The sequence below is a fragment of the Azolla caroliniana genome, unplaced genomic scaffold (assembly GCF_043228905.1).
Source record: "Azolla caroliniana isolate FFs.n. ecotype wild unplaced genomic scaffold, voAzoCaro1.0.p SCAF_7, whole genome shotgun sequence".
NCBI classification, from domain to species: domain Eukaryota; kingdom Viridiplantae; phylum Streptophyta; class Polypodiopsida; order Salviniales; family Salviniaceae; genus Azolla; species Azolla caroliniana.
The window spans coordinates 17,527,013-17,587,960 of NW_028230442.1; the positions used below are offsets into that span (position 1 = coordinate 17,527,013).

Below are 60,948 nucleotides of genomic sequence, written 5' to 3' on the forward strand. Positions count from 1 at the left end.
TGAAATTTGTAGTGGCTAATAACCTTTGGGATGGTCTCTTTAGTTTGGTTGCAGAGGCACTCCATTCTGTAAAAAAACAGAGCCTAATATTGCAACTTCTCAGGTCAAATTGATACCTTTTTTTCAATTCCAACAAAGCATTGTGGAGATGATTTTTAAATCAGAATGCATATAAAATGGGTAAATCTCAATCTATGTTGAGGGATAAAAGAACCAGCAAGGTGCATTCTCTATGCCAATAGATAAGATGGAGTTTTGGTCTATTATAAGCTAGTATTGTTTGGCACGGATGTTACACCTTTCTTGAAGCATGGTCATTATGGTCATGATTTTTAAATCAGAATGCATATAAAATGGGTAAATCTCAATCTATGTTGAGGGATAAAAGAACCAGCAAGGTGCATTCTCTATGCCAATAGATAAGATGGAGTTTTGGTCTATTATAAGCTAGTATCGTTTGGCACGGATGTTACACCTTTCTTGAAGCATGGTCATCATTGTCATCTTCTTTGGTTTCATGATCCGCATTAAAAATATGTTCAGTGTACTTCAAAAAATGTTTGTAGAACTCGAAACTTAAGTTACATCATCCATAAATTCACTATTTTACTTTTTCTTTGTTACAAGCATCATTATACTAAATATGATTCTAATTGCCCATGGTTTACTTTTATGCCCATTGGCTTAATTGAATGTAGTGCATGCTCCTAAAACAAATGGGATCCGTCATGGCTACATGCAAAGAATTGTGTATTGACAATTGGACAAGAGCTCAATGATAGAGCAGGATGCATGATAAAGAGAATAGGACTCTAATTGAGAAGTGTAAGTCAGTGGATGATAAATATTTTTACATTGTATAAAATTGCAAGAAATTATATACAATGGAAAATGTATTTGATGTGAGATATTTTGCAGTTAGTGATAACTTAATAAAAAGGTATAACTATTTTTTGCACCCTGAATTATACGCTGTACAATAATTTTCCAAACCTCTTGCATGTTAAACTATAGAAACCTATTTCAAGAGGCATTCTTGAAAAAGCAATGAAGTTTGCTTTTTGGATGAAAACTAAATTGCGGTAAACATTTTGAAGACAATGTAACTAGAGGTAAGATTGAACGTGGTTTGCATGCCACATTTATTATCCATCTTAGTCTCTAGCAACAACCATGAAGAATATTCAATTCTAGGGTGCCACCCTTATTCATGTATAGATCCCTTTAGGCCCAATAATGCAAATCTTTTGTTAAGCACGGTAAGTATGTATGCCTTTTCCTGTTGGGCCAAAGGATCTATGATTTTACAACAATTATGCTTTAATTAAGGACCACAATTGAAATGTGGACATGCTTCGACTATATCCTTCGATGATGACTTTTCAAGAGCAATTTGTGAGAAAAAGCATTTGTGATCTCCCAAACTATGATCATGATCCTAAATCAATCCTACTAAGGGTTGAACCTAGAGTGTTTAGTTTTGTAGATTAGAGCCTTGTCCATTGGCTCATAGCCTATATGATCTATGATTTTCAATTAATTATGCTTTAATTAAGAATGCAATTAAAATACAAAGACATCTTCAACTAAATCCTTCAATGATCATGTCGAAATGACTTTTAAAGAGCATTTTTTGTGAAAAAAACATTTGTGATCTTTCAAACCATGATCATGACCTAAATAGACCCTACTAGGGGTCAAGCATGTAATCCCTACTTTCCTAGACCACCACCTTATCCATTGAGCCATGGGATCTATGATTTTTTATTGATTATGCTTTAATTAAGAACCACAATTGAAATACATGAATATGATTTGACTCAATCCTTTTGAAATGATGTTGTTTAGACTTTTAACGAGCAATTGGCACGAAATAAACTATTTCTATTCTCAAACCACAACATCCTTATTAATCAACGCATTCAATGAAAGATGTATAGGATCACTCTTTGTAGACATTTACAAGTAATGTTATGATTAAAGTCATGGACATTGATGCATTCAAGGAAAGAGGCATATTGAGAATTTTCTTTGTAGACATTTGATATTAATGTGCATGATCCCTGATCATCGTAGTTTTGATATTAATGATTATTCATCATTGCACTTGTGATCTCCCAAACTATCATCTTGATCCTAGATCAATCCTACTAGGGTTCGCACCTAGATTTCACTTGCGCCAAAGGCTCCCACTTATTCTACACCTCTCAAGTCATTTCACAAAGTCAGACTAGAGTCAAGCTCAATAGGGTCTTCTTTCCACATTGATTCTTCTATTTTAATAATTAAAGCATAAGAAAATTAAGTCATAGATCCAATGGCCCAATGGATAAGGTGTTAGACTATGAAACCAGAGATTTTAGGTTCGACCCCTAGTATGATCGATTATGATTAGGTTTTTCATTGGGAAATTTAAAAGAGAACGATGACACGATGTATTGCGTGATGTTGAATTAAAAATGTGTATAAGAAATGTGCTTGTGATAAAAGTAGATTAATGCAAGAATAAACCCTTGCTTCTGGTCTTAAGGTGCACTTGCGCGCTGATTCAGGCTGAAGACATTGTCAGGTGAGGAGTTTGGTTGGGGGGGCACATATGTTAAGAGATAATGCAGGTGTCCTAAGATGAGCTCAACGAGAACATAAATCTCATGTGGAACAAAAGAGTAATACAAGGACACACTTCAACTAAATCCTTCGATGATAATGTTGAAGTAACTTTTAAGGAGCAATTTGTGTGAAATAAGCATTTGTGATATCTCAAACCATGATCATGATCCTAAATAGATCATAGTAGGGTCAAATTGGAATCTCTTGTTTTGTAGACCATTGCCTTATTTATTGGGCCATAAAATCAATGATTTTCAATTAATTATGCTTTAATTAAGACTGCAATTAAAATACAAAGACATGCTTCAACTAAATCCTTCGATGATCATGTTGACCTAACTTTTCAAGAGCCATTTTTGTGAAATAAGCATTTTTTATCTCTCAAACCATGATCATGATCCTATATAGATCCTACTCAAGGTCAACTGTGAATATGATTCGACTAAATCCTTTTGCAATCATAGGGTAGACTTTTAATGAATCATTTGTGTGAAATAAAATGTTCTTGTTCTCAAACCATGACACCCTTATTAATCAATACAATCAAGGAAAGAGACAAGTATAGGATTACTCTTTCTAGACATTTACAACATCCTACTAGGGGTCAAACTGAACCTAGAGTCTCTAGTTTCGTACACTAGCCCCTTATCCATTGGGCCATAGGATATTAGGATCTACAATTTTCTATTACTTATGCTTTAATTAAGAGCTAGAGTTGGAAAACAAATACAAGGACATGCTTTGACTATATGATGACTTTTAAGGTGCAATATATGTGACATAAGCATTTGTGATCTCCCAAACTATGATGTTGATCCTAAACCAATCCTACTAGGGTTCGAACCTAGAGTTCTTGGTTTTGTAGCCCATCGTGTTGTCCATTGGGCCATAGGATCAATTATTTCTAATTAATTATGCTTTACTTAAGAATGCAATTAAAATACAAACACATGCTTCTACTAAATCTTTCGGCGAGTATGTTGACTTGACTTTTTAAGCAGCAATTTGTGTGAAATAACCATTTGTGATCTTGCAAACCATGATCCTAAATAGATCTTGCTATGATTCAAAGCTAGAATATTTGGTTTCATAGACCACTGCCTTATCCATTGAGTCCGAAGATCTATGATTTTCGATTGATTATGCTTAAATTAAGAACCACAATTAAAATACCATGTAATATGATTCGACTAAATCCTATTGCAATCATGTTCATTAGACATTTAACGAGCAATTACATGAAATAAACTATTTCTATTCTTAAAGTGCAACATCCTTATTAATCAATGCATTGAACGAAAGAGACATGGATAGGATTACTCTTTGTAGACATTTACAATTAATGCGATGATTCAGAGTTGTGGAAATCAATGCATTCATTGAAAGAGGCATATATAGCATTACTTTTCATATAGATTTAATATTAATGTGCATGATCCTTGATCATCGTATTTTGTATATCAATGACTCTTAATCATTGCACTTATGATCAAGCTCAAACTATGATTATGATCCTAAATCAATCATACGAGGGGATGAACCTAGAATATCTCGTTTCGAAGACCAATGCCTTATCCATTGGACCATAAGATCTTTTAGTCGATAATGTTATCATGATGGTGCACCTCCAAAAATGCCAATATACATATCACTTAGTATGCTTTGCTATGGTCTATCGCACTTCATCAATGTGTGTGGGGGATTGTTCCATAACTCTCCCTAAAGAGTGGACAAAACAAATAGGTAAGTTTGCTACTCTGTTACTTAATCCCAAATGTATAAATAAAAGTATAAGTTGTGATAGTAGATAATTAGCTATATAACCAAGTTCATAGTACATTTGTAGCTAATTAGCTAAGCTGGAACCCCTAACCACTAAATAGCAAAGTTCGTAGTACATTGGTAGCTAATTAGCTAAATATCTAAGGTTTTGGAAGAATGATAGCTAAATAACTAAGGTCGTAGAATAGTGGTAGCTATATAGCTAAAGTTGTGGAAGAGTAGTACCTAAATAGCTAATTAGCTATATAGCTAAGGTTGTGGAATAGTAGTAGCTAAATAACTAGTTGGTATCGTTAATCGCTAATTAGCTATGACCATAATAGAGTAGTAGCTTAGGTAAGACCATAGTACAATAGGCTAAAATCATGGTTAATTGGTAGCTAATTAGCTAAAGTGATAGTAAGAGTTAGTTAGCATTACCAATCGCTAATTAGCCTATACATGTTGTTGTAGAACCTTGGGGATTAACTCACTTGCATGATGTGTCCGACCGGGTTGATGTTGCAACCAATGAGGAAATATTTGACCATGTGGTTGAGGGTAAGAGTTTTGTCTAAACATCTCTTATAGATCAACTTCATTCTTTGCTTGTGGAAGAGTGTAATGAACTGGGCAAGACTGCCCAAAATAATAAAACGGTCGACCCAACGCATAATTCTGAAGTGTAGTGTTTTTGAACACTTGATACAACAATTCTTTGAGTCCTCTAACCTTGCACAACCTCACCTAGCCCTTACATGTGATGTTGTAGACCCACATCCTCCTCTTCTTGAACATCTAGCGAAGGAAGCTGCTAACGTGCCTTTGGAGGAGGATGTGGCGGATATGTGTCAGAGGACACACGTGCTCAATGGGTGAAAGAGGCTAGACAAAATGGGTAGTTGTCTAGAAATAGGTTGAAGAAGGGGACTCCATCGGGGAAAAGACCAATTACTCGGTGAAGGGGTTAGATTTTCATTTTAGTGGATTAGATATGTAGTGGATTTATCTTTTAGAGATTAATGTATAAGTTTTGTTTGTACAAGCAGAACCATTATTGGTTTATATTTAATCCCTTTCATGTGATGGATATTTAGGAAATGGTCTAGTTTGGTCAAGGAATGTTGTTTTATAATATTGTTGTCATTTTGTAAGATTTTTGTTGCTTTGTGAGTGTGATTATGCTCGTTTTTGTTGATGCTACAGAGACTAAAGGGTATGAATCATTTGCAACAATGGCTGAAGTTAGTGTAGAAACTTTTGATGTCGCTACCTATTCTGAGGGCCCCATTTTGAGAGTAGATACAACAAGTAACACAATTGGTCTAGTCATTCAAGTAGATGATGTCAAATATGGGAATATAATGGACGTATTCACATTATCCCATAGGAAAAACTAGAATAGGCCATATTTGTAATTAGCATAAAGGGCAATTGCCCTAGTATATAACCAGTTTGTAACCTAGTTTGTAAGATGATACCACCATTTTTGTTGTAACTGCCATATATTGAATAATACAGATTATTTTGTGTGCCTCTCTCTCTCTCTCCCTCCTTTGTTGTTATTGATTCTTGTAGTTGGTCTTTGTTTGAGATTAAGTCTGTTCAATCTATCTTAATCTTTCACCTTGTTAGTCTAATGATATACATATTACTAGTGTTGCACCCTTACCTTGACGATCTCCTCTCCAACAATTGGTATCAAAGTGAGAGGTTCTTTCGTAGTTGGTTGTCACTTGTTCCCACCATCAACAGTTTTGTTTCGACTACTGAAGAGTTCAACTTGTTGAATATCTTGAATATTATCTACAAGGTTTCTATCCAATTGAGATCTTTTGTTCGACATCTACAAATATGATCTCGTGAAAGAAAGAAGAACTCAGCACGGTTTGTTCTCAATTTGGCTAGGCTATACTTCAAGTAAACCTGTTGGTTGTACCTATCAGTTTGGTCGTGGTCACTCTGAGGAGAACATCCGGCTCATCAAAGATGATTCTTGTTGGGAAACATGTCCCTCCGGATGGGAAGAGAAGTACCGTGTTGGTGAGTATCTCGGCCGAGGCCAAAAATGAAATCGTTTCGGAAGACTATAATTGCAAATAGTCTAAAATGCCCCTTGTGGGTTATACTTGTAAATAGCCAGAAAGTTGCTTTTGTTTATAAGCAATTAGGGAAAACTTTAGTAGGCAGAGCCGATCATTATTGTAAAGTTAGAACGAGGTAGTTGCCTCTGTAACCATGAGTGAGAGTGTAACTCTATACCCGTCTGTCAGACGAAGGAGAACTCGAGGTCGTTGCCTCTGATTTCTGTATTTATACTTCCTCTCTTCTATAGTGATTTGTTTACTTGGGGTTCGTGGACCCCCGTGGGTTTTCCCATTTCGGGTTTTCCACATAAAATATCTGTATCTTTCTGTCTTCACATTTTTTCTTCTGTGTACGAGTTCTTGGTTTCTGCACACCAATACGAACGTGCAACCGGTTGTGGTCGGTTGATTCCTAACAAAGTGGTATCAGAGCGATGGAAGACTCGTTTGGCAACATGTTTAAGCTAACCGGCCCCAACTACTCAGTGTGGAAGTCGAAGATGAGAGATATGCTCGTGTGCAAAGACCTTTGGCTGTTGGTGCAGTTCGGAGATAAAAGACCAGACAAGATCGATGCAACGACTTGGGAAGTGTTGCATCTGAAGGCGACCGCATATATAAGGTGTTTTATAGACATGAGTCTATACAACAACTTCAGCGAAGAAACAGAAACAAACGTCCTATGGAAGAAGATCGGCGTCATGTTTGAAAACAAGAACGCCTTGAGCTGAGTCTCAGTAGTTCGAAAAATCGTGAGGCTCCAGTGTCGTGAAGATTTCCGACTACGGTGAGAAAACCGGGAGGGACAAATAAAATGGGGATGTGCAACATTGCACATGCACTTGTAAATTTGTGTAATAAGAATAAGTAAACAAAATGTAACGGGAAGGGTAATAATCTAAGGTGTTAAAGGTGCACCACGAAGTTCGTGAGGCATAAATGTGATGTGCACTTTTTAGAGTAGAATGAGTAGTGAGCTCGTGTAAAAAGTAAGAGAGAGGAGAGGTAAAAAGTAGAGGGAAGATAGGCTAAGAATTTATAGAGATAGAATCATACATTATGTAAGAGAGAGTTAATGGGCTAGTGGATAGTCGCATTGACTTCTAGTTAGAGGTGCACAGTTCAAATCTAGTCTTATAGTGTAGCGTGATTTAAGGAATTTTATTCCTTTTTTTGCATTAAAGACAAAATTGGCGACCCCCCTTCCTTTTTTCCTATAAAAGGAGGTCGAGGGGGGCTCATTTGGGTTGCCTATTTTGAGTGAGAGAGGCATACCACTTAGGTCGAGGGTTTCCTATTCGGTTTTAGGGTTTTGGTTAGGGTTTCTTCTAGGGTTTTCTTCTTGGGTTTCCTTTGGGGTTTTACTATACTTCTCTACTTGCTTATCCGGTTAGGGTTTTCTTGTAGTCATTGGGTGCGGCCTATGCGGCCATGGTTGTAATGCGTGTGGTGTTCTTCTTAATACAAACCATTTGTGTATCTTGCCTCCATCATATTCTCGTTCAATGTTAATGTTTTATTCCTTCTCCTCTTGAGCTAAGCTTCCATTTCTTGTAAGCTCTTTCTCTTCTACTCCCTAGTCCAAGACCCCTGTGGTCCTGCCTCAGATCCTACACACGCTCGCGGAATAATCGCGACACCAGTATCAGGATGGCTCCGGTATGGCGAAGCACATCAATGCCTTCCAAGGATTGATGAACCAAACCACCTCTCTAGAAGTACCTCTGGCTGACGAGGTATTAGCATTGTTGTTGTTGGGTTCCCTTTCGGACAGTTGGGAAATGTTGTCGTAGTGTAATTCACACACTATGTGAAAAATTGCATTTTTTCTCTCTCCGAATAGGACATGGAGTACCCGGTGAGAACTAGATGAAGAAGGCCGGTGAGAGTCTCTCACAGGATGAAGAGACATATTTGTAAATAGAAGAAAGTATAAAAATATATATTACATGCATAGGGCAAGATTCAAACCTTGCACCTCCATATTTATAATGTAAAGCCTTACTATTACACTAACATATCATTAGTGTTAAAAAAGTAAACATTCCACATAGAAAGGTAAGTTCACGCTAGGATAAACTTTAGTTAGAAGAAAACGCATGATAAAAGAAAAAGCTACGCATGCACATGTAGCATGCATGAACACCATAGTCGATAAAAATGCATCAAGTTAGAAAAAGTAGGATCACTTTAGAAAAAGCATAGAGTCTATCTATAGAAAAAGCATGGATTGTTAAGACTCTCTCATCACTATATAAGGATGAGGAGCACAATGTAATAAGTGTGTGAAAAACTTGGAAATTGGATATATTTCCTAAAACACCAATTAATATAATATATTCGTGGGATTCATGAATTTGTTATCAAAATTGTCTCTTACTATCTAAATATTGATTAAATACACTAAACTCGTGGGATTCACAAGATTCATAACTTACCTATCTTTCTACCTATTCATTACTAACCTTATCTCATATTCTTCTTTATCCTAGTCCAAAACCCCAGTGGTTCCCACCCGACTCACGCAACGATCCGGTGCCGAAAGGCACGACAATGCTAGTTGTCACGTTGGGCAACGCGGGACCGGAAGGGAAACACCTATCCCTAGAGCAGGTGAAATCGAGCTTGCTAAACAAAGAAGATCGTCGGAAGGATCGAGACTCCAATGCTGACTAGAAGGCCTTAGCCACAGAAGGTGACATGATTCGGGGAAGAAGCCGAAATCAATGTTCCTAGAACCGAGATAAGTCGGGGACCAGGTTGAAGTCGAGGGGGAGACCCACGTGCTTCTATTGTGGGAAACCGGGGCACTTCCAGAAAAACTGCTAACACTTTTGAAAGGAGAAAGGGGGTGCTGATCATGAAGAGCTGAAGAAAATCCCGGATAGAAAGAACACCTCAGTAATCGCCGCGAGTGAGGAGGAGTTGTTGCTCATCAGTGAGCAAAACGAAGTCAATCTCGCCGGCGAAGAATCAACATGGGTGGTCGATTCGGGTGCGTCATTCCACCTAACCCCTGACCAAAAGTGCTTCTCATCCTACAGAGCCGGAGATCTCGGATCCGTAAAGATGGGAATGAAGGAGCATGCCGAATTGTCGACATTGGAGATGTGTGTTTGGAAACCTCAACCAGGTGCAGACTCGTGTTGAGAGATGTACGACATGTTCCAGAGGTTTGATTGAACCTAATATCAGCCGCTCGGATAGATGATGAGGGCTAACACAAGTAGCATCCGGAACGGTGTCATGAAGTTCTGTCGAGGAAGCTTGATTGTGGCTTGAGCTCGGAAGACCAACACACTATACACAATGAATGCTCGAATATGCCAAGGAGAAGCAGACGTGGCAGCCGATACGGTCGGTGAACTGTGGGACAGGAGGTTGTGCCATATGAGCCAAAAGGGGATGTGAAAGCTTGCCGAGGACAACCTCATTCCAAAGGTGAAGAACGTACAACTTGAGAAGTGCACTAATTGCTTGGCCGGCAAGTAGAATCGAACATCCTTCTGAACGTGGCCCCCGATGAGGAAGAAAATGTCATTTGAGCTCGTGCATACGGACGTATGCTATGTTGACACGAAGTCACATGGTGGTTCACAGTATTTTGTGACCTTCATTGATGATTGTAGTCGGAAGTTATGGATTTCTGTGCTGAAGACGAAGGATAAAGTGTTATCCGTCTTCAAAGAGTTCCATGCGAGGGCCGAGAAGGAAACCAAACGAAAATTGAAGGCAGTCCAAGCAGACAATGCCGGAGAGCAATGTGCACCGTTCGAGGAATACTGCCCAAATCAAGGAATCTGGCTCAAGTATACCGTGCCGAAGACGCCAGAGCTAAATGGGTTGGCGGAGAGAATGAATTGGACCATAATGGAAAGGGTCCGAAGTATGCTTGCACATGCTAAGTTACCGAAGACGTTCTGGGCTGAGGCGTTGATGACGACAACGTACGTAATAAACCGATCACCCTCAGTACCCTTGGACGGTGATATTACACAAAGGGTGTGGAGTGGCAAAGACGTATCGTACCGACATTTGAGGGTGTTCAGTTGTCTTGCTTATGTGCATGTGGCAAAGGATGAGAGGGGAAAGTTGGACCCCAAATCTCAGCCATGAATATTTCTCGGCTACAGTAATGATGAATTTGGCTATCGACTATGGGACTTAGCCGAGAAGAAAGTGATTAGGAGCTATGACATTGTCTTCACGGAGGAAAAGACAATAGTCGACTAGGAAATTGAGAATAAGTCTCCAACTACCGAATCGAACCGAGTCAATGCTCGGCCGAATCGAGTAGAAGCCGATTCGATCGATTTAATATTCGGCAAAATTGAGAACTGACTAAAGAACGAGGGAAAATGGCCGAACAAGGAACCAAATTTGACTCGGCCGAAGAAGTCGAAGAAGAACCGACCGTGCCGAATGGAGGCCGAAGATACCCCCTTATAGAAAGGAGGGCCCCCCGAAGATTTCCGGATGAAGGGCGTGTCCTGCTAACCGATGAGGGGGATCCGGAAAGCTTTGAAGAAGCTAAGGAAGATACCCACAACCGAAAGTGGTTGAGTGCCATGCAAAAGGAGATGGATTCCTTGCATGAGAACCACACATATGAACTGACCGAACTGCCAAGAGGAAAGAGGGCACTTCGGACTAAATGAGTATACAAGTTGAAACCGGGAGATGGGGGGAATCCACCCAGGTACAAAGCACGAATCGTCGTGAAAGGTTTTCAGCAGAAGAAGGGTGTCGATTTCGACGAAATATTTGCCCCAGTCGTAAAGATGACGTCAATCAGAACCTTGTTGAGCATCGCGGCCAACATGGATGTCGAAGTCGAGCAATTGGAGTACATATATTGTTCCATGATGCCCAACTCATACCTAGTCTTGATTCTTTCTTCCACAATGTATACTTAAGTGAACGAGCTAATTGATCAAGTGATTTCTTTGTCCAAGGTAATAATGGCAAAAAATAAGAAATCATTGGAATCATTATAGCTTGTACCACTTTGAGACGAGTACTAAACGGCCATGCTTGAGACTTCCAATACATAAATTTGTCTAAAATGGTCCCCGATATCCAATTCAAACTTTGAGACGTTGAGGTATCAACACCAATAAGGTAACCTAAGTGCCGACACACATTGCCTTGATCCAATATTTGGCCACACCATCCAAGATCAACCAAATCACTTTCAGTGCATCTAATGAGCATTGACTTTCGCATATTTATATTGAATCCTAACGCCAATGCAAACACATTCCACACCTCCATGGCTTTTGTTGTATTATCAGGTATCACTTTGAGAAATAAGAATGAATCATCGGCCAATGCCTGAGCTATCAATTGTTTTCCTAATGGCAGAGCTAGTCCAACTATTTCCCCACATGTTGCCAACTCATGTATCTTCACCAAAATCGGGTGTGTCGTAATTGCAAATAACAATGGACTCAATGGGCATCCTTGTCGAAGTGAGCTTGCCAATGGTATTGCCTTAGTCACTCCACCATTTAACATAATGTGTGACACTGCACCCAATCCCACCAACAAGGGGATGCGGGACACCCTTAAAGAGTTGAGTAATAAAAGACCAACTTACATGATCATATGCCTTCTTGATATCTAGTTGTATCATTACCATTTGTTGTTTGGATTCTTTTGCATAATCCACTGCCATTTGCCATTTGCCCCTAAACCTTCTGAAGTCTATTTGCAATTACTTTGGCAAAAATCTTATACAAACCACCCATTAATGATATCGGTCTCCATTGAGCAAAAGACATAGGAGATGCAACTTTTGGTATAAGCTTAACTAGACCTATGTTCCATGAATCAGGCATTTTACTAGAACTCCACACTTCTTGGCATAACATTGTTAGAGGTCCTTTGAGTTGTTGTACAAATGCTTTAAAAAACTCATTTGTAATGTCATCCCAACCTGGACTTTTATCAACTAAGAGATGTGACAATACACATTCAACCTCCTCCTCTTGTATATCCTCCTCCAAGGCCAACATGACATGTTGCCCACCAATCGTTGTAACTGAGTTCAAGAACATTGATCTCGCTTGTGTTATGTCATCATTTAGATTACTTTCTTGCCCAAAAATATTCTTGAAATTCTTAACACACTCATCAATAATCACTTGTGGGTTTGTATTTAAAGTTCCATCAATCTCTACGCATCCCACATTCATCCTAGCATGAGATGCATGCAACCCATGGAAAAACTTATGTGAATGACCGTTGTGATCATGTACTTCATTTTTCATAGCCATCACCCGTGATTGTTGATAAGTACAAACCTCTAACACTTGTAAAGCGTGTGACAATGCCTCTTGAATATCCAACAACACATCATCAAATGTACATTTCACCAACAATGCATTACATATGTCTAGAAATTGTTGGATTGAACTCATCTTTTGTTTACGGATGGATGCTTGATGAATTCCATAATATCGTGTAAAGCGTTGAATATTAAAGAGGCAAACATCCCATGATGAAAGACCATGAACATTGACTTGTCTAGTAAATTCTCCCACCAATTGTCTCATAGCATGTTTAAAGTTATTATGTCCAAGAAAAGATGAAGCAAACCGCAATGGTTGTTTTCCCAATAATGATCTAAAATCATCCATACTTTGATGTGTGCATTCCAACACAACCGGGAAGTGATCTAATAATCCAATCACCCTATACACTTACATAGTCATAAGCGATGGCAAGAATGTCTCATCATGCATAATGTAAATTCAATCCAATCTACTCCAAGTTTATCTATATTGTGCAGATTGAAATGTATAACCAACATCATGTCCATTGATCCAAGTCCATGCATCATACCTTATGACCTCCATCATAAAACAAATCCCAAACCTCTCGTTCAGGAGCATCCATGAGGCTATGCATCGAAGTAGATTGGCCCACCTTTGAACACATATTAAAATCACCTAACAAAAAACCTACTCTTCCATGACGTAAAACTTGATGTAAACCTCTCCAAAGATTGATACGTTGCCCTGCAACATTTGGTGCATAAATACCTACCACCCAAATTTTATTCCCTTCATAATTAACTTCAACCACCAAAAACCGACCATTATCATCTCTTTGAGCCACTATTGGTTTCAAGATGTCCCTTACAATAAGCATTACGCCTGAATACAACCCTCCAATGACTCCGGCATAAAACACATGATATTGCTTATACGGAAGAGAAGACCCAGACTTAGCATGCTCCTTATGACATAATACATCCCATTGACTAATAAAAATAGTTTTCCACATACCATATCGCTTAGATGAAGAACAAATTCCCCTTACATTCCATGTGACTATTTTCATCAATCACTAATTAGGATGTTTGTTGGCATGTTCACGTTCTCGTTGTGCCAATATCTTGGGCATATCCCCGAAATAATCACTTAAGACTGCAAATGCATTTTGCACAGATGGTTTATGTCTATCGGTGGATATCATTGTACCCTGTGAACTATTTCTTTTCCAATTTTGTTTCTCTAATGGTAAATTGATTTTACTATTCTTATCAATCCTAAGGTTGAAAGGTTTTGTCCCTTGATTAGAATGTTGGTACAGTGAACCTTGCCACGGTTTTGACCTTCTTTTGAATTGATCATAATTAGGTGCATAAGACACCCCCATAGGATCTTTCGAGGAACTACCCCTCTCTTGGTCATGATGTTCATGAACTTTCTCTTTTTGGTACCTTGGATGATTCACCTTAGAGACCACCTTAATCCACGACCCATCATCATCTATTAAGTCTTGTCTTCTTTCTTCAATATATTTGTCTTTATGTTCCAAAATAGCGACACATTTACCTTTGTCAGCATTTGCTTCCTTAGTTTTCGGCACCTCATTATCATTTGTGACATACTTAACACATCACCATGGGAAGTATTAGGCATCTCTACAACCGGTGTTTGTTGACATTCTGCCATGAAATGGCCCAAACCACCACATCAGAAGCAATGACTGGCAAATGATCCCCAATGCAATTGGCAACAGAATGACCTCATCTCCTCAATCTTTATGTTTAGCCACAAAGGCCTTTTTTTGTTGTATTCCATAGCATACATAACTTATATATATTATATGCTTTGTCATTTGGGGCTATTATCACCTTTCCCAATTGTTCCATTACACCTTGAATTATAGGCCACAAAAAAGAAAATTTACACTATACTTCCACCCATATTGGACACTCTTGTTTTAAAATTTCTTGAAATTCAGCTAGGTTCGAAACACAACCTCAAAAAAACCTCGTGGACCTTTGTACACATCTTCCACGTTGTTCTTACCTACCATTGTATTTAACCATTGCGCCACCCAATGTATGAAAGGATTTTTTCCCATAAAGGAGCAAATAATGCCTCTCTCATGAAACATTGAAAGCGTCTTTAAAATTTCCCTACGCGGCATCTCCACCTCTACGATCTCATCCCCTTCAATGTTGGCCACCATCTCTATATCATCCGGTAAAATCTCATGGAGTGCTTCATTAGCAACTACATGCATAGCTTCCCAGTAATGATCATTCCTCTTCTCCTCACCTTCTCCCATAACATGTGCATAGGATGGTTTTCATATCATATCTATATCCTCCTCATGCATATTATTAGTTCCAATCTTTTGTTTCTTCACAAGAACATCATCTTCTCCTTCTTCTCGTTGGCTCTCTATTTGTCTTGCATTTATACATGATCCATCTCTTCCATAGATTCTGTGTTCCGATTATAACGAAAAGGAAAATAATAAGATGATAATTAACCTAGAATCAACAATATGACATCCGAACTGTTTGTAGAAGAAAAATGTTGCAACACTCTCCCATGATGTAGCCACGCCTCCTCCTCCTCCTCCTCTTCCTCTTCTTACAGGGCATCTCTGTCACTCTATCTCTCCCTCTGTCTCTCTCCTTCTTCTCCTTCCTCTCTCTCTCTCTCTCTCTCTCTCTCTCTTCTCTTCTCTTCTCTTCTCTTCTCTTCCTCCTCTGTTCTTCTCTCTCTTTCTTGTTACCGGCCGGCAAAGGAGTCCAGAGTGTGAAACAGAGGAGTTATTTAATTATTAGGAATGGTTGTAAGTAAGCTATGAGTGTGGACGGACGGACCGGAATCAGTATGTCGTTCCGGATCCGGACCGATCCCGAACAGGTGCGGATGGCACCGTTTTGTACTACAGACCGGAAACCTATTTAAAGGCCCGGTTACAATGTAATGAGCAGCGGATAATTAATAAAGATTAGTGTTTTTATATCTCTGTGTTAATTGTCGTTCTGCATTCATTGTTATATCTTACATGTGTGATTGTTAAGGACGATCTTGCTAAGTAACCTAATTAAGTCAGATTAATCGTTGATCTTAATCCTCTTGCCGTAACACCCCTTTGGTGAAGTGTCTTCCGTAGACACCCTGTGTTAGGCCATTGTCCGGCCCTAAGAGTTAACATTGTTTTTGGCGACCACGATTCCTATTTTTGCAGCGAACGACGACACGGATGGATGACTAGATCAACGCACGACCTGGTTACAGATCGAACTCGACGCCTTGCCGAAAGGCAAAGGAGACGTGAGGCTTTCCAGCAAGCGGCACAGGAAATTAGAGCGGATCGCTCGTTTTCTAACGTAAACTGGAGAGTAGCGGAGGAGTCCCTCTGGTTACAGCAAACATCGCACCCGAACGACGGCAGCAGTCTAAGTAGCCTCCAAGAAACCGAATCCCTTCTCCTGGCGTTGGCAAGTGGAGAAGGCGAAGCAAAAGCCTTTTCAGCGTATGAATCGGATTCCGAAGGGGAATACAACGTGCACACGAACTACCGTAGCAGCAACGAAACCCCGGGCGGACAGGAGGACTAAGGATTGGACACCTTACCGACACCGGAACCGGAAGTGCTAAGGCTGGAACCTCCGGAACCAGCAGAGGAAGAGCAACCTCTGACACCGGAAGTCGAGGAGGAGAGGTCTCCGTCACCAAAAGAAGAGGAAAGACCACCGACGCCGGAAACAAATCAGGAAAGACCACCGACGCCGAAGAAAAACTAGGAACGACCACCAACACCACCAGCCCGCGCACCGATACCGGACGACGACATGTTGTTCTAGTACTCCAAGTATAGAGATGATCTGGACGCGGAAGCCCATGTTCACGCCTTTGAACAGACATGGGAAGCAAACCATGTGTCCCAACGATTGACCCCAGAAGAAGAGGAACGCTCCAAGATAGCAGAATTTGGCATCACATTCGAGGGACCGGCAGCGAGATGACGGCGGACGTAGGACCCGTCTACCATAACCACCTTCATAGATTTAAAAGCTAAATTCTTGCATTTTTTCCAAAAGGAGGTGGACCAGACAGTAATGGTGGGCTTATTTTATACCATCCGACAGGAGGTAGGGGAGAGCATTCCCCAGTTTGTCATCCGGTTTCAACAGATGCATAGTCAGCTTGCCCGCGCACCCCCGGAGGAGGAATTACGGACTATATTCCTAAATGCGCTCCGGGAACCCCTACGCACGGTTTGCACGGTAATTGACTTCCGCACAAGTACCATCGACCAGGTCATTGACCGGGTGAGAGAGATGGAAAAGACAAGCTCCTGGCTCACACTGGGAGCCCTCCAACGGGCGTTATCGTCCGATGAAGACCTCTGGTTTCGGCAAGCAATACAGACTGTGCACAACCTGCTTGAATTCTGGACACTCGGCACTAGAATGCACTATGAGGATGCAATGTGTAATCTGTCAATCCAAGGGCCATACGACGGATAGGTGCAAGTATAATCTATTGAACTGGCAAGCACCGCCCGTCCGACAAATAGAGCCACGCAGCAGCCGGGATGAAGAGGAGGAACGCTGGCGGCGAATGGACCGCGACCGACCGGCACAGGATGTCCGGTATGGCGATCGACGGGAGAATGAGGTCTAGTACGGTGATCAGCGAGATAACTATGACCGGTACGATAGATATGATCGGTACCGGGATTACAATAGACGATACGAACATTACGACCGGGAGCACTCCCCCGGGTATCGTCAGCAACGGGAGGAATACGACAGATTTAACGACCAACCTCATCAAGAGTACCGCAATAAGAAGAACTATAACAAAAAACAGCATTTCAAAAAAGGCGGCTACCCACGGGATTCGGAATAAGGAGCTTCAAGTAGCCAACCGGCCCAAAACCCCGCGCTTACCACGGGACCTGCCTCGGGTACAACAGACAATGCTGAATCCAGCAATACCCGGAAAGCCTACTGCTACTACTGCCGACAAGAAGGCCATTATAGTAATCAATGCCCGGCGAAGAGCTATGACAAACGACCGGTAGTAAATATGGTAGTCCCTGAAGTGGCAGATCTGCAGCAGGTGACCACAAGGTCGAAGGGCATGGCGAAGGAATGGGAGACGTAGGAGACCATCTAGAAGCAAGCGACAGAATGGGTGAAGAAAGCAAATGAGCAAAATGTCACAGACTTACAGCGGCAAAAAGAGAACACCATAGGGCTTGCCGGCGGCAGTCACTCCGACAACGAGACATGGCAGGCGTTGCAAGAATGCCAGATTACGCTGCCACTAGGAAGACTCCTACAGCTCGTGCCGAGATTCACGGAAGGACTGAAGACGGCCATGACGGCAGGAGAATCATCACCGGCACCGGTACTCTTCTCGAATCCGGAGGAGGGACCAACGGTGGTGGACACCAATAGTCCGGTAATCACTGCCATTGTAAAAGGGAAAGAACTCCCCGGCACAGTTATAGACGGAGGCTCCGGTGTGAATGTAATAAGCCTCCGGACGTGTGATGCCCTGGGAATCCACGAGTGGGAGCCGTGTCCGTTCTGGTTACGGATGGCCGATACAAGCTCTGTGCGGCCGACAGGATTAATACGAAAATTAGAAGTCACCATTGGCGGTCATACATTTCACATCTCGATAGTAGTGCTACAATTACAGGCACAAGGCACATACCCGCTATTGCTGGGGCGGCCGTGGTTGAAAACAGCACATATCAAACAGAATTGGAGGAAAAATATAATTCCCTTCCGGCGAGGAAAAGCCAAGGTACGAGTACCAACACAGCCAAGGACGAGCACTGGCAAGGAACATACACCGTTGTATGCAGAGTGCGTCAACATGCTAGAAGGGTTAGCTGATGAAGAAGAAGCTCAGTACTTGTAGGAAAACCCGAAGATCGTACCCCTCTTCGAAATTGACATTGCCGACGCAGTAGCACCATACTTACCGCAGCCGGAAGAGGCTGAAGCAGAACCGGATAAAGACGCAATCCGAGAGTTACGACAAGCGCAGGAAGCGTTGGAACGAGAAATGGCGGTTTCACAGCGCGTAAAAGCGTCGCAACTTGAAGAGGTGAACCTAGGGACCACGGACGAAGCAAAACCGGTGCACATCGCCAAGGAGATGAAGTCCGAAGACAAAACGGCGATGATCACACTTCTCACGGAATTTCGCGACGAGTTCGCCTGGTCATACGAAGACATGTGAGGGCTCGACCCTCAGTTATACCAGCATCAGATTCACTTGAGCAAGGACGCAAAACCAGTGGCACAAAGACGGTACCGGATGAATCCCAATTATGCTGCCAAAGTCAAGGAGGAAATCGACAAACTGTTAAGAATTGGCTTTATCCGTCCGGTAAAGAAAGTGACATGGCTAAGCCCGATTGTAGTCGTACCGAAGAAGAACGGAAAAATTCGAGTTTGTGTGGACTACCGGAAACTCAATGCGGCTACAATAACGGATGCGTTTCCACTTCCGTTCATAGATGGAGTGTTGGATGTCGTCGCCGGCCATGAGGTTTATAGATTTCTAGACGGATTCAGTGGGTATAATCAGATCCGGATGCACCCCGACGACCAAGAGAAAACGGCTTTCGTCACCGAATGGGGGGTGTTTGTGGCCGTGGTGATGATGTTCAGACTCAAAACGGCACCGGCAACATTTCAACGAATCATCATGGAAATATTTGGTGAATATATCTTGGCTTTTATGCAAGTTTTCCTTGACGATTTCGCCATCTATAGCCGGGAGGAGGACCATTTTCAGCACCTCCGTCTTTGTCTAGAAAAGTGTAGAGCGTACCGGCTAAGCTTGAATCCGGCGAAGTGTGTATTTGGCGTGTCCAGTGGAACCTTACTAGGACATATTGTGAGCCAGGAAGGCATTGCAGTCGACCCAGACAAAGTGAAAGCCATATTAGAAGCACCGATGCCGGCAACGACAAAGGCATTGAGCCGGTTCTTAGGCCAGATCCGGTGGCACAGCCGGATGCTCCGATACTTGGCCGACCTGGCTACACCGTTGCATGTCGTCATACATCGGACACCATTCCGGTGGACCGACACCGAGGATAGGGCGTATAGGGCCCTCAAGGTACTATTGTCGCAAGCACCGGTAGTGCAGCCTCCGGATTGGAGTAAAGAATTTCATGTGTTCGTGGACGCCTTCGACATCGCAATCGGAAGTGTACTGATGCAGCTTACGGAGCCAAAGTGGTACCGGCCAGTGTACTATGCCAGTCGAAAGCTATCCCAAGCGGAACGGAACTATTCTACCACGGAACGGGAAGCTCTAGGGATGATCTACAGTGTGACAAAGTTTCGGCATTATTTATTGGGAAGGAAGTTTTCCTTTCATGTAGATCATTCGGCACTCCTCTACCTGGTGTCCAAGGCGTCACTCACCGGTAAGTTATCCCGGTGGACCTTACTGTTACAGGAATTCGAGTTCAAAATATTCCATCGACCCGGTATACAGCATGCCGTAGCGGATTATTTAAGCCGATTAGAGTCCGGAGAGACGGGCGACGGAGTAGCGGACGAGTTTCCGGATGCAGAGCTGTTTCGAGTCACTACAGAAACTGCAGCAGATGAATCGGTGGCACAAGAAGACAAGTGGCTCACAAACATGCACCAGTTTCTGAGCACAGGACTGCCTCCGGAGGAGATGAACCAGGACGAAAGGAAACGCCTGGCGGTGCAAAGCCGACATTTCTGCTTACTGCAAGACACACTTTACCACAAGGGCGCGGACGGCATATGGAGACGGGTTGTGTGCAGCGATGAAAAGGACCTCATACTGAGGGAAGCCCACTGCGGAGTTGCCGGAGGTCACTATGCCAGAGGTGCGATGGCCAGGAAAATATGGCAAAGTGGCCTATGGTGGCCAACTACATTAAGAGATGTTGTACGGTACGCAAAAGAATGTGACCTATGCCAACGAATGGGCCAGCCAACGGAGCAGGCTCGAATGCCACACCAGCCTGTACTACCACTCGAACCATTCCAGAAGTGGGGGCTGGACTTTGTTGGACCGTTCAAACCACCGGCAATGAGAATAGGTAATCGGTACGTCATCGTCGCGACGGATTACTGCACGAAATGGGTGGAGGCCAAAGCCTTAAGAGACAACACCGATGCGTCAAAGGCAAAATTTCTATACGAATACATCTAGTGCCGTTACGGATGCCCAATCAAATTAATAAGCGACCAAGGGGGGCACTTTCTCGGCCAAGTAGTTGAAAGCCTGACGACATTCTATGCCGTTGTCCATAAACGGAGCACACCGTACTATCCGCAAGCAAACGGGTTAGCTGAGTCGACGAACAAAACACTCCAGAATATCCTCCGGAAGATCGTCAACGAAAACTGAATGGATTGGGATACCAAGCTACATAGCGCGCTTTGGGCATACTGGACAGCATATAAAACGAGCATCCGAGCAACACCGTTCCGGTTAGCGTTCGGACAAGAGGCGGTAATGCCGGTGGAATTCCAAGTACCCAGCTTACGGATCCAGCTACGAGAACGGCTAAACGAGAAGGAGTCAGAGGCAATACGTTTAACAGCGTTGTGTGAACTCGAGGAACAACAATTGGCAAGCATCCTGCACTTAGAATTGGAACAACGGCGACGGAAAGCATTTGTCGACCGGCACAGGAAAGGAAATGAAAAAATGTTCGCAATCGGCAAGCCGGTGTTAGTATTTCAAACCCGGATGGGCAAGATGCCGGGAAAACTACGGTTTAGATGGACCGGCCCGTATTGGCTGACACGTGAGTATAATGGGTCCTACCAGTTAGGGACACTTGCCATCGAAGTGCAAGGCAAATGGGTCAACGGATTCCGATTGAAGCCATATAGAAGACCGATGCCCAAGAACCCATTTGAGCAAAGGACCGACACCGGTGCAGAAACGGCAACCTATGAGGGAAACAGCAACCACCAAGAAGGCAAAGACGGCGAGCCGGTAACTGGGGAGAATAAGGCTGGTAAGGGTCTGATAGGACCAACGGACAAGTAACCTCACACTACATTTATTAAAATAAAATAAAAATTTTAAAAAAGCGAAGTAATCATGCAAAAGCGAGGTATGAATGGACGAGAGAGTGAGGAGCGAAAAGGTACGTAGTGGGCATTTAAGCGCCACCACAGGACATAATGCTATTTTAGTACACGACGTGCACACACTCGAAAAAGGCGCCAAAATGCACAGAGAAAAACCACTGCGCGTGGAGACCCTCTACTTTCACGAACCCAAGAGCACAGAAGCACCAAGGCGCTGGAAGATCATCAGACGAGAACCTACGCACAGAGAACCCCCACTTTCTAAACTCTCTCAATCTCAATCTCACTCTCATCACCATCCAACCTCACCACCACAATCCGACCTCGACGCAGACATGGACCCGCAAATGTTGTTGGAAGCCACCAAGAAATGGCTAAAGCAACACTGGCTCGAGGGCTTCTTGACGATTATGGAGGTACCGCCACACAAAGAAGCCAACAAGGTGATCAAAGAAATCGACACAGAGGTCCTAATAGCGGAGGCGATCCATGCGTTAACAGGCCTTCCGGAGGGAGGCATACTCACGATTGACAATCCGACCTCGGAGCAACTCATCAAGTATTTTGGTGAGTACTCCCTAGCCAGCAAGGGCTACCGGACACAGGGCGGCGAAGATATGTTGTTCCACGAGATTGCTCATGTGCTCCACGAATACGATCACGTGTACCCTAGACCCCCTGTCATGCCGCAGAACCGGGCAGGGATGATCATCGCCACCTATGAAGGGATCAAGGCCACTAAGGGGAAGGCGGTGGACGCAGAACAGGCGGGAAAGGAGAGCGCCAGCCGGAAGCGGCCAACGGATGCGCAGGAGGAACCACCGGTACGGCCCGTAAAGGTTACACTCCGCCGACCGGTGAACAGAGAAGCGGACCCCTTGGCGGCAAAACTCAATACCGGGACTCAAGAAGAGGAAATAGAGGAGGAGCCTACGGAGCACCTCCAGCGACGGTCGTCGGCAAGGACCGTTGAGGCAGCCGGGAAACGTTCGGACCCTCAGACGGAGGGAACACCAACTCCCCATACTGAGACTCCCACGCCAAGGGAGGAACCGGAACCGGTGCGCATGACACCGGAATTAGAAGCCCCTGCACCACCGGCAGCACCAGCAAGTCCCATTCCGCCAGAGCCGAAAAGGTAGATGCAGCCTCCCTCGGCCAACCAAGAAGAAGCGCAAGGGGAACCAGGACAGCCAGATGGTCCACGGCCAGAAACGGAATTGCAACTCGGTGCAATCAGGCGGGACCACCCATCCACAAGCGAGCCCATCTGTCAAACCTCCGTGCAAGCACAACAACAATGCACCGGTAGCCTGTGGCTCCGGTGGATAGGCGAACAGATTGCCTGAGCAGTGGGGTATATTGAGGCTGAAGAAAGAGCGCAAAGCGAACGGTTGCTCGTCACAACCGAACAACTAGAGACGGCCCGGTCCAGAATCCGGTGCCTTGAAAAAGACTTGGATCAGGTCACGGCAGAAATGGCCAAAATGGCCTTAACGGCAACACAAATCCAATCATCGGTGACTCCGGTAAGTGTACAGGATAAAGAACCAGACCAACCTGTACATACTAATAAGACCCCAGCAACGGAAACCGTCCCAGAGAGAGATGCGGCGCAAGCCCAGGAGCTTGCGGAATTGAGAGATGAACTTGCCGCACAAGAAGCGCTAAGGAGCCGTGAACGGGAATTGACGACAGCGGCCGAAGCCGAATTAAAGAAGACTGCTGAGAACCTCTGCCGGGCAGAGGAGAGCCTCCGGAAAGGCCATCAAGCTTACGACCGGCTAAGGGAGGAAAAAGACAAAGTGTTGCAGGAAAAGGACAAGCTGCGGAAGACGGCTGAAACGGAAATTGAACGGCTAAAGGAGGAGCTCCGCCAGCAGAAGGACCGTGAGGACCGGGCCCGTCGACAGATCAACGCACGGCTCAAGCAAAAGACAGATGATTTTGAGCACCTGCACCGGGACTACAAACGGCTAGAAACGGAGCATAAGGAACGGGTGGCTGAGCTCCAGCAGGAAGTTGATCAGGCGGCGACGGCGCTTGCCGACGAACGAGCGGAAAATACAAGACGGTTGGATGAGGCGGAGAAGGTTCGGATGGAGCTCCAGAGGTAGCAGCAGGAAGAAAAGGAGAGAGCGTCAACGGTATTGCAAAAATTACAAAGCACATATCAAAGGCAATTGACGCATTACAAGGAGTAGGCGGAAGACAACGTCAAAATCATTAAGCAATTGAAGGAGGAACGACAAGCTACGGAGATCAAATCGCAGATGGGAACGGGCCGGATTCAGTGCATCCTCCGAGCATGGCTGAATCAAACAAAACGCTTGATTGACGAAAGCTCCGTAAGATGGTGGACAAAGTGGGCACAAAATACGGCGGAACTCCAATTGCTACGAGCAGACGTGGCAAACCGGCGGAAGGAAGGAGATGATTGTTACACGTTGACTTCCGAGGACTTCACCGCCATACGGGACGAGCTGGCTGAAGACTTCCAAGTCCTGGCAGATGAACAGCTGGTGCAGGTCCGACAACTCGTAGCTCAGCTAGACGATGATAGGCTGGACGCTCAAATCCAGTTTGAAAGCTACGAGCAGTCCCGGGTTCGGTAAGAAAAAGCACGGGAAGCGGCAACGGTTAACCTTAGTGATGAGGAACCGTCGCCGGCCGAGGGCCAGGCCGGAACCAGTCAACCGGAGACCACTACGACGGAGGGAGCAACGATAGAAACGTCGGTGTCAGAGCAACCAACGGAGGAGAAGCCGCAGCAGCCACCAAAGGACCAGTCGCAGCAGCCATCAACGGAGCAGCAACAACAACAACAACCAATTCCAGATGAACCATTGGAGACTCTTGAACAAAGCATTCTGGATATTTTGGACGAAGAATAGCAAGGGTCGGATGGTGGATTCGACGTACAAGGTACTGTCCCACGGGCGTGCCATGTGTTACTGGCCAGCAAAGGAGTCTAGAGTGTGAAACGGAGGAGTTATTTAATTATTAGGAATGGTTTGCAAACCGGCGGAAGGTAGGAGATGATTGTTACACGTTGACTTCCGAGGACTTCACCGCCATACGGGACGAGCTGGCTGAAGACTTCCGAGTCCTGGCAGATGAACAGCTGGTGCAGGTCCGACAACTCGTAGCTCAGCTAGACGATGATATGCTGGACGCTCAAATCCAGTTTGAAAGCTACGAGCGGTCGCGGGTTCGGGAAGAAAAAGCACGGGAAGCGGCAACGGTTAACCTTAGTGATGAGGAACCGTCGCCGGCCGAGGGCCAGGCCGGAACCAGTCAACCGGAGACCACTACGACGGAGGGAGCAACGATAGAAACGTCGGTGTCAGAGCAACCAACGGAGGAGAAGCCGCAGCAGCCACCAAAGGACCAGTCGCAGCAGCCATCAACGGAGCAGCAACAACAACAACAACCAACTCCAGATGAACTATTGGAGACTCTTGAACAAAGCATTCTGGATATTTTGGACGAAGAATAGCAAGGGTCGGATGGTGGATTCGACGTACAAGGTACTGTCCCACGGGCGTGCCATGTGTTACTGGCCAGCAAAGGAGTCTAGAGTGTGAAACGGAGGAGTTATTTAATTATTAAGAATGGTTGTAAGTAAGCTATGAGTGTGGACGGACGGACCGGAATCGGTATGCCGTTCCGAATCCGAACCGATCCCGAACAGGTGCGGATGGCACCGTTTTGTACTACAGACCGGAAACCTATTTAAAGGCCCGGTTACAATGTAATGAGCAGCAGATAATTAATAAAGATTAGTGTTTTTATATCTCTGTGTTAATTGTCGTTCTGCATTCATTGTTATATCTTACGCGTGTGATTGTTAAGGACGATCTTGCTAAGTAACCTAATTAAGTCGGATTAATCGTTGATCTTAATCCTCTTGCCGTAACACCCCTTTGGTGAAGTGTCTTCTGTAGACACCTTGTGTTAGGCCATTGTCCGGCCCTAAGAGTTAACATTTCTCTCTCTATCTCTCATGTCAGTGTAGTCTCCCTCTCCCTCTCTCTCTCTCCCTCTCTCAAGTTTCTAACTAATTTCTAACTTTGAAGTTTTTCTTTAACCTAACTAGTAAACCACATAACCGTCTTAACCGGTTTGAGCCGGTTTGGCAAGGCTCAAGGCAAGCCAAACTGAGCTCAAACCGTTTAGTCAAGCTCAAGCCTGAGCCAAGCCGCTAAGCCGTTTAAAACCGGTTTAGTTCAATGGTTTAGGCTTGAGCCGAGTCGCTAAGCCGTTTAAAATCGGTTTAGTTCAATGGTTTAGGCTTGAGCCAAGCCATTGCCGATCCCTAAATATAAATACTTACACACATAGATGTTTTCGTATATTTATATCACACATTAATATACATACACCCTGACATATATCAACCCGTATATCTTTTTTATACATGCATTTGCACACACATACATATGTACACATATATGTAACACATTTATATATAAATACTTATTTCGGGGCATAAGTAAGCATGATATACAAGCAAAAACCTACATTTATATAAAATTACATATAAAACCACACATGTGTGTGCGCACGCGCATGTACACATGCAAATACTTCAACACATTAGTATATGCATTCTCATTCACATTCAAGCACACATACGCAATAAAAAATGCATATGTACGCTCATACACTAACGTGGAGATATACACACATGCACACAAGCACATCTGTAAATTATTGAAGTACACACAAGTTCGTATACTCATAAACACCTATTCGCACAAATTTGCTAAATTGAGGTTCGTACAAAGCCTTAGCGAGGAGTCAATGCCAACACGATTGAACATACCAAGAGAGCTTACACCCACATACAACAAACATTTAAATGGAATAGCATATTCAACAAATCTTTATCAAACCCATCTTCCATGTTTAGGTCTTGGCTAGTTATCAAACCCTTCACCCATGAATTAGCAATTGTTATCTCTTAATGATTAAGCTATATTTGATTGTTCTTTTTTCTATTTTAGTCAATGACCACATTTTCAGACTTCATCATCAAGCTTCAGGATATCCTCAATGATGTAATCTACAACAATGACTCTAAATATCTTTCATCTATGGAAATTTCTTCTCAGAGTTTGTTAGTGTGAAGATCAAACTCTCCACAAGCTTCCTTGACATATAAACATTTAAATTGTTGGGTGAATGAACTTGGGAGTGGTAAATGTGTTGTATATCAACTATTAATGTGGGATAACAAGACCGAAAAGCTCCCTCCTTGCTCCGACATCCAAAGGAAATGTTGTTGTCTAGAGGACCTTGATACCACCCAATACAACACAAATGTCGTTGTTACAAGTGACTACTAATCTTTTGTATCATTGCTCTCTTGAGTCTCTTGGATGGCTATCATCTAAGGCTGAAGAAGAATGGAAAATACACAAATCTGATCATATGGGTGGTGGCTGATCTTACAATGTAGTTGGCATTCTAAATTGCCACCTGTAGCAGAGGTCTTCATTTGGAGAGTTCGGATTGGTGGATTCGCCTCTGGGATTAGCTCTAAAGCGTCGTGGACTAGGAATCGGGTAAATTGCTTCTTTTGCATTGTTCAAATGGGAGGTAGTAGTGCTCATCGATTTATACAATGTCCGATTACTTGTCAGATTTGGAGTTACATTTCTCAAATTTGGCAAGTTTTATCACGATTATTATTTGATACCTAGAAGATAATGGGTGTTTTGAACCCAAGACATAGTGGCCTCTAGTAAAGCAACTTACCAATAGGGTAAGCTAATTAAGAGAGAGAGAGAGAGAGAGAGAGAGAGAGAGAGAGAGTTCCAATCATAGTACGTAATATACTCGAATGCATTAGCAAACATTCCTTTTCATACGAATGCGTATGTTATAAAAACATTCTTGTGGCTTTTTTTTTTTTACATTTTTTACCTTTAACTTTCTTAGGTTAAGAACATTTACCTTATAATAAATAATGGATACAAAACTATTGGTATTTTCCCATACTTTGGGGGTGTTTACCATGCTCGAATGAGTGAAACATTCGCGAATGCGAATGCACGTATGGTTCATACTATGGTACTTCCCCCATACAATCAATGACTTCAATCTCTTGACCCCACCCAACAAATTGCTTCTTCTTCTTCTTCTTCTTCTTCTTCCTTCTGTTTTTCCTTCAGCAGAAGAAGTTCTTCTTCTTCTGATCAAATCTCTCCTTCTCAGAGGAGACTATTTCCAGGTACTATCTCTCTCTCTCGCTGTGGTTTTCTGTATTTTCTGTTTCTGCATTTCTCCTGCTGTTTCTGCCTCAATTTCGATATTGCTATGCCGTCCAATGTTCCGTTTTCTGTTCCTTGGATCTTTCCTCCTATCTTACTCATTTCTCAACAGATCTGGTTTCGTTTCTTCTTCTTCTTCTTCTTTCTTTTTGCAATCGCTGCTTTAGGTTTTCTTCCACTTTTCTTCCTCCTGTCGTTTTTCCATTTCTTTCTTTCTTATCTGCTTCCGTGGGTTTTAGTCTGATCTTCGAGGGTATTGGATCCGTTTGGACGTTGTTTTGTTAAATACTCGTATTTTAGCTTTCATCAATTTGGAATCTCTTGCATACCGATTTCTCGATCTGTTCTTTTCTTTCAAGACGTTCATTGGGATGCTTATTTATACTGTTTGGAGTATGAACTGTTGTTTTCTTTCCAGAAATTCATTTTTTAATGCTAATTTTACTCTGATCTGTGCATCCACGACATCCATTTTCTGCGTTTCTTGTGCTTTTCTATGCTCTTCTGTTGCAGTCGTAAGCTTATCTGTGTGGTCATGGTTCACGAAATCCATTCTTTGTTTAGCTTTGGTTTTGTTCGTATCGATCAATTTCAGTCTGTCTTTTTTGCTAGTTATTGTCTGTTATTTTATTTCTTATGCTTTTGGATGATATACTAGTTTTAGACTGATGTGTGATCTCCTTACTTTTCATTACCCTGGTCTGTGCTTTCATGGCATCCTTTTTCGGCTCACCTTTTGCTTTCAGATGCTAATTTTAGGCAGATAGATGTACTTCCATCACATCCCTTTTTTGTTTTCCTTCTTCTTTTGGTATGCTTTTCTATTCTAACATCAATCTATTATATGATTTCCTATTTGTCCTTGATTTTGACTGTTTTACTATGGTTTTATGGCATCTACTTGCTCTCCTCCTTTGCTTCCGGATTCTGTTTTTAGATTGATGTTTGCTTCCATATCATCTGTTTTCTGTCCGCCTTCATGTTTGGATGCTATATATTTGCATAGAATCCGTGTTCGGTTATCTTTTTCTTTAGATTCTAATTGTAGCCTGATAGATGTTCTTTCATGGCACCCTTTTCCTGTTTGATTTTGCTTTTAAATGCTATTTTTTGTCTGATAGATGTATTTTTGTAGCATCCACGTTCTGTTGCCTTCAATTTAGGATGCTACTTCTAGACATTTCTGTGCTTGTTTGGTATCCCATCTTCTGTATGCCTTTCCTTTTGGACTCTAATGTCAAGGTTGTGGAAATTTGGCCCACCATGGATGGTTGTGTTTATGTATACATGTTACATGTGTATGGTCATGTTGTTGACTCGTATGGTCATATATTGTGTTTCTTCTGCTGACGTACTAGATTCATTCCTGAAGATGTTCGTGTTTCTTGTGTGTATGGGTATGTGCTTTTATGTTAGTGTTTGTGCTGAAGCAAGAAAAAGCTAAAGCCAGTTTAGCAGCGAAGTAAGCCAAAATGCTAAGAATAAAAAACAATGTTTTTTTAAATCTCAGTAAAGAGGAGGAGCGTTTTGGTTGTGAGAAATCTGATGGTAGGAGAGATGGTCTAATCAGAAGTGGAGAAGGAACAAAACAGTTGAAATAAAGAAGCAACAAACAGGCAATAGAGATGGAGATTAACATCCACTAGAGGCCAAACTGGTGTATGAGACAAATCAGGGCTTTAAATATGGGTGAATTCATATCATCCATATAATTTAAATATGGGTAAAGAAGCAACAAACAGGCAATAGAGATGGAGATTAACATCCACTAGAGGCCAAACTGGTGTATGAGACAAATCAGGGCTTTAAATATGGGTGAATTCATATCATCCATATAATTTATGGCCAGATGGTGTTGGACCTAGATAGATAGATATTTTTAGCATCCATAGGGAGGCCAATATTGACCCATGGGACCTAAGTTCAAAAGTTATCTTGATGTGTGTCTCCTTCCTGAGAAGGGATATTCATACTTTGAAGCACCAAATCTCGATGTGTGAATAAGGCATACACATATGAGCCCAACCTTCTAGGTGTTCTCTTCAGTGTGACACTCAAGTCATCACCCGCTCTTAATATATCATCATAGATTTCATGAATTGCACTATATGCAGAGCATGTAAAAAGCAAGTGATACTCATCCTCTACTAGCCCTTCCTTGCATATCTTACATGCCTTTATATTTGTCTGATTCTGATTCCATAATGCAACTTCAATACCTACGTTGTGTGATCGAGTGCAAAGGAGTTTTAGGGCTCTACGAGAGTTAATATTCATGTTATAATGAGGTAAGGTTGAATACGATCAATAGGCCTTCTTGCCTTATATAGAACCCAACATTCAGGATTAAAAAAAGGATTTGAGCCCTTGACCTTACAATACATGTGTCAAAGCCTTACCATTGGGATACTTATTATGATACCTAGTGAATCTAATGGTGATTCTAATGCTATTATCTCTAGCAATGATGATACTCAAGGATTCACTGTAGAGCAAGTTCATATTATTCAAACCAATGGCTATTACTAGAGAGGGGGAGGTAGAGGAGAAGAGAGAAAAGAAGTGTAGCCCAAAGCTATGATGGCTGGCCTACACACTACAAAACTGGGCAAATATTACTACTTCCCAATGTTAATGGGCAATGCAAGTAACAAAAGCATTGTGATGATGGCATTGATCTTATTAAGAAATGAAGATGTTTCTCGTCTTCATGAATATTATCATAAACCTTCTCATCTTCATAAATATCATCTTATGTTGGTTTCAAGATATTAAGACAAGATTAATTGTAGGTATTGAGAATCCCATTTGGGAGGTTGACAATTTCAATTTCAGCAAATGTAAGCTCGAATGGTTCCGTGAACGTAATAGAAGTTGCTTATTTGGCTACTCTTCAATTAATCAAGTGTGATAATGTATTGAATTCTATGTGGATTTATGTCAGATTTGGATTATTTCCCACTCACGAAATGTGCATTCATGGCATCTGTTCTGTTTGTCTTTTCTTTTGTATGCGTTGTACAGAAGTTTGAGTCCAATAGACATCTATTTTCTGCTCGTGGATGGTTTTGTTTAAGTCAACTTACACGTAGTTTTTGCACACAGGTTTTCGTTTGGGCTCCATCTCCGGTAAGGATCCGATTCTGTATGATATATTGTTGCTGATCCTTATCACAGTATCCATATCCCGTATCAAAGATCACATATCACAGCATGGATGGCAACAAAGATGCTGCACAGAATTGTTTGAGCATTGGAAACCGAGCTCTCAAGGAAGGTGATAAGGTCAGAGCTCACAAATTCCTCTCCAAGGCATTAAGGTTAGATCCTGGTTTACCTCTTGAAAACTTGGTTTCATCATTAGAATCAGAAATAGGAGAACAAGACACTGATCTCCCCCCACGTGAGAAGAGCAAGGATACTCATGAAGCAAGTAGCTCAGATGGTGTTGGACCTAGTGAATCTAATGGCGATTCCCATACTAGCAATAGTAATACGCGAGGATTCACGGTAGAGCAAGTTGATATTGTCCGACGCATCAAGAGAACCAAAGATTATTACCAGATTCTTGGTTTAGAGAAAGAGTGTTCTGGTGAAGAGATAAAAAAAGCCTATAGAAAGGTGTCTTTGAAGGTTCATCCTGATAAAAATAAGGCTCCAGGGGCTGATGAAGCATTTAAGGCAGTTTCCAAGGCATTCGCATGTCTTAGTGAACCAGAACTCAGGCAAAAATATGATCAATTTGGCCCCGAGGATGGTCATGATGTTGCTCAACAAGCATATAGGCAACGCCAAAGGAATGGTTTTGTGTATGAAGACATGTTCGATGCCAATGAGATCTTTAATGCATTCTTCAACGGTTCACCCTATGCAAGTTCTGGTTTTCAGAGGGGTCATTTCGTAAGAACTTTTAGGACAGGTGGACAACAAGGCGGTCCACGTGTGAATACCCGTGAAGTGAACTTTGGAGGATTAATGAGTGTGCTTCAAATTTTGCCCATACTTTTGCTTTTTCTATTCAGTTATTTACCCTTTTCAAAGCCTACTTTCAGCCTAGAGCAAAGTGCACAGTATAATATCAAACAAGTGACCAAAGATCATGCAGTACCATTCTTTGTGCGGTCATACGAGTTCGATCAAGATTACCCAGTGGGTAGTCAGACTCGCAATAACATTGAGAATCAAGTGGAAAGAGAGTATAGAGATATTCTCAAGCACAATTGTCGAAGTGAGTTGGATTGGAAGCGATGGAATCCTACAATAAAAACACCTAACTGCGATGCGCTGAGACAGTTTTATGTTAACTGAGCTTTTTGAATTGTCTCGCATGCAATTGAGTCCTTCAATTACTTATATTGTAATGCTTTTCTCCTTTTAAACACACTGCACAGGAATAGTACATTCGGAATATTTCGACACTATTCAGTTGCAAGCATATTTATGTGTATTTATGTGGAGTATCTCTTTGCATTAGAATTTAGTTTTAATCTAATATTTGGTCTCACAAGAATGCATTCGTTGCTCTCAATGTCTGTATGTTAAGTCGAGGTTTGGGATGTTTCCTTGCTCTAAATTCTTCTCACTTTTAGTGTTCAAAAGTAAGCGATTTGATAAGTGACATAGAAGAATGCTTTTTAGATCCTAGAAACATTTCATGAGGGTGGTTATTGAAGTGTCTTCAATTTTGTGAACTGGATAACCACACTGTTTGTTTTACCTCATTATGGGTTTTAAGTTTACTACATAATGACGAACTATATTTAACATTTGAAACTCAAACAAAAAAATGCTCATGTCTATGCGTAAACCATCAATATATATGAAATTTGACGGATTTGTGCATTTGCATTTGGGCCTCACTTTGTCATGCAATGACTTTAGCATGTTAGTACAGAATAATTTCTTATTGCACATAGACATTGATAGCTATTACCCCCTTCGAAGTTGTTTGTTTAATGATGGGCAATGACCACCTCATTCTTAAAGGTTTTATAGAGCTTGTGTCGAAGCATTTGTACAGCATAAAATTTGTTCTTGTTTGTTATATGTATTTGAGGATATACATACAAGGAAGACTCTAGAGGAGATCAAATTTCCAAGAAAACCTTTGATTGAAATGGGGAGTTTCTACCCTTTGACCAAAGTAATAGTACTCACCTTCCATCCTACCAACTTCTGTGGATAATTAATGACGTATCGAAATTTATATTGTTTCCTTAAAAAATATTGTAGTTCTGGAGTAAATTCCGCAAAGTGAATCAAGAAGGCATGCATATGAGAGTGGAGATGATGTAGGGTTAAATTTGTTCATGTAATAAAGTGACAATTTGCAAAAATATCGTTACTTCTAGTTTATAAGAAGAGAAAAATGGTTTCGAAATGGAAAGAAAACATGTAGAGAATGTGGAAACTTGGACAAATCTAGGAATACAAAGAGACAATAACTTACAAACAACATCCGAACAAAACATTCAGAGAATCACAAAAAGAATATAAGTTGGACAAAAGAAGCTTGCAATGTCCGAAAAGCACACCAAGCAAGCCAATGGATAGCCTTGGGAATTTTGCCACCAACTTTTAACAGTGATATGATAACAATCATCAAGTTTTTTCCAAATTCAAAGGGGAAGGACATAATCCCAACATCCATTTCGCAAGTTGTAAAGACAAGTGGAGGGCAAGGAATTTGAACAATATTTGGCGAACATGGAAAAAAGTTAGTTGTTTGGAGCATCACTAGAAGATAAAGCATTGGATTTAATAACAACTAAAAAGGCAAAGTTTGCAAACTTACCTTGAATGATGGAGGAGGGACTTCAAAAACAAATTGAAGAAAAAACACCGAGTGAACTTATAACAAAGATAACATAAAAACTAGTAAAGCATGAGGATGATTTGGGAGAAAATAATAGTCGAGCATTCCAACAACTAGTCATTTGTCTAAATTAGAAGAAAGACCCACTCATTCTATATTTGTAGGTTACTTCATTAGAGCCTTACGAAAATTCTGAGATAAGACGTCATAGGAAAAAGAGTGGTAGGTGATGACCAATTTGATACATGGTTGAGCATTGTCCTTTAAATGTTACCTGAAAAACGAAAAAAAGGGGCACTACTAAGTACCAAGGAACCTTATGTTCCCGAAATACGACTCCCCTTTCCAATCAAATAATGAAAGAAGACTTCCCTAAAATTCGAAATATACCTCCTCATAAAATTTATTATATACATACACACATACATGCAATTACATATATTAAAACTTACCCAAGCACGATGTCTTCTCCTTCCTCACAACACATTGGAAGGTCAATCGTGTTTGTTTGTGTGTACAAATCCTTTGAGCTACTTGGCATTCCAAGCGTCTCCTAGTATCATGACATTCTTAAACATATTGACTATTTTGTGTAGCTCTACCATATTTGGGTGCATTGCCAATTGTACAAGAAAGCAATTTGTGGTTGCATAATGGAATGAATTTGATAATCTTTTCATGACTTCATCTAAGGGTGCAAAAGGATCCAAATCTACCATGTCATTATTTACTCCACATCTATACACATTGGTTGTCTCCATGGTAAATTAGTAATTAGCCAACCCATTCCTCTTCTTAGCATATGCATGCTCTACACATCCATATTTCCTGAATGCCCTCAATTGGCCCCATAAGGAATGACAAACACAAACAATTACACACGCATACACATTCATGTGTATACACACACACACACACACACACACACACACACACACACATGGGAAACATGATTAGTTATGATCTAATCTTGCACATGCTCTACTATTATATGAGCACTCAATAATAAATTTAGGTATCATACTCAATTATAACATTAGGTATTATACCGACGCACAAAATCGTTGAACCAAACCTCATCAAGGAAGAGCGAACTACATCAAAACTTCCATTGTACACAAAGAATGCCTACAAGTGCACCCACACCAAACAAGAAGGGAGAACTCCAATTCAAATTATCATAATCCATAACCCTTCTTCAACAAAGTTGTTATGCACACATAATGTAGGTGAGGGTAGGCCACTAATATTTATAAAACCTAAGTGAAGGGTATTTTCACTAATTTTAGAATGGGGCTCATGTAATTGGATAGAAGGAATGATATGTGCATGCACTATCATGATCTTGACAACCAATGAATGGAGAGCCTTGAAAACCAATATTCAACTAGCCTTGGAATAAGTATAAATATGAGGCCTAGCTACCCTCATAAAATGCATTATGTTAGAAGGCTAAAGTCTTGAGACACCATTAGTGTAGGCTAGGCTTTCCTACACTAATGGTACCTATTCCAAGTTACTAGTCATGCTAATATTTGTCAGAATGGGACATTGGTAGTATGATAGCAATGGCTTGATCATAGCTCTAGGGCGGTCACGAGGAACGGTTTCTTCTATCCAATCTATTCACCTTTCTTTTATTTTACTTTCGTCTATTGATTAGTAATAGACTCTTAACAAAAGCCGTCATCAAAGGAAGGAGATGGTGTCATGACATCACAAAAAGACACTTCTTCTTCTTGAAACCATTTCAGTTCAATGCTAGTCTTGGATACATCCTTGTAAGGCTTGTCCATTATGCTCATAATATAAATTCCTCCCCCCCCCCTTTTTTTTTCTTCTTTCTATTCTACCCTCTTTTCCTATTCAATCTAATGTTTGGCTTGCATGTGACAATGATAGGCAAATGAAACATGTGCACGATCAATGACAATTAATCACTTGTTGGCTTCTTAGTAAAGTATTGTTTGGGAATATGTGTAGTGGGATTCAACTCCATTGACGAGGCAAGATGCAAATTCCTTGCAAATGAGCATTGCGATGGGCAAGGTAGTAGACATTTGTTCCAAAATTTCAAAACTTCTCGAATGAAAAGGCTTGGGTTGGTGATATAGTACATGATTCAATGTTGGTTACACAAAAGAGAACAATTGGATTTTCAGGCAACTAGGATTTCGAGAGGTTATAGACTTGTTTTGCTCCACGATATAGGGTCTGACGATGATTATAATGTTGGATTATGCAAATTCCCTTTAGGTATTCACATGGGGTTGATGGGAAGTATGTTTGTATGTAGGGAACATGTGTGCCTAACAATCGACAATGGTTCGGGTTGAACCGAACAGAACTGCGAAATCGTAGCTTAATGGTAAAAATGGTTTGGTTTCGTTCCGCTTCAAGTTTTTTTTAACGGTTTGATGGTTTAGGGTTGCCAATTAATTATTTTTTTAAACAACCTACCTAATTCTCACATTTTAGGAAAAATCTTAAAAATTATAAAAAATTAAAATTTGAAATAATGAAAATTTTTAAAATAAAAAAAAACTGAAAAATTGGATTTTGACCTAATGTGAAACCCGAAACCAAACCATGAAACTGTGGTTTTTACGGTTTGATGGTTTGTTATTGTTTGTAACAGTTCGATTTTAACAGTTTTAGTTTTAATGGCTTCGTGCTTCGGTTTGGTTTGGTTCAAGTTTCAAAATGTTTAAACGGTTTGGTTTTGACACTCTCGAACCGAACTAAACCGTTGCCAGATTATTATGTGTGCGTAACAGAAGACAAGTGCTTTCCGAGGAGCCCAAAAAAAGCCAAAAAAGCCAAAAAAGCGAAAAGCAAAAAGCAAAAAGCAAAAAAGCTTTTCCCTTTCCTTCTCTTTCCTTTCTTCTGTCTTCTGTCTTCTGTCTTCTGTCTCTGTCTCTCTATTCTTTTCCCTTCTTCAGTCGGCAATCATCGCTCTCTTTCTTCCGATTCTCTGAGTTCTTCTTTCTCTCTTTGTCTGTCTGTTTCTGTGTCTGTCTTTGTGTCGGTTCGATCCGCCCCCCTCTAACAGCAGCCATGGAGCAAGACGCTCCCGACTCCCTTGCTCCCACCAAGCCCAAGGTCGGCGTCGATTACGATGCCCTCGACAAGGAGATCGAGCTCCAACGAACCCTTGCCTTGAAGGTTAGCGAAATCTCTCTGTCCTTTTCTCTGCTCTGCATTAGTTAGGGTTTTGAAGGAACGCTCGTCTTCTTCTTCTTCTTCTTCTTCTTTTCCCCTTTTCTGCTCGCTTCGGCTTCAAGCTAGGGGGTCTGTTTGACGGAAACATACAACGGTTAGGGTTTGCAGGTATGCGACGGTTTCAGCTTTCTCCGCGATGTTAGTCTTAATATGTACTGCGCCTTTTCCTGCCCGTTCCTCTGCAGGGTTAGGGCTTTAGCAGTTACGTGATTTTCTTTCATTCATTCATTCATTCTTTCTCTGCAAAGGTAGGGTTTGCAGCAAATCTATCCTGTCTCTTTCCCCTAAGAAGTTGGGGTTTGGAGCAAATATTTGCTGTATCTTTCCTCTAAGAAGTTAAGATTTGAAAGTGTATCTTCATCTCCTTCTCCGTACGGTTTGGAGTTGAAGGTAAATATTCGCCTCCATTTTGTTGGCAGAGGTAGAGTTTGAAGGTAAATCATGCTATACATTCCTTTCTCTTGGAAGTAGGGGGTTGAAGTGAAACTATCCATTTCCGTTCCTCTGAGAAGTTAGGGCCGGAAGGCATCTTCTCATTCTCTTTCTATGATTGGTCAGGGTTGATCAGATGCAGCTTATATCTATTGAATCTATCCATTTCTCCCTCTATGTGATTTCCTGTGTTGTTAAAAGAGATCTTTAGAGTGATTAACAGAGAGATTTTTCACAATAAAGGTTTTGGCATTAGCTAGATGTATTTCTTTTTCCCTCTCTATTGTTCAAATATGCAGAGTTTTTGTCATCACTGTACAAATTAGGCTCGATATATGTAGCAAAGGCACATGTTTTGTTTCCTTCTGTCACACTTCCGCTTGCTCTTTCTATGATTTTCTTGCTAAAGATTCATGAAGAGCGATCTGTAGTGCAACTCATGAATATCGGTTTTGGCAGTATGCGAAAGCTAAAATGTAGATTTCTCTCTTCCTCTCCCCCTCTCCCTCGTTTGTGCTGTGACTTTCTTGTAGTGTTAGAGAGATATATGACCTGATTTCATGAGTACAGGTTTGGCATGATGTGGAAGCAAAGGGATACAATTTTCTTTCTTTTCAGTGCAATGTGATAAATGTAACAGTGTGATTTAGTGAAGAGATCTCAAGAATGGAAGGATCAGTGTCTTTCTCTATAATTTATGTGGGTATCATATTTGTTAGAATGACATGATTATGATTAATGATGAGATTTTTCCATGTGATCTGCTCCTCATTTCCTGTTCTCGTGATTAATGAAGAGAAGCTAGATAGATGTCGTGTATATTGTGATTTGTTGTCTTGTTAACAAAGTCTGCTGTGTGATTTCTTCCCATTATTCAATTTCTTTTGGTATTTAAACGAGGTCAACAGCGTGATCAATAACGAGTTTTTCAAGGGGGAGAAAGAAAGATATATTAATGTCTTTTAAGAGGCCAAAATGGCCTGTAAGTCGAAATAAGAGATTACATCTTGAGTGTTTTCTCGTCTTTGAGAACATATGTCTTTTCTATGCAATGTAGCTTTGATTGATTGATTTGTTAGTCACGGTGAAGAATTTTCTATCCTCAAAGTATGCAGTGTAATTAATGAGGATTTGTTTTCACAGGAGGGAAAGCTAGATATTGCAATAGAGGCTTTGTTAAACTCTGAGAAGCAAATGAGACTGGTTGCTGACATTGTTGGTACGAGGAAGATTGTACTTGCTATTGTGCAACTATGTCGCGAGGCAAAAGCATGGAAGAAGCTTAATGATCAAATCATCCTCATCTCTAAGAGAAGAGCTCAATTGAAACAGGTAGATTTAAGAAGATATGTCATGTATGATTGCGTATCAAAGAATCCTTGATGATTGTATTGTCAAAGAACGATCCCTTCAATTGTTTTATTTAAAAAAATTCTCTAATTGTGTAATAGTTCAATTACAAAACAATCCTTTACAGCTTTATTAGCAAAGAATCTATAGAGGAATGGTTCATCTATCAAAGAATCCATTAATTCAAATATAAAATAATTTGCTATGGTTCTGTCATCAAAGCATGCTTAATATTTTACCATCAAAGATCTAAGGAAGATCTTAGCTGAAACAGTTATATGTCAGAGATGATTGCATATTTAAGAATCTGTGACTGTTCTATTATCAAAATATACATTACAGTTCTGTATCAAAAGATTCTTTAATAACACTATTATCAAAGAAGAAACCTTATTAGGTCTATTGCGAATCTCGAAACCATTAATAGCTCTATTACCAACGAAGAATGCATAATAGTTCTACTATTGAAGAATCTTTCGTAGTTGTATTAACAAAGAGCTCTTAATAGCTCTAAACAATTGTTAACCTGTGGTTTTATATGACTTTAGGCAGTCACTGCAATGGTTAAACAGTGCATGGAATACATTGATGAAACGCCAGATCTGGAAACACGCATTGAGCTGATTAAAACGCTCAACACTGTCTCTGCAGGAAAGGTTGGATTTCTTTTTTGTCACTTCAGATTTATTTTTATATGTTTGGCATTTTCATTGTACAAGTGTCATTGAGCTTTCACTTTTTCTTTTTGCCTTCCACTGATCAAATTAAACTTTGGCTATTATGAATCCCGACAGATATACGTAGAACTGGAAAGAGCAAGGCTAGTTAGAAGGCTTGCAAAGATTAAGGAAGAGCAAGGTCTTGTTGCCGAGGCAGCTGAGTTGATGCAAGAAATTGCGGTATGCTAATTATTGCATATAGAGGATTATTAGGGATGTGTTGAGAACACATCTGTTTATCTGTAATTAGTGTGAATACTATTATAAATACATGCATCTCTATCTCATTTTTATTGGACAATGGAAACAATTCATGACATTTGGACTGTCTAAATATTGTGCATTTTTATACCTAAAGATCTGCATTTAAAGAGATTACCGAGAGTTTGAATATTGAATTATACTATTAAACAACCACCACATAGTAAATATAGTAACCTGGTGAATTTTAATATCACTACAGAATAAAGACTTTGAAGATGCCTAACTGGCCATTGCAATTGATCAGCAAAAAATATATAGATTCAATCATCATAAATATTCATATGGATATTGAAGCTTTAATAGAAAACTAAAATTTAATACTATAGCTATAATTTTTGGTGCAGTTATCAATTTAAATTAGTATGCTAAATAAAGTAGTGTCATTTTGCAGGTGGAAACCTTTGGAGCTATGGCCAAAACGGAAAAATTAGCTTTTATTCTGGAACAGGTAAGGCTTACTTTACCCTCTATATAATATCTATTCGTGAAGCTTATCTAGGTGATGGTTTTAACTTGATGAATTATTTGATAACATTTAGTTATATGCTTCTCCAAATTGCGTGAAGTTTAGATTTTGTGGTTGTTAGATATTATGTACTATTCCAAACTATATGAAACTGAGATTTGTGGGTGGTAAATATTCAATTATGTTGCTTGGTTCATATATCAAAATTGAATTTTATGGATGATAGATATTCAATAATATGTCATCTGTATTATTCATTGTATTCTGAGTTATATATTGAAGTTGAGATTTGTGGATGGTAAATGTTCGATTTTGTTATTATCGAAGTTGAAATTTATGGATGATAGATCTTACATAATATGCTGTCTGTATTATACATTGAAATTAATATTTTACATGGTAAATATTCAATTGTATATGATCTCAAATTATAGATCAAATTTGAGATTTGTGGATGATGTTAGATATTCAATTAAATGTTATTCAAAGCTATATACTGAAAGTGAGATTTCTGGATGTTAGGTTCGGCTATGCTTGGACCGAAAGGATTACATGCGAGCGCAAATTCTTTCACGCAAGATTAGTCCAAGGGTATTTGCAGCAGATGATGGAAAAGAGAAAAAGAAGGTTAAAGAAGGAGATTCGGTTGTTGAGGCGCCGCCACCTGAGATCCCATCATTGCTGGAATTGAAACTCATCTATTATGAATTGATGATAAGGTTTAAGGGCATGCTTAATTTCCAGAGTTTCTATTGTAAAGTAATTACTATTGTTTTTTTCTCATTCTCTCTTTTGAGTTATAACAGGTATTATTCCCATAATAATGACTATTTGGAGATATGTCGGAGTTATCAAGCCATTTATGATACCCCATCTATCAAGGAAGATGCATCTCGAGGCATCCCTGTAAGTTATCATGTGATTTTCTTTCTCTTCATTGAACTCAATTAGCAATCCTTATTTTTTAGTTTATGAACAGATCCTGAAGAAAATTTGTTGGTACCTTATTTTATCTCCGCATGATCCGATGCAATCAAGTCTACTTAATAGTACCCTTGAAGACAAGAGGCTTTTGGATCTCCCAAAGTTTCGGTAAGAATGCTCATTTGATTTTGCTTTAATTGTTGCATGCTTTCTAATTATTATTCTGTTAATCCAATTGTGAGGGCACCCATTGTTTTTGTTCTCTTGTAATGAATAAATATTTTATTTCAAAATTTATTGGTGCCACGGTTCAATCAATGTCTAATTATCTGGGAGTTTTGTCTACTTGATTATCAACATTTAGTTTCTTGGGAGTATAGATCAAAATGTTGTTCTTTATTGGTATAATGGTGTCAAGGAATGTCATCAATAAAACCTACCCCAAAACTTTTGCAATCTAGTATTCATTTGAGCGTTTGACATAATCTGCATACCTGTAAAGAAAATTAAAGATATTAATTTTTGACAGTACTGATGATCGTATCTTATCAGCATCTGTTGTGGTTTATTTGAGGTTATCAAGCCAAACAAAGTATCCTATAATCCTGATTCATGCGTGAATACCATTAAAATGATTCTTTCCAGAACCTGTTATGGCCAAACCTCAGTCTGATGGGATTGAAAATGTTTCTTATCAGAATCTGTTGTGGTTTATTTGATGTGATTGGGGCTGCTTACAGTGTTTTAATCATATGGATTGAAGTGGAGTAAATTGAAGTATTGAAGTAAGTTCTTCTGGTTTTATCTGTGTATCTGATATTATAGCTTGCATGATCCATGTATTGCAGCACGTTGCTCAAGCTTTTTGTTACTATGGAGGTGATACAGTGGGATACATTCTGGAGCAATTATGAAGGTGAGTTCACTACAGAAACACTGGGTGAAAAGGCCTTCGAGAATCTTCGCCAGCGTGCCATTGAACATGTAAGTGCTCAATGAGGGTGAATTAATATTGTTGTAATGAAGATTTTTGTTTTCCCTTACTGATATTCTGCCATCTATTTCAGAACATACTTGTTGTTTCCAAGTATTACACGAGAATAAAGATGGATCGGTTTGCAGAATTGCTCAACCTCAGTTTACAGGTCAGAATATCCTTAAATACAATTGGATTTCTTTTTACTTTGTTATTACCTAAAGAACCTTCATGAACTCTGGAAAAGAGAAGAACAAAGATGAATTGACCACATAATTTGCACAAATAGCACCTGACAGAGATGAAGGGAATGAATTAGCCATATAATTTTTTCCCAAACAGGACATATTTCAGACAGATGGAAATAACCCAATTGACCATATAATTGCTCAAATAGCACATACAATAGCAATGAGTTTACCATATTTTGGAGTGCTATCCTATTATTAGTGTTTAGGGTATTGACAAAAATGCTTTATTCATGATCGCAGGAAACTGAAAAGCATCTTTCAGACATGGTTGTATCAAAGACACTAATTGCGAAAGTTGATAGACCAGCTGGAATTGTTTCATTCCAAACGATTAAAGATAGCAACGAGACGTTGAATGGATGGGCTGTGAACATTGAAAAGCTTCTTGACCTTGTTGAGAAGAGTTGTCACCAGATCCACAGAGAAACTATGGTTCATAGAGTAACTCTGAAAGCTTAGGAACTTTGAAGGAAGAAGCAACGAAAGAGACGGAGAATGTTTTCACAAAAAGAAGAGATATTTGACATTATGTTGATATGTTATCATGTTATGGCAATGGGACGAGACTTTTTAAGAGACATTTGACATATCCCAATACATCATCATGATAAGACAATGGAATGAAACTTTTTAAACCCTTTTTATTGTCTTTGCTGGAATGCACATTGATATTCGACATCTTACGTTCTAGTGTTGGAAGTAGTTTTTATATGCTTTTGTATGTATTGTGTACACAGCTAGTGCAAGCATGTATTGCATTGCATCCACAGCTTGCACTTGCCTTATATACTGAATGCTGTCTATGTTGAATGGAAAGAAAGTAATAGCGGTTCTTGATGTTAATTAACATCACGAATAAAAACAGATTCTTCAAATGTTTTAATGATCATGGAGGTTGCCAGTTACGTCTCAGAAATGGGTCTTTGAAACTATTAAAATTATTACTGCTTTTTGGAAACTACTTCAGTACAGATCTGTCTTGTGAAAACCAAAAGCCCACTGTCCCAATGCCCATCTTTCTGCAGATAGAAATCAATTCTATGGCAAGAAACTATGGATGAGATTGGTAGTTATGAATTAGTTTTTATTCCATTATTTTGAACTGACGATGTTTGTTTTCCCAATGGAATAAGGGTTAGACTGTGCTACTCTTTCTCTGGACATTGTTTCATTTCTATTTATATATTCTCTTTACACCTGTTTTGTCTCCTGATTGAATTATCAGTGTTTAAACAAAATAATGGAGAAGCTCAATGAACATGCGATGAAGAGCATGCTATTTCACACCTCCATAATTGTAGTCCAGTATCTCTACTTCCATTTATGAATTCATTTCATGTCATTTATTTTTAGGTGTTCCCCTGTTGAATGATTGAATGATTCAAGCACATGCTTCCAAAACCAATGCAGTTTATTGGTTCATTGATTGAATAATATTAGTGATCAAGCAAACCATTCTCATCATCAAGTGATTGGTGTGGAGAATGCTCTTTCAACCAAATCTACATCGCTATGTTGAGCTTGAACCAGTCCCCACTCAACAAGAAGCTTTGATTGTTGGGCACATTGTTGCATCACAGACATGCTCTTCCAAACCTATTTTTAGTAAAAAAATGCTTCGTTAAGGGTAACACTAGAGAATTATATCATGATGTTCACCTTGAGAGGCCCAAGATTACACATTTTGGTTCTTCATCAAATAAGGTTGAATGAATCAAACGTGTTAGCCTCAAGATTATCTCTATTTGGAGCTTTGGTACACCATACAACCACATTTGGTTTAAACAAAACCAATGATGCCCATTGCCCACTATGTAAACATAATAGATGCAAAAACATGAGTTAGGTTTGCTTGATATCCAATATCCAATTGTATTAAGCAAAGACTTCCTTTATCTCAAACAAAGACTTTCCTTATCTCAATCCTTTACTATCTCAAACAAAGACTTTATTTTTTTACTACTGATATTGTAATGTCTTCAATTAGAGGTATTAAGGCATAATACAAGTGCCTCTATGTATTTGTCAATGAGGTAGCCACCCTATAGTTCAAACCAAATACATTGCCCATGAATTGAACAATCACACCCCTACGCTATTTCTTATGACCTATGAAGTGAATAATCACATAAACATAATCATATTGCTATCTCATCTGAATGAATTTGCTTACAAAATGTACAGATATAAGAAGAAAACACCAAACATAAAATTTGGACAACCCCCAAAGATGAATGAAAATGTTAAAAATATCTTAAGAGGCATCATGTAATCACAATAAATAAAAATACAATTGGAGCTCCCAACTAGTGGATACATGAATTCATAGTATAAGATTGGAGGTATATATACTATGAGAGAATTTATTTCCATTGATTGAACATGTAACGAGCCCTAAGAGCTCAAATGAGGGAATTCATTCCCAAGTTCCTTTACATCCACCAAGATCCACTATGTTTGCACACGCAAGTACAATCTAAACAACTATATAAGAGCTCAAGTTTGAGTGAATTCATTATATTAGTTGTCATGTACAACAATGAAGGTATCAACAATTTTGTTAATGATCTTGATCAATTTGTCTTAAAATTTCTCTCTCCGAAAATACAAAGTAATTTGACAAAATTCAAGTGGTTATTTGTCGAGATTTGAGCACAATACAAAACTCGCGCACGACTTGAGAAATCCATCAAATTACTACAATATAAATTATAAATTATTTTACTATTTTACAAGGTTTCAAGAACACCATGTTGTTGAACAAATGTTTGATGAATAAGAAATCTTCAAACCAAGACCAACTCAAACTTTAAGGAAGGTTTTGAGGAATTTGTTTGTGATATTTAAAACACACATTCTTGCCAAATTAGCTTGAGAAAGTCATCATATTTAACAAACGAGTAACAATGAAATTAACAAAATTAACGGAACATTTTTTATTAAGCATTAATATGTAGCACATTTGTGAGAAGCCAACCTATCAAGTAGGCGACTCCAGCAGCCAAAGCACCATTCAAAAGAACCATGGAAATGGAAGATGTATATTTCCGACCCGATATCTTTGCTTTGGCAAGCCCCAACACTATTAGGGCGACTGCAGTAACTATACATGCGGCTCCAAATTTCAATCGATTGTTTTCGGTGAAAGGGTTCAACACAACGTATGCCAATAATGGAGTGCAACCAAACCCTATGAAACTAGTAAATGTTACACACCCGTTCTTCCAAAGAGATTCTAATGGATTAGGATTAACTAGCCCTTGCTCCACTGTCATTTTTTGATCCACAAGTAATTGCTTGTATTTGGAGAAACACTCGACTACCTAACAAACATCAATTTGATGTAGAAGTAGAAGCGACCATGTTAGGTTTGAATTCCAATATGAAATAGAACAAATGCAAAACATAATGGCACATATATTTCCTCCATGAAAACATAGGTTAAAATTTATACACAGCCTAGAACATCCCAAAAAGAGTGCACTTAATTTATCACTATGAAAATGAAATTGATGAGGTGATGGGCATTTCTTTATCAATGTCATGGCACACATATTTACTATAGATTAAAGTTTTGAAGTGCCCTAATGTCCCTTGAGTTGTCATTTTTTTGGCAAATGCTTTAGGTAAAGTAAAAAGAGGTGAACTCAACCTAACCAAGGGCATCTAGGAACATAATGAAAAGTTGAGACCTTTCGGGAAAATTAACCTAAACCTCTAGGGGATTTTTCTCATGATGCATGACATTATGAAAGAATGTTTTGAAGTAAGATAAATAAATGCATATACCATAAGGGCATCCTCCTCACTCATTCCTTGAGCTTTGTATGTGTCAACCAAATCAAGAATCTGTGAATGAGGATCTTTGCCCATTCGCCAAATCGTTGCTTTTCGTGAAGCAAAAGCTAAATCCCGCTCAGTAGAGCTCGAAACGAAATCACTCAAACCCATGGAGATGCCATCGGCTATCAAATTCGCAAAACCAAGCACCAACACTGCCCCTGCAATTGTGGCAATAAACAACAATAATTATTTACAAATTTGCACTTGTAGGCATATCTATTAAGCAAGAAAAAAACTTTAGGAATACCCCACTTGTCATATTCCCCAAATGTGGCTAATTCTAGGAAAAAGCTACAAACTAGCCCATGGTTTTTCTTTATTGTTTCAAATATCCATGAGTTTCCATTCTTCCCCCAAAATCCCTTGGTGTACCCCAAAAATATAGAATAAGGATATGAGATAAATTGTCTAAATAATGGCTCAAACAAAACCCATAATTGGAAAAAGGGGATACGTTGAGCATACAATTGATTGAGTACATATAACTAGTTGCTCAAAAGGGGGTTGCTCAAGGGCATTCATTGTGACAAAGACAAAACACATGGGAATTTCGACTAGATCTTTTCCCAATAAATCCATCCAAAGTGGATTACTTTAACTAAGGTTGAAACGGGATACATCAACAAGCAACAATATACAAATGAACATAATGATGGGCAAGGACACAACCATACAACGACAACATGTTATTTTACCAGGGTTAAAAGAGTGTGAGTGGGCAAGCAAACAATAAAGAAAAAATGTATTGAGAATGAATAACGATGCAAGTTATACGAGCATGCACCCATGCACCCGCCCACATTATAAGAACCCTAAAGCCTAATAATCACCAATGATGCATAGTTTTTATGACAAGAAGTGATCTAAAGGGTGACAGAGAGGTCTTAATGAAACTCAAAATACATAGGGCACAAATCTTGTTGGTGTCACACCTATCTATATCTATATCTATACATATATATATGAACCCACAACATTGTACCGATATGTCACATATGTTGTATGAAAGTTAACTATTGTAACCATTCAAACCCATGAATTAAGGTTGATATCCTCAATAAGTTGCTATCCTCATAAGTTGCTAGGGTATAAAAAGCGAAAAATAGAATTACGAGATTAGAGAACTCGGATATGTCACATATGTTGTATGAAAGTTAACTATTGTAACCTTTCAAACCCATGAATTAAGGTTGATATCCTCAATAAGTTGCTAGGGTATGAAAAAGCGAAAAATAGAATTAAGAGATTAAAGAACTCGAAAAACCTGAAGAGAGGCTTCCTCCTGATATAGAGGCAACTAGAGCAAAACTTGTGACAATTGCATCCAACCCTCCATAGATTATACTTTTCGCATACTCTTCTGCACCTTTGGGGGGGCATGTGGGGATATCGTTCCTTGAGGAGGGAAGAACACGCCCATCAATCTTCATGTCATTACCCCAAGTGTTGCGAGCATGTAAAATGACATCATTCCTTTTTTGAGAATTTGATGATGATGACACAAGGAGAGGTTGTTGGAGTAAACCTCCCTCCTTTGCATCCACATATTCACCACTACCACTACCGTCACCATCATCTTTGTTGCTAGTTGGTGAGGTTCCCATCACCAAATTACACTTTTTTTGTTTCAAAGCTAGATTCCTTACCTCGATTGGATTGGTTTGGTTTATATTAACAAGATTGGAATATTGGATGGAATTAACATGATGCCATTGGATGGGGTGAGATTAACAATCATATGGGATGGTTACAATTGGATTGGATTAGAGTAGTTTAGAATATTAGGATTGTATTAGTATTGAATTAGACAAAACTATTGGAGTTAGATGAACAAACGTTGGAGTTGAGTTGCATGATATGAGGTTTAAAATGGGTTGGGAAAAGAGAAAATAACCTTAATTAGGAAAAGTTCATGAGGATGCATAGCCAAGTTTGGAAAGTGTTTTTAGGATTTCCATGCTAATATGTCTAATAAGTTTCCAAGTTTTGGAAAGTTTTCTAGGGTTTGCATAATGTGGTGTTTTAGGATTTCCATGATAGCAAGTTTAGGAAAGTTTTGAAGGGTTTGTATTTATACATTTTTTCGGATTATTTATTGCCTCTTTGTGGTCATCTATGTTAGTTAGATGACCTCTTTTATGTAGCCACTCTCATCTACATCTAGAATTTAGTAAAAGTTTCCACAGTATTGTCTAACTTGGCAATGACAAGATCAAAGTTTATAATCGTATTGTGTGGATGATTCCACATTCCACGATAGAGGATGTCACGCAACTTTTGAATTAGCTATGATGGATCGACCATCTATATGAGTTGGTCCAGGTTAGTTTACCCAATCATTAGCCTTCTAGAATGGATCTAGGGTTTACTAAATTGTATAAACTAAGGCTTAGGGTTCATGGACACTGAGACCCAGAACAACATACCCATGGTGTTTCGAAAAGTGTTTATGAACTCCGTCTCTTGTAGCATAGACGCATTGGTAGGAGCATAATAGGCCATAAGATTGTCAAAAAAAGGAGTTAGGATTTAGGCATGTTGTAGATAGGCTTGAACATAGATTTGTTGAGGCCAAATAATTCATGAAACAATATAATGCTCTCATAGGAAGAATGTCTTGGTAAGTTGTCTCCTCCCATGCTTATCCCTTGTTTTTTAGTTGTGTGTGAAGTTTTCAATTTGCATCCATATTTTAGTGTCTTATTCATGATTTTTGTGTGAATTGTTTCATTTGCCTTCGGATTCCGTCCACAAATCAATTCCTCCTCTTGAAATTTGTTTGAACTACTTTGTTTGGGAAATATCGTCTACCTGAACTTTTTTCCAATGACTTCATTTGTGGAGTTTATTGTGTGAAATTCTTCGTTTACCATTAGATTTCGTCCATATTTTATATTTTTTGGTCACTACATGTTTTATTGATTTTATCGATTCTTTTGATTTCTTGTACATGGTTTCTTTTAATATATAGTAAACCTAATTAAATTCTATGGCTTTGACTCTAATTCAATGGCCTTTTCTTCTTCGTCACAATTCAACATAGAGAAAAGATTGTCACAGTTGCACTACTTGTCTAGTTCTTCACATAGTTACCGTCATTTCATGATGTGTGTCCGACATTAAAAAAAAGACCTCTACTCATGCTCTTTATTTACCCTAGGATTCTTGGTTTAAGCTTACACAAGAGCATGTCTCTCCATCAAGCACATATGAGTGCATCCGAGGTTACATTTGCACTAATTAAGACTTCAAACTTATCTGCAAATTGGATTAGCAATCATTGTTTCCAACTATGTAATTGGATTTAGTTTTTCTAACATTGCCCGTGTCATTCGAGAAGAGATAACGTTTTGATGCTTCAATAAACCTTTTGTACGGGTCAACGTGTTTGTGATGAATTCCACTTTTTCATTTACCTTTTAGGCATGCTATGCCCATGTTATCGTGTTGCAATATATTGTATCACTTTTCCAGACATCTTATAGTTTCTTTATATCTCATAAATATGCCCTTTTCCTCGACCCATTTTTCACGTGTTTCGTTTCCTTTGTGTAAAACCCTTTTTTATATCGCTTACACTTTTATCTCTATTTGTTTAGGCTTTCATTCTCTAAAATCATTCTAATCCTTTTCATATCCACAATCCATTCTATATATTGAGGCAGCCATACATTGAATTTATTAGCACTTACTAAATGTTTTTTTTTGCGTCCTTTTAGACATTAATAGTAATTATCGTGTTATCTAATACGAAACTAATTTGCTCAGTTGAACTTGAGAAAATGTTCGCCAACAAACTGTAACCGCCAAGTATAACCAGAGCATGACAATTGCATTCCTCAATGATGGCCTATCCAATTCTTTCTTGATTTGTGCGAGTCTTCAAACATTCGTTCCAATTCATTGATGCATTGACGGGAGAGATCAGTAACACTAAGCATCCTTATTGTAACACCAAATTTGTTGTGAAGAAAACTTAAACTACAGCTTCCATATTCACATGACATATCATATCCTCATCAATTCAAGAATTTGTAACCAATTGTGCATTCAATTCTTCCACGCAACTCCAAATGTTCACATGAGGCACCATTTCATAAAGCTTTCATGAGGGCTATAAAGAAATTATATAACCCTCCAACATTCAAATGACTTTCCTCCATTAGGGCTCCAAGATTGACAGTATAATTATGTGTTGCAATGTTTTTGAAAACGTGTTTGTCCATATGTCCTCTTCTTGTTCTCACAAACTTGTGGATTTGCTTTCGCTTCCATTACACACCCAAAATAATAATTAGAGAACCGACCCTAAGTGTTTGAAAGTTATTTCTTGTAATTATATATCCCTCTTTATATGATGGTTAAGTCCAATTTGGTCATCAATGTTGAGTCGTGCCTTGTTTCACAACACAATTGAACATGTTACTTATTGCAACGGGTGTTTCCTTTCCCAACCATTTGAACATTTTGATGATTATACCTTGATCTATTGCTTTTTGAATGGTCAAATTTCTCAAGCCCTCGACATATATCCACAATAGCAAATAAGGAAAAGCATATATAATTCCTCATATAAGTTCATAGGTAATCTTTCCTTTTTTGGTTGCTTGTGTAAGTTCTTAGAATGCGTACACGAGCCAATAAGCGCTAATTTTATCGAAATGCTAGGAAATGCTAGGCGGGCTTCTATGCTACGTACTAATAGACCTCATGGACAAGCCAACAACCTTTTTTACCCTATCGCATGAAATGCAACATTATTTTCATCATGTTAACATTGATGTCTAATCTCACAACGAAATAAATCATTGCGAGTACATAAGGATATCTACAATTCATAAATGAATAAAATTATCCACACAATCAAATGGAGGGATTGATCTATTCAATGGAGAGACATACACATTCCAATTTGAAAGTCAACAAAACGTGGACAGAAAGTCCTCTCATGTTAAAAAAGAACAAGGAAGTTTTCATGTATAAAAACAAACAAGCCCAACTTTCTTAATCAAGGCGAAAAAATTTCAGAGGTATATTACGATTTGTCGACTCAAATGTGTAGAATCTTGTGCAAAATCATGTTGATTTATTTAAATGTAGAATATAACATGTCTAAAGGTTTGTTTAAGTGCAAATGCACTTAAAGAACTCCCAAAGATTGTTTGATGTGCACATCTCTATAGGTTGCTTGACATGTTTTTTTAAAACATGACAAACAGGATCTCATTTTAACTCTAGGATAAGCTAATAAATTCTAATCAGCTTGTGTAGTCAATTCAATTTATATAATAACTTCATAAAATTATTTTGCATATGAAAACTTGTTTGACCATTCTCGAGTGAAACTTACACAAGCCAAAAGCTAAACAACAACAATACAAAGGCTTAGATGATTTAACACAAAGTGAATTGATGGATTTACAATAAAATTACGAGATGGATCGAAGAAATTGAATCGTGGCCAAGAAGAAATTGAATGAATATCATAATGTGAAAATAAATGTGTTGAAGAAATGATGCACGATTAACTAATCGTGGATTGATAGAAAGTTTATAAATTGACTGTTATTCTCGTTATACAATGTATTCGATAAGTTTCAAAAAGTGTCACATATAGAGCGACATATGAGAAAAAAAATGATTATACGTGTTGATGCGCAAAAACAACATAGAAAAGAATAGAGTGCGTGTGTTGCCATTTAACTATATAATTACGTGTTGCGATTTTTATAATACTATGCATAGTATGGATATGGCGATCAATACACGCGGATAACATAGGATACCATATAATACAAGATAACGAGGAAGTGATGGATATCTTCTCGTCACTCGTTCGATATATTCAAATATTGTGATGGAGGGAGCTATTCGAAAGACAAAACAATTTGTCAGCATCCAACCATGCAATCCATATGACTCTGCACACACACATACACGAGTCTAACGTACAGACGTACAAACATTCATACACATCCGAATTTCCAGTTTATTTTATTTCATCTACATTCAAAAACCTTTCGATTGATGGAACCTTTGCCTCATGGCTTAGTACTTAAAAGTCTTAAGGCTACACACACACACACACACATGTTGTTACTTTGATAATTTGATCATGTAACTTCTTTCTTCTCTTGTAGCATTTGGTAACTTGAGAAGGTTTCATTCACTATAAATGGCCACTAGAAAAAGTGAAAAATTGTACTATAAATTGAACAAATTCCATGTGCAAAAAAGTCCATAACTTATTAATAAGAAAGTTACCTCCCAAATGCCCCACTAAAATTGGGCTCCTGGCTCAATGCTTGGATGGGTACTTTGTAAAGTAGTTGTGACAATGTTTGGGATTGGTGCATTATATGGGTCATTTTGCAAAGCTACAATAAACCTGACATCTTGAGGGTGGGAATGAAAACAAAACTATCTTTCACATTCACGAGTTGTGGATGTCATCAAAATTATATCAACAACTAATTAGTAGGATTTATGGAAAAAATATGTGGGAAGTTTACCATAATTATGCGCAAAACTATAATGTTTCTTGTGCTCGAACCATTGAATTATGAAATTAGAGAGGCCTCAAAGCAAACTACAAAACGTTAGATGAATTCTCATTTTCAAGGGAACGCTTCATTCAATGATAACATTTCTTGAGACTTGCATAATATTTGTGTTGTAACTAGACCATGTTGGTTGGGAAACAACCACCAGACTAATTATAGGGCAATGTGTTAAAGTTTCGAAGGCTTTCTAAATATTTTTATATAAGTCAAACAACATGAAACTCCGATATCAAGCACTGCTCACTATTTTGTTGTCTTGTCTTATTTCTAGAAAAAAACTATATTACAATCATATGCTAACATACAAACCATAATACCCTAACAAATCGTTGGGATCATAACATGAATGGTTGAATCTCCAAATCTAAACTAGCACAATGACATGTCATTGCAAGGGGAGTAAGAACTTGCATAAGAGAGCCCCTCAACTTATCAAATCAATAAACCTCGCAAACAAGGAGCATCTCAGAGTAACCCATTATGCATATAGCCCAAATGCTTAAGAAAACCAAAAACCGCCTTAAAAGAGTGTGTGATGGCAATGTACAATCAACCTAAACCAAGGTCCATTGACATATAACATAAATTGTAATCCTCAAAATCAAAATCTAAAGCTGGAAAATGAAGTCCATTGGCATCACATCATTCTGTGCTTAATATTCTTACGGATTATGGTATGAAAGAAGCACATACTGTCAGTGTCTCAATGAGGCACCTTAATATGACCTTTGAAACGGTAAATGGGCACATTAGCATTAACATGCATCACGAAACTCTTTCGTGACCATTGGTTTGGAAGTATTGATGGACGGGATAACCAACGCCTTATCAACCAACCAATGTTTCTCCTCCATAAATTTTTTGTACTTGATAGTATATCATTTTAAAGCATGCAGAGAGCGCTATAGGAAAACAATGCGAAAAACACACAGAAAACAACTATTCTGTGGGTCGATAATGACTGATCAATTCGATCTGGCATCCAAGTCAAGGGATTGGGAGGTGCCCAAATACACGAGACAGGGAAGGGTCGGGTAAGGCCAATAAGATTCACCACAGGAGCCCAATTTGAGAGAGAGTGTGTCGATTCGAAAACTTGCTATAGGCGGTCTGATAATGCCGCAAGGGCCTTCTCTGTTGGGCACATCGGAAAACCGACCTCTCCTCTTTCTCTCTCTCTTTCATACACACATACTCGCTCTCTCTCTTATTGATACATACGCACACACACTCTCTCTCTCTCTCTATCTTTCTCTCTCTTTGATACACACACACACTCTCTCTCTCTCTCTCTCTCTCCCTCTCTTTGATACACACACACACACTCTCTCTCTCTGTCTCTCTCTCTTTCACACACACACACACTCTCTCTCTCTCTCTATCTTTCTCTCTCTTTGATACACACACACACACACTCTCTCTCTCTCTCTCCCTCTCTTTGATACACACACACACACACTCTCTCTCTCTCTCTGTCTCTCTCTCTTTCACACACACACACACACACTCTCTCTCTCTCTATCTTTCTCTCTCTTTGATACACACACACACACACACACACACTCTCTCTCTCTCTATCTTTCTCTCTCTTTGATACACACACACACACACACACACACACTCTCTCTCTGTCCCCTGTTTCTCCCCCGTGTTTCTGCAGACATATACATATGTATGTATATATGTATATATATAAGTATCCATGGATCGAATATCTTTATTCCTGCAAAGCAAATCGATAGGACCCAATTGCTGAAACTGCGTGTTGACCGCCATAGCCTATTCTTCTTCTGCTTCTCTGCAGCCAACCCTACCCTACCCTACCCTACCCTCCTCCCTATAGCCATGGAAGCTCCGGCAGAGCACCCCTCTGCAGAGACCATTCATCCTTCTATAGTAGCAGAGACGAATGCTCATACTCTCTTATCAACGCCTTTTGAGACTACCCAAAAGCTTATTTCTTCCTCTTCTTCTCCTACACAGAACTCTCAGGCTCAAAACTCGACTGAGCTTCTGCAGAGAGCTATAGTAGAGCAAATTAGCCCTACACCAGAGAATATCCAGGAAGGTTCTTCTATTGGGCAGCTTCCGAATGCGTCTTTAATGGAGGATTTGGCACAATATTCAAATGGAGAGACACATCAGAGATTAGGGTTAGCAGGGATTCCCTCAGAAAAGAACCACCCCATGATTTCTTCAGAAAACACACATCAGCTGGATTCTTCAACAGAGGAGCCTATAGAACATTCCCTAACAGAGGAGCCGAAAGAAGTTCCTTCCAGAGAGGAGCATACAGAAAGTTCTGCAAGAGAGGGCAATACAGAAGAATCATCAACAGAAGAGGATCATGTAGAAGAAGAATCTCCTCCTATAGGGAAACATGGGCAACCGGCCATGGCCTCTGGACATGTTGAGGTGAGTGGATCAACAGATGCAGGCTACGTGGGACATCATCTGGTGAGTGAACCAGTAGAATCCACTCAAGTGAACGGACATCAGGAACAAAGTATGCAGGCCAGTGAACCAGATTTTGGCGACGAGCCATCATCGTTTGTGGAGGAGCACAAAGGTCTTCTTTCTTCTGTTGATTCATCGCCATCTGCCAAAAAGCTTTACACATCATCCTCCACAGAACAACAGCCACAGGAGATGGTGCCTGGCCATTTGAGCACAACTTCAGGTCAGATCTATAGTGACTTGTCCACCCACGAAAACGAGTTCATCCCTTCAGAAGGACATCATATCAAAACGGCTGTTGCTGAACATGGTACCAAAGCTTCTGGTGAGAGGAAAGACATATGTTTTTCAATTTTACCATTTTTTTTTAAAGCATCTCTTATCTTCTAGGACTGCATACATATGAATGTATGTACATCTATATCATATACAGATGAACACAATAGATTAAATTGATTCTATCTACTGATGGCTTAATAGTGGAATAGCTCTAGCTTGCTTCCAAGTTATGACTTGTTGGCCTGATTGTAGCTATATGATGCTGTGCTTGTCAGTATGTTATTCCTATGTTATTTGAGGAATGTATGTATGTTTTCTTTACTCTTTGATGGTGGCAAACAATTTATCAAACATTCATGCATGCGACTTTTGTTTTTATAATGCCAAAATGGTGATTGAAAAGTAGTTGTTTCTCTGTAAAACTTGATTTCCTATATTATTATCCAATTCGTTATATACACATAATTGCAAAAAAAGAAATAGTTGGATCTTTCAGAAATCTAGTTTCTTAGGAACTGTTGAATGATTCCAATTCAATTTCTATATACCGTGTATCCTTCATATAGGTCAAAATCCATTAGAGCTTGGGCTTATCATTTTTTTTGCTAAATGATTTATAGATAACAATGGCACCAGACAAACCGTGGAATCCTCCAATCTCTCCTCATCCAAGTCCAGTGGTGCAGAAATCATTACAACTGCGCCTTTTGAATCTGTAAAAGCCGCAGTCAGTTTGTTCGGAGAGAGGGTTGATTGGAAATCACCACAGCAAACACTTCAATCCGAAACATCAACTAATCCAGAGGTAATTTTGTGCATGTCTACTATGTTTTCCTAGGCTTTCCGTTTTGGACAGACACTGAAATGCCCATGAGATTTCTAAAATGTAGCAGAGTACCCTCCTGCAGTAGGTAAAATTTGAGTCTGAAGAGGGGTATTCTGATATTTTTCTGGTGAAAACCCTGAAAAGTTGGGGCTATTTTGGTGTTTATTCAGGTGTTTACCTAGTAGCTATTTTTGTGGTGCTGTTTTCAAAATCTCTCTCTTTTCATTGCAGAGGCAGAATACTATTTCAGAACTTGATATTGAGAGACTCCAAGATGATATTGAGAAGTATAGGAAAAGACTTTTTGATAGCAAGAAAGCTTCAGCTGATATTCTTCTTGAACTTGAGAGTGTCCAAGGGTTAATTAAAGCTGCTGGAGGGATGTCAAAAGATGTGACCAACATCCATCTTAATTTTGATCATCATCATAACCATCTTTCGAAAGTTGCCGAAGTTTCTGAAATGGCTGTAACGAACAAAGAAGATGACAAGAACATTAGAAATGCTGATCTGGACAAGTTGTTGAAGGAGATTGAAGATGTTAAAGCGGCGCTTCTCTCGATGAGGGTGTCACGTGATGATGCAGTTGATGGTATTGAGAGTGCTAAGAATAGTCTCGATAGTGTGTCAAAGAGAATTGAAGCCCTTGTTGAAGAGCAATCATCACTTGATGAATCTATTGCTGCTGCTCAATCTGTGCTTGCAGATACAGAGGAGCAAGTTGCGCAATTGAGAAATGGTAATGACGTTGAGAAATTGCTTGAGAGAATTCCCCCAGATCATTTAATCAAGAAGCAAAGTACCGAAACAAAACTTTTAGCAGAAAAACTTGAAGAGACAAATGCATCCTTAAGGAAGTTGAGAGAAGAACTTGCAGTAAGTAAAGAAGCAGAAACAAAGTACAGATCGCTTCTAGCTGCCACAAATAACGATATTGAAAAACTTGAGTTAGAATTGGCTGTTGCAAGATCCGAAGGACTTGGAAAAGTGGAGAAGGTATTGGGCGAGCTCGAGGGATCTAAAGCAATGCTCAGAAAGGCGAGAGAGGAAAGTGCTTCTCTCTCATCTGCAGTGTTTATTTTGAGAGAAGAGCTAGAAACAGTCGATCCCCGAGAACTTGAAATGATGCATGAGAAAGAGCAAATTGCTTGTGCAACATTGGCATCATTGCAAGATGAGATTCAGAGGGTGAAAGAATCATTGCATCGTGCGCAAGAAGGGGTAGCAAGGGCATTGGAAGCTAAAGAAACACTGCCTGCGGCAATAAAGCGTATGGCGCTCGAAGCTGACCAGGCCAAGGCTGAAGCCACGGCATCAAAAGAAAAAGCACGGAAGGCGAGGCACGAGGTCGAGCAAGAGAAGGCAGCTACTAGCACAGCGATGAGTAGGCAAGCTGCGGCATTGAAAGAAGCCGAGGCAGCTAGGGCCTCAGAAGCTATGGCTATGGCCGAGTTCAAAGCTTTAACTGAATCGGAATCGCAATATAATACTGAGACTGAAACTGAATCCGAAGGAGGAATGAGTGCCAGTGGTATTACAATTACTCTCGAAGAGTATACCTCTTTAAAACAAGCATCTAACGAAGCGGAGAGCATTGCTGAAAAGAAGGTATCGGAAGCAGTAGCCCTTGTAGAAGATGTGAAGGCCAGCCAGAGGGCTGCACAAGAGAGGCTCTCTGATATCATCAAGGAGGCTGAATCGTGCCGGATGGAGCTTGAAGAGGTGCAAAAGAAAGCCGAGGGTGCGCAGGAAGCGAAACTGGCAAGCGAAGCTGCGCTGAGAAAATGGAGAGCTGAACATGAGCAGCAACGGCGGAAAAGTGCTAATCCAAGCGGTGAGAGTCGGCTTGCTAGTGATGGGGAGAGAGGGGCTGTCAAGGTAACCGAGGTTAAAGCTCGAGAAAGAAGGGGTGCTGGATTGGATGCTTTCTCCCAGGTTTTAAGCCTCAAGGTGCCAATGGCATCGGATGTGGCTCTTGGTAAGGTCTTATCCATGCAAGATGTAGTGGAAGGGAAGGAAAAACCGAAGAAAAAGACGACTTTCATCAAGCGATTAACATCTGCGGTTTCGTGGAAAAAGGCCCCTAGCGCTGTGCGGACATAAGCGTATACATTCACACTGTTATGTCTGCCCTTATCCTTTCGAGATAATTGATACGACTTTTTGTCAGGTTTGCATAGATTCGAGCTTTTATCGTTGAAGGAGCATAAATAATTCTTTTGTAAGTGTGTTATAAAAGTTCAAATGATATCGTTGCTCGGGTTTTGCTTATAATCAAAACATTCTCGATGCCCTTTACTTGTTTTTGTACATATACGTAAATATGCACGATAGGCTTTTTGTTGAAGATGTATAGTAAATGAATAATGTACACCTATTCGACTATATAAATTTGTTTAAATGTAATAATGTTGAAAATCAATCTTGTACCATTACAGAAGTAGCTTCCAACTTGAAACCATTTTTACTTCTCCATGATTATTATCCGTCTGGTTTATTTCCGTCTTTCACCATGAAGTATTCATACCCAAAAGAGCGCATGCTCATAAGATGTATGTGTTTTCTCATTCTTGTGAAAACCCCTGTTGCTTATCAAAGAGCTATGCATTTGTACACCGTGTTGCTTATTAAAGAGCTATGCATTTGTTGGGGGACTTACACCCCTGTTTGCTTATGGAAGAGCTATGCACTTGGCAGGCAAGTTACACGAGATGGTAGCTCTATTGGGAAAACCCAAAACACTCCATGGATCTTAGGACCGGAAAACCCTTGTACACGTACTGTATTGCATGTAACGAAAACATGCATTAGTAATCATAGTCGATGTCTTTGTCAATCTTTGGATGATTGTCTCAAGGATTGTCGATCTTTTTATGATTGTTTGAGCTTACATGAGAGTGATGATCATCCATTTGATAATTGTTGTGAAGTGCTTGTAGGTGCCAGATTGTTGAAACTGTATGAATTATTATTAAGAAACAAATGAACAAAACAGGAAATTAGATTGAGTTCCATGATATAGGAAAGAGCATTATAATTAAGTTAAAAGGGGAACTAGAATGTCAATAAAGTAACAAAGATGTCAAAAATTTCCAAATGGCACCATGAGAACGAACAATGAGGTCATCTTATGTTACTCTTATTTTAAAAAAGCTTCAAATGATATTTCTCATCTTATTGTGGTGTGCATGTGTTCCTTTGTGCCACCCTTTTAGCTCACCCTTTTTAGGATGCGTGTGCTCTAAGTTGACCCACCCTTTTAGCACACCCTGTTTAGCCAAGCCAACCCAAATGGGTTCCGTTGTATCAACTATAAATTGATTAAGAAGTAAGAAGCTAAGTAGACTGGTTTTGATCTCTTATGTGCATTTCACATATTGGTGGAGAAGCGGGGTACCAGTCCCCCACATCCAAGCATCCGCCTCTTCCGCTTCGTAGGTAGCATCGCCCTTGCCACCATCATCGACAATCTTGTTAGTCTCTTGTAGTAGTATCTCTTCTATTACTGCCTTAGTTCACTTGTTAGGCCTCCCGATATCCACTGCTTCCTCCATCCAAGTCCTTTTTTGGCGATCGCCACTTATACCTCTCTAGCACGTAAGCCCACTACACCTTCACCTTAGACACTCTCACTTTCTCACACCACTTTTATGTCTTGCCCCACCAACTCTTCCCCCTCACCTTAGGTTGCCCATTAACTTCTTGTCCCATGAGTTTCTTTGATCCCCCTCCTACACGATAGCCCTCCTGACCCCCACCTCAGCCAAGTCCAGGTGGCCCTTAGACCACAAGAGTGATTGATCTTTCTTTGCCAAATGATCTTTTCCCCAATCCCCCTCTGACACGATAGCCCTCCTGTCCCCCACCTCAGCCAAGTCCAGGTGGCCCTCAGTCCACAGGAGCGATTGATCTTCGCCGCCATATGATCTTTCCTCGATCTCCCTCCGACACGATAGCCCTCATGTCCCCCACCTCAGCAAAGGCCAGGTGGCCCTCAGTCCACAAGAGCAATTTATCTTTGTCGCCATATGATCTTTCCTCGATCCCCCTCCGAGATGACACAATAGCCCTCTTGTCCCCCACCTCAACAAAGTCCAAGTGGCCCTCAGTCCACAGGAGTGATTGATCTCTATTCGCCGATTGATAGCTCGTTTTCCGTCATTAGCCCCGTCCAACTATCAAGGCCAACAGTTCCACGGGGATGTCCTGAACATCGTTGCACCTCAACTACGTGTCCATAGATGTTTACATCCCCACGCTATCTTCACCGAACGCCTCAACAAGACCCTCAAACACGAGATGGTTGCATTAATCAACCCTTTTCGAGCACTCTATGGGTGTAACCCTCGCCTCGCACTAGAATCATCGATGGATTTCCATTTGAAACCTGTTATAAGATGCTCCCCCTCCTTCGACAAGCCATTGTTCTTGTTCTTGTTC

The 60,948-nt window shown here is 40.0% G+C and overlaps 5 protein-coding genes across 6 annotated transcripts in view; 4 read left to right on the top strand and 1 right to left on the bottom strand.

Annotated features, from left to right (window-relative positions):
• The window catches only part of LOC147862121 (rab GTPase-activating protein 22-like), a 6,396-nt gene extending 6,249 nt beyond the window's left edge, over positions 1–147 (top strand). Inside the window, exon 5 of the mRNA XM_087322154.1 lies at positions 1–147. This exon is cut by the window's left edge and continues 1,479 nt beyond it. The gene's annotated coding sequence lies outside the window, so the exon portion shown is untranslated.
• Positions 148–31,182: 31,035 nt separating this feature from the next.
• Positions 31,183–32,615, top strand: LOC147862122 (chaperone protein dnaJ 49-like). The gene has a single exon (XM_087322342.1). The coding sequence runs from the start codon at positions 31,335–31,337 to the stop codon at positions 32,427–32,429; it is 1,095 nt and encodes a 364-aa protein (XP_087178468.1). The 5' UTR covers positions 31,183–31,334; the 3' UTR covers positions 32,430–32,615.
• Positions 32,616–36,921: 4,306 nt separating this feature from the next.
• LOC147862123 (26S proteasome non-ATPase regulatory subunit 12 homolog A-like) lies at positions 36,922–43,218 on the top strand. 2 transcript variants are annotated; one of them, XM_087322468.1, is made up of 11 exons: positions 36,925–37,101; positions 38,734–38,922; positions 39,489–39,596; positions 39,735–39,839; positions 40,315–40,371; positions 40,912–41,108; positions 41,196–41,295; positions 41,369–41,481; positions 42,162–42,297; positions 42,381–42,458; positions 42,781–43,218. In XM_087322468.1, the coding sequence occupies exons 1-11, from the start codon at positions 36,994–36,996 to the stop codon at positions 42,997–42,999; spliced, it is 1,410 nt and encodes a 469-aa protein (XP_087178594.1). In that variant the 5' UTR covers positions 36,925–36,993; the 3' UTR covers positions 43,000–43,218. The 2 variants fall into 2 exon arrangements, with proteins under 2 accessions (XP_087178593.1, XP_087178594.1); XM_087322467.1 differs by having other exon boundaries at positions 36,922–37,101; positions 40,912–41,295.
• A 2,243-nt stretch (positions 43,219–45,461) lies between these two features.
• LOC147862124 (uncharacterized) lies at positions 45,462–48,413 on the bottom strand. Its single transcript, XM_087322646.1, has 3 exons — positions 47,648–48,413; positions 46,330–46,541; positions 45,462–45,863 (listed from the first exon to the last, which is right to left on the bottom strand). The coding sequence occupies exons 1-3, from the start codon at positions 47,985–47,987 to the stop codon at positions 45,480–45,482; spliced, it is 936 nt and encodes a 311-aa protein (XP_087178772.1). The 5' UTR covers positions 47,988–48,413; the 3' UTR covers positions 45,462–45,479.
• Positions 48,414–54,627: 6,214 nt separating this feature from the next.
• On the top strand, positions 54,628–58,930 carry LOC147862125 (uncharacterized). Its single transcript, XM_087322208.1, has 3 exons — positions 54,628–55,728; positions 56,303–56,487; positions 56,740–58,930. Exons 1-3 carry the CDS (start codon positions 54,792–54,794, stop codon positions 58,609–58,611), a joined length of 2,994 nt encoding a protein of 997 aa, XP_087178334.1. The 5' UTR covers positions 54,628–54,791; the 3' UTR covers positions 58,612–58,930.
• Positions 58,931–60,948: the final 2,018 nt, after the last annotated feature.

What these genes read in the sequence shown, in the direction of transcription:
- LOC147862123 (XM_087322467.1), top strand. Translation starts at nt 36,994, where the DNA reads ATGGAGCAAGACGCTCCCGACTCCCTTGCTCCCACCAAGCCCAAGGTC. An exon ending in AACGAACCCTTGCCTTGAAG is followed by an intron (nt 37,102 to 38,733) that starts GTTAGCGAAATC and finishes TTGTTTTCACAG; the next exon opens with GAGGGAAAGCTAGATATTGC. An exon ending in GCCAGCGTGCCATTGAACAT is followed by an intron (nt 42,298 to 42,380) that starts GTAAGTGCTCAA and finishes CATCTATTTCAG; the next exon opens with AACATACTTGTTGTTTCCAA.
- LOC147862122 (XM_087322342.1), top strand. Translation starts at nt 31,335, where the DNA reads ATGGATGGCAACAAAGATGCTGCACAGAATTGTTTGAGCATTGGAAAC.
- LOC147862124 (XM_087322646.1), bottom strand. Translation starts at nt 47,987, where the DNA reads ATGGGAACCTCACCAACTAGCAACAAAGATGATGGTGACGGTAGTGGT. An exon ending in AGGAGGAAGCCTCTCTTCAG is followed by an intron (nt 46,542 to 47,647) that starts GTTTTTCGAGTT and finishes CCACAATTGCAG; the next exon opens with GGGCAGTGTTGGTGCTTGGT. An exon ending in GTGAGGAGGATGCCCTTATG is followed by an intron (nt 45,864 to 46,329) that starts GTATATGCATTT and finishes GATGTTTGTTAG; the next exon opens with GTAGTCGAGTGTTTCTCCAA.
- LOC147862125 (XM_087322208.1), top strand. Translation starts at nt 54,792, where the DNA reads ATGGAAGCTCCGGCAGAGCACCCCTCTGCAGAGACCATTCATCCTTCT. An exon ending in ACATGGTACCAAAGCTTCTG is followed by an intron (nt 55,729 to 56,302) that starts GTGAGAGGAAAG and finishes AATGATTTATAG; the next exon opens with ATAACAATGGCACCAGACAA. An exon ending in AAACATCAACTAATCCAGAG is followed by an intron (nt 56,488 to 56,739) that starts GTAATTTTGTGC and finishes TTTTCATTGCAG; the next exon opens with AGGCAGAATACTATTTCAGA.